Source organism: Vitis riparia, unplaced genomic scaffold (genome assembly GCF_004353265.1).
Source record: "Vitis riparia cultivar Riparia Gloire de Montpellier isolate 1030 unplaced genomic scaffold, EGFV_Vit.rip_1.0 scaffold776_pilon_pilon, whole genome shotgun sequence".
In the NCBI taxonomy this organism is placed as follows: Eukaryota; Viridiplantae; Streptophyta; class Magnoliopsida; order Vitales; family Vitaceae; genus Vitis; species Vitis riparia.
The window spans coordinates 1-71,899 of record NW_023269778.1 but is presented as its reverse complement, the minus strand read 5'-3'; the positions used below and the strand labels follow the sequence as shown (position 1 = coordinate 71,899).

General features: G+C 36.4%; 6 protein-coding genes and 1 long non-coding RNA gene across 12 annotated transcripts; 5 read left to right on the top strand and 2 right to left on the bottom strand.

Moving 5' to 3' along the window:
* Positions 1 to 12,303: 12,303 nt before the first annotated feature.
* Positions 12,304 to 13,514, bottom strand: LOC117910562 (helicase and polymerase-containing protein TEBICHI-like). The gene is made up of 3 exons (XM_034824666.1): positions 13,389 to 13,514; positions 12,812 to 13,162; positions 12,304 to 12,594 (listed from the first exon to the last, which is right to left on the bottom strand). The coding sequence occupies exons 1-3, from the start codon at positions 13,434 to 13,436 to the stop codon at positions 12,418 to 12,420; spliced, it is 576 nt and encodes a 191-aa protein (XP_034680557.1). The 5' UTR covers positions 13,437 to 13,514; the 3' UTR covers positions 12,304 to 12,417.
* Positions 13,515 to 14,984: 1,470 nt separating this feature from the next.
* Positions 14,985 to 15,812, top strand: LOC117910560 (BURP domain protein RD22-like). The gene has a single exon (XM_034824665.1). The coding sequence runs from the start codon at positions 14,985 to 14,987 to the stop codon at positions 15,543 to 15,545; it is 561 nt and encodes a 186-aa protein (XP_034680556.1). The 3' UTR covers positions 15,546 to 15,812.
* A 426-nt stretch (positions 15,813 to 16,238) lies between these two features.
* On the top strand, positions 16,239 to 17,823 carry LOC117910550 (BURP domain protein RD22-like). Its single transcript, XM_034824652.1, has 3 exons — positions 16,239 to 16,346; positions 16,586 to 16,691; positions 16,872 to 17,823. The coding sequence occupies exons 1-3, from the start codon at positions 16,308 to 16,310 to the stop codon at positions 17,642 to 17,644; spliced, it is 918 nt and encodes a 305-aa protein (XP_034680543.1). The 5' UTR covers positions 16,239 to 16,307; the 3' UTR covers positions 17,645 to 17,823.
* Positions 17,824 to 18,393: 570 nt separating this feature from the next.
* On the top strand, positions 18,394 to 27,780 carry LOC117910557 (BURP domain protein RD22-like). Its single transcript, XM_034824662.1, has 2 exons — positions 18,394 to 18,607; positions 27,037 to 27,780. Exons 1-2 carry the CDS (start codon positions 18,394 to 18,396, stop codon positions 27,666 to 27,668), a joined length of 846 nt encoding a protein of 281 aa, XP_034680553.1. The 3' UTR covers positions 27,669 to 27,780.
* Positions 27,781 to 55,587: 27,807 nt separating this feature from the next.
* Positions 55,588 to 56,201, top strand: LOC117910559. The gene is made up of 3 exons (XR_004650699.1): positions 55,588 to 55,673; positions 55,860 to 55,965; positions 56,179 to 56,201. It is a non-coding gene; the product is annotated as an uncharacterized LOC117910559 (long non-coding RNA).
* Positions 56,202 to 56,209: 8 nt separating this feature from the next.
* LOC117910558 (BURP domain protein RD22-like) lies at positions 56,210 to 57,093 on the top strand. The gene has a single exon (XM_034824664.1). It carries the CDS (start codon positions 56,328 to 56,330, stop codon positions 56,904 to 56,906), a length of 579 nt encoding a protein of 192 aa, XP_034680555.1. The 5' UTR covers positions 56,210 to 56,327; the 3' UTR covers positions 56,907 to 57,093.
* Positions 57,094 to 63,429: 6,336 nt separating this feature from the next.
* LOC117910549 (rhomboid-like protein 11, chloroplastic) lies at positions 63,430 to 67,112 on the bottom strand. Of its 6 annotated transcripts, none has more exons than XM_034824649.1 (5): positions 66,861 to 67,112; positions 66,080 to 66,133; positions 65,772 to 65,896; positions 65,134 to 65,219; positions 63,430 to 63,943 (listed from the first exon to the last, which is right to left on the bottom strand). In XM_034824649.1, exons 1-5 carry the CDS (start codon positions 67,069 to 67,071, stop codon positions 63,766 to 63,768), a joined length of 654 nt encoding a protein of 217 aa, XP_034680540.1. In that variant the 5' UTR covers positions 67,072 to 67,112; the 3' UTR covers positions 63,430 to 63,765. The 6 variants fall into 6 exon arrangements, 3 of the variants coding, with proteins under 3 accessions (XP_034680540.1, XP_034680542.1, XP_034680541.1); XM_034824651.1 differs by having other exon boundaries at positions 63,431 to 63,899; XM_034824650.1 differs by lacking the exon at positions 66,080 to 66,133 and having other exon boundaries at positions 63,432 to 63,943.
* Positions 67,113 to 71,899: the final 4,787 nt, after the last annotated feature.

Sequence of the window (71,899 nt, the reverse complement as noted above, 5' to 3'; positions counted from 1 at the left end):
AATTATTTAGACACACATGTCTTATATAGTAACTCTTAATATCTTAATATACAAAGGAAATAATTAAGATACATGACAATGTTTGTCATGGGTTCCACCACAGCAAAAAGACAAAGGTATTTAATTCTTCCACTACTATATAAGATATGTATGTCTAACTAATTACATCCCACCATACTAGATGAGTGAAAAAATCTTGCAAACAAAACAAAAGAAGTAAATTAACATGCCATGCTTGTAGCTAACAATGATGTCAAACTAATCTTATTTATGTGGTTCACACTTATCTTGAGACTTAACCATTTGGAGGTACATAGTGAAGCTTGACAAATTGCACACAACATACCTAACTTGACCTTTGATTTATCCAAAAGCTTATGGTAGGCCTAATCATCTTCGACCTTCACATGCCCATCACGTGGTCATTTTTCAACCATCATTTGATCACTCTTTTTTTTTTTTTTTTCATACGATAATACCTTTTGGTAAGTTTGTGGCTTATCTCTTCTTAGTGATCATCACATACTCAATAAGGGAGTATCTTCTAGAATCTATCTAGCTATCGGATCTTCTTAACTACGATTCTCATCAACTTGCTCATCTTCATCTATGAGCTCATCATCCATTAGAGGGACATCATTATAATCATCCTATACAACTCTCTTATCATCAATACACAGTATTGATGGATGAACCATACTTGGGTCAACTAGTTAATCATCAATAGATTTTGGTTTTTCTAACTAGTCAAAATTTGCAATGATTTGATCATAAAAAAATTCAAAATCTCTGCTTTTGGTGATTTTCTTGTGGACCAAATCTTAGAATCTATACCCAAATTCTTCATGATTATACTAGACAAAAATACACTGCTTTGACTTCCAACAAATACCTTGCAACCAAAAAAAAAAAAAAGTTTCAAATAATCATAAGAAACATCTTTTCCTATCCAAAATCTTTCAAGCACATCACCATTCAAAGGAATTGAGTGAGAAAGATTTATTAAGAGATACCACCTATTGTACTTACCATTGTTACCTGAATCCTCCATTTAATTAGCTAAAAAAATCCATAAATATCTAAACTCTCCAATACCATTTATTGGGAAAACTAGTAATTTCAAAATAATTCTAATAAAAAACAAATCTAAGCAAAACAAATAAATGATTTTTCCCTTTCCATGTAATCAAATATGTAATTCTAGCCATATCAAGTGAATAAAATGGTCAAGATAAATTAACACAATTCACAAAAGTCAAGATACAAATTTTACAAGGAAAACCCTTCAGGAAAAATCATGAGTTGTGATCAACTCAAAACTTTTACAAATAAAAAATTGATGAGTTGCATCAAGTTCTTGTCTAGAAACAAAACGAAAGAGAATCACTCATCAATTACTCATCCAAAGGTAGATTTCAACAAATATCTTCAACCTCAAAGTTTGGATTTTACCAAAATAAAATCAATAAAAGAGAAGAAACAATTATCTACATCAATAAAATTAACTATAGTTTAAATCGCCACTAACAATATGTTAAAATCTCAAAAAGATAAAAGCAAGATTTATCATGTTATATATTTCTAGGGATTGTAACAAATCTCAAATTCTATGTTTGGTTTATTTATATTTATTCTCATTCCTATTAAAAAATTTTTGAATAAAGTAGGATAGGATAGATGTAAGAAATTCCCATACACTTCCTACTCCAACCGTTTAATATATATATTCTTAAATTTCTAATTTTTTTAAATTTAAGTTTTCTATGTATTGAATTATTCTAAAATTTTAAAATTATTATATTAATTAATTATAGTTTTTTCATACTTATTATTAATAATTATTACAAAAATAAACTTGAACATAAATAACTAAATATTTATTTTTGTTCAAATATTTTATATCATAGAATTTTGAAAATAGACCTAATATATAAATTCCAATAATATATCATAAAACAATTGCCCCATAGTGGTTTTCTAACCTTTTGGTGGATGACAAGACTTTGGTTTGAGCCTTGTTTATTTTCATTATTTGTCCAAATCCTAAAATCCTACATGGGAAGATATATGCAGTTTGCAATTGAGCTTTGGATCGTGGGAAATTTAAGTCCACCCTATTTTGGTCAAATGATAGTTGATCGGTTCAACAAAAAAAGGATGATTCATCTGGTTCAACAGTCTGATCGTTAGTTCACCCGGTTTGACAATGGTTCAAATCAAAGACGGTCTAATCACCTCAATTGGGTTGAAAAGGCCATCAATTGATTGGACGAATTGGTCTGGTCCTGATTTTAAAATGTTGGGTATGCCATAATGCCAAGCTTGTAACAAGTATGAAAAGGCCATCATATTGCCATCAATTGCTATCATCATTTTGATAATTCTTTCCAACCTTCTATAAATAATCAACTTGTGGCGATGATTGCTTTTCTTTCTATTGTTGGTAATGACAACTGGCTTATGGACAGTGCTGCTACTCACCATCTCACTCCTAATCTGAATAGTGTCATAACACCTTTCCTATCGTGACAAATGGTACTAGTCTAACAGTATATCTCATGTTGGTTCTCTTCTTTTTCTTTCCTGGTTCACGACCTTTTATTTTTAAAAAATGTTTTACATCATCGGATAGGGGAGAATGTTCCTGGCGCTATATATGTAGAGACTCCTCTTAATCAAGTAGACGCGTTTTAAAGCCGTGAGGGCCCCCTTGGGCCCAAAGCGGACAATATCTACATGGTTGGGTGCGGGTCGTTACAAATGGTATCAGAGCCGATCCCCGACCCCGGTGTGGGGGTTTGTTTGGTCCCGTTAGGGGTGTTTGTCTGTTTGACCCCGCAATCCCATGGGACACAACGAGGACGTTGTGTCTGCATGGGGGGGTGTTTGTAATGTCCCACATCGGATATGGGAGAATGTTCCTGGCGCTATATATGTAGAGACTCCTCTTAACCAAGTAGACGCGTTTTAAAGCCGTGAGGGCCCCCTTGGGCCCAAAGCGGACAATATCTACATGGTTGGGTGCGGGTCGTTACATGTTCCTTACATTGCTACTATATCTTCTTAATGTTCATAAGTTGTGCGTTGATATGCTAATTTTTTTGTTGTAAATGATCAAGTTACGAAGAAAACTCTTATCCAAGGCAAAATTGACAATGGTCTGTACAAGCTATGTGTGAACCCTTGAGGGTCTTTGGTTCGGATGGGAAGTGTGGGTGGGGGGCCATGGCATAAATTTTTAAATAAAAGTCGAACCAGCCAAAGGGAATTTTGGAGAGCTTGAATATGAGCATTTCATGTCATGGGGTTGGACTGTCATAACTGGTTGTTGTGATATGTCAAGATGGGTCTTCAATTGTGTGGAGATGCCTTCCATGTTTGAGAACAAATCTGTTATATTTGAGGAAGGAGATATTGCATGCTGAGACGACATCTCAATTGGCAAATCAATATCAATGTTCTCAATTGGTATAGGATGTGCTTCAGCAAGAATGTGATCTTGTGGATTATTTTCCAATTGTGATGAAAGGCTTCCCATGTCTTAGAAATGAATCTATTGCATTTGAAGACTGAGATATTGTGGGATATTGAGCTGGAAAGATGGACGAATCAAGAATTTGTAACCAATTTTATTTCATAAATTGAGAATGACATATTCCCACCGTATGTTGAAATTAATTTTAAATAGCATATAAATATAATTTATTGTATTTAAATTTATTTATTTTTGTATATTTCTTTTTATAGTTTTTTCTTCTTTATTTTTTTATTTGTATTTTGTCTAATTTTTTAAATCAATTTATTTTTTTATTTTTAATTAATTAATTAATTAATTATTCTTGAAAATAAGTGATGGTGCCTTTCATGTTATCCATTATTGTGATCCCAAGTTCTCTTGTGTCCTCAACCAATATATTTTTAATCAAAATATTTGTAAAAATGTTAGTAATGAATTACTTAAAAAATTAAGTGTTATAATAATTATTTAAAAACTATAACTATGTTTTGTTCTTAGAATATATTAAATAAAAAATACTAAAAAATGATTTTTTCATATTTGATTTTATTATGAAAAATATGAAAAAATAAAATATTATTAAAATTAGTTTTCAAATTATTTAATTTTTATATGAAAGACTTATAAAATAAATTTGAAAAACGTGTATAAAAATAATTTATTAACTTTATTTATACATTTTTTTTTTATCTTCTTTCATTTTTTTTCTTTTTTTATTTACTTTTCCTCTTTATTTGAAATAGTGTATAAAAAATGAAGTATTCAATTTTTTTTTTAATATTTTAAGTTTTAAAATTTTAAAATCAATTTTAAATATTTTAAATATATAATGTATACTTTTTGTATAAAAAGTTTTAATTTTTATACAAAATTTGATTATTTTTTATTTTGAAAACAGAAATAGGAAATAGATCCCAGGACACTTATTATGTTAATTTTTAAATAAAAATATAAACATGGAATTATCGTCTATAGATTTTGTTAATTTTTTTTTTTTCAAAGTAAATAGACTAGAAATGATTCATTGAACCCTACTATTGATGCCCACCATTCCATCAATGCCAGAGTGGCCATGAAATAAATTCTTGGTGCCGCCAGACACAAACAATCGTGACACTTAATTTAATTTGTTAGGTTTTTGTCAATTTTCATGATCACTTTTACTAGTTTTCATTTTGTCTTCTTTTTTTAATTAAATTAAACTGTGAATAATAATTAAAATATTCACACACATGTGCATTAAAATAAGGTACATAACAAAAAAAAAAATGCAACTTGATTATATAGCAAGTGTACAAGGCACACCAAGGCTAAAGAAGAAAGAAAATAGAATTTGTGACATACTAACCTATCATGTACTCAGATTATCAGCAAAATCCAATAAAGAAATATTGGACTTTGTTTGGAAGTTGTTCGTAAAAATGGTTTTTTGTTCTTTAGAATAGAAAAAAGTTTTCTAACTCATAAAACATGTTTGATACACTTCTAACAAAATAACTTTTCAAAATAGAGCAAATTTTAGGTGTTCTCAATTTCTTTTTATAAAGTTTTCTAAGCAATAACTAAAAATATGGAGAATACTTTAAAAACTTTTGCATTGTACATAACTGCATAGTACATGCATAGAGAACAAGCCAAGAAAACTATTTTTCATATTTGAATTTCCAAACAAAATTTTGTTCCTAAAAATAATTGAGAACTATTTTTCTTAAAAATGGTTTTGAGAACCATTTTCAAAAACAATCCTAAACAAGCCCTTGGCATCTCCCATCAAACACACTGACCACAAAAGTACATATTTAAGAAAGATATTTCACAACCACATCCAAATGCTCCAACTTTTTGAAGATTATTCCTCTTTTCCCTATGGTCCAAAACAAATAGAAATGAATTATTCTCTAAACAAGTTAGTATCTTTTATCCCCCAAAATTTGTCATACCAACCAAAAACACATAATTTTTTTTTTCGATAAGTAAACACATATATTAGCAAAAGGCAAAGCGCCGCATAGGATACAGGGAGTATACTAGGCGACGAAGCCTCACAACAAAAAAACCAAAAAACAACAAAACCCACCAGCCCTTAACTGGAGGCTATCCACTCCAGGAAACTTATAAGGGAACGAGGCTCCACACCATTATACAATTTTGCCCACCCCCACATATTACAAACAAAAGAATTCTTTACTTTCTGTATAGCTACCTCCCCCCTGAATGCTAATCTATTCCTTTCCTTCCACACCGTCCAGAAAATAAATAACGGTATGGCTCTCAAATTTTCTTCCTCTTATTTCCCACAAAAGAACCTTTCCAGCTGATCACCGCCTCCTTTACAGTTTCTGGAAAGACCCACTAGGCTCCAAACAGACTAAAAACCATCCCCCACAACACACTAGCCACTGAACAATGGATAAGAAGATGATTAACGTTTTCCTCGTCACTACCACATAGGTAACACCGATTAGGAAACTGTCATCCTCTCTTTTGAAGCCTATCAAGAGTAAGAACCCTCCCCCAAGTAGCTTCCCACGCAAAAAACGCTAGCTTGGAAGGAACGTTCTCCACCCAAATGCCTTTTTTGGGAAACAAAGGGGAACTATGGCTGATCATCAGCCCATACGCTTCCTTGACGTCAAACTTCCCATTTTTTCCTCCCTTCCATAAGGCCAAGTCCTCCTCTAAGGTAATTCTTTGACTCCTTAGGATTTGAAGCAATTCTTTAACCAAGGTCAGCTCCCAATCATTGAAGCCTCTAATAAACCTTAGGTTCCAACTTCCTTGGCCAGAATTCTGGTCCCATAAATCCCCCACAGTGTCACTCTTTTGGGCAGCCACATTGAAGAGTTGAGGGAACCTCCGGGCCAGCTCCACATCCCCACACCAAGGGTCCTTCCAAAACCTGATTTTGGTGCCTTTTCCTACCTTAAAAATCATATTATCCCAACACCAATCAGCTTCTTTCAGAATCTCCTTCCAAACCCCAACACCAAACGCCCTATTTGCTTTTTTAGTTCTCCACCCAAATTCCTCTTGCCCATATTTTGCCATAAGAACACGTTTATACAACTCCTCATTGGCACGAGCAAATCTCCACACCCATTTTCCAAGTAGGGCTTTGTTCAAATGGACTAATTTCCTCAAACCAAGCCCCCCCTTCTCCTTGCCCACACACACCCTCTCCCAATTGACTAGGTGAGCTTTTCTTTCCGTACTTCCCCTTCCCCACAAGAAATCTCTTTGCAATTTTTCTAGTCTTCTTGCCATTACCTCAGGCATACGGAAGATGGGCAGTTGATATAATGGCATGCTAGCCAGCGTACTCTTTATGAGGGTGATTCTACCACCCTTGGAGATGTATTGCCGCTTCCAAAGGGCTAATTTCCACCTCATCCTTTCTTCCACCCCATCCCACACATAACCAGCTTTATTGGGCGTGCCCAGAGGCAGCCCCAGGTAGGTTGAAGGCAGCTGACCTACCTTGCAGCCCAACTCCATAACCATCTCAAGGATCTCCTCCACCTCCCCTATCGGAATAATTTCGCTTTTAGCCAAATTGATCCTCAGCCCTGAAGCGGCTTCAAACCAACATAAAATCCAGCTCAAGAATGTCATATCATTTTTCCTAGCCTCACAGAAAACTATGGCATCATCCACAAAGAGAAGGTGAGAGATAATAACAGCCTGCCCCCTACCCCTCTGGATCCTACATCCAGAGATGCAGCCCCCTTCCACTACCCTCCGAATAAGGGCACTCAGCACCTCCATTCCCATGATAAACAAATATGGGGATAGAGGGTCGCCTTGCCGAAGCCCCTTAGAGCTAGAGAAGAACCCAGCTGGCTCCCCATTTACTAACACTGAGAATTTAGCAATGGAGATGCAGCTCCATATCCACTCCCTCCACTTAGTCCCAAAACCCATTTTTTCCATAACCCTCATTAAGAACTGCCAATTGACACTGTCGTACGCCTTTTCAATATCTAGTTTGCAGATCAGGCCTTTCTTTCCTTCTTTTTTCCATGAGTCAATCACCTCATTTGCGATTAGAGACGCATCCAAAATCTGCCTACTCATGACAAAAACGTTCTGGTCTGAAGAGACCACTCTACCAATCACATTTTTAATCCTATTGGCCAGCACCTTAGCCAAAAGTTTATATAACCCACCCAAGAGACTGATCGGCCTGAAGTCCCCCAGCTCCTCCGCTCCTTTTTTGGGGATCAGAACCAAGAACGTGGTATTGAGGCTCTTGAGAAACGCATTATGCTCATGGAATTCCTTGAACATCTCCAAAACCTCCTCCTTTACAAACTCCCAGCAGAATTGCCAAAAGGCCCTCGTAAAGCCATCCGGACCTAGAGCCTTGTCCCCATTCATGTCCATTAAGGCCGAATGGACCTCCTCTTCCATGAATGGCAGCTCCAAGATGTCCGCCTCTTGTTGGCTAATATGATTCAGATTTAACCCCCCTCCCCTATATCTGCCTTTCACTCCGAGTCTTCCGTTAATAACCGATGAAAGGCGTCTACTATTTCGGTCCTAACTTCATGCTCCTCTGACATCCAGACCCCACTAATTTTTATTCTTTCCATTGTATGCCTTCTTCGGTGCGCATTTGCCATTCGATGGAAATACCCAGTATTTTTATCCCTTCTCTTAGCCACAGCTCCTTGAGAGCTGTCGCCAGTGTGTCTCCTCCAACTTAACCCACTTAGCATAACCTTCTTTCGCTTTTTTTTTTTTTTCTGGAAAATTCCTCCTCAGACAGGCTCCTCTCACTTTCCACTTGATCCCAATAGTCCACTTGTTGTAAGGTAGCCAATTTATTACTCTCCAAGTTCCCAAACACCTCCCTGTTCCAAACTTTTAAGTTTTGTTTAATCCCCTTCAGTTTTGTAGCCAGCTTATAGCTAGCCCTACCACTGACCGACATCCCCTGCCACCAACTCCTCAAAAGGTCTTTAAACCCTTCCACTTTCAGCCACATGTTCTCGAACCTGAACGGAGAAGGGCCTCTTCTTTTGCCACCCCCTTCGATTATGATTGGAAAACGATCTGATATAGGCCGAGATAATCTCTTCTAAGTCACATTGCTGAACTGATCAAGCCAGCTTGGGGAAACCAAAAATCTATCCAGCCTGGCCCAGGCTTGATTATGAAGCCCCCCACTCCACGTGAAAGAGCCCCCTTTGAGGGGAAGGTCAATTAGCTCAAGGTCATCCATAACCTGAGCAAACCTCCTCATAGTTGAGTCACCCTCTCTTGCCTGCTTCTTTCTCCTTGAGCGAGAGTAACATTAAAATCTCCTCCTACACACCATGGGTCACCCCAAAGACCTTTGATTGCTCCAAATTCACTCCAAAGACACTCCATATCCTCTTTGGTGAAAGGGCCATAAACACCCGTGAACACCCAGACTACCCCATTTTCCACAGTTCTAAATTTACAAGAAATTGAGAATTGGCCCTCCTCCCACTCCAGCATTTCCAAGGACCTTTTGTCCCAACAAATCAGCACACCCCCAGCTGCTCCAGTAGCTTCAAGAGTTCTCCAGTCTAAGAATCTCCCCACCTCTAAGCTTTTCACCACCCCATCAGTCATTAGCTGAATTTTTGTCTCCTGGATACAAAACAAGTCCACCTTCTGTTTTCTAACCACAGACTTAATAATCCTTCTTTTATTAACGTCATTTGTACCCCTCACATTCCAACTCATCAGTTTAAGATTCATTAACCCAACAATAATTGGTCTCCTCTACTTTTTAAATGACTGTTCTTCTTGTCATTCCCCTTATATTTGACTGAACATTCCAACCTTTTGAGCTCCCTCTCAAATTTTGATTTCTCCAGTAACCCTTTGCTATGTATCCTTTCCCGTCTTTTTCTAATTTTGGACAAAAAGTCCAGTATTTCCCTCTCCAGACCTTCTATTGAAAATCCCAACAACTTGCTAAACTTAGCCAAGCTACTTTCCTCCCAATTAGTCTCATTTTCGCTCCTTAGAACCTAGGACCCGGTCAGAACTGGAGTCCATTCTGAGTTTTGAACCTCTAAAGCATCACAATTGATCTCAATCAGGTCCCAGTAGCCCTCTTTACTCACTGTAGCCCCCCCCCCCTGTGGCTGCGAGCTCCATCTTGTTTTCTTTCTAGCGGCTCTTCCTTAATTCCCCAGGGTGGTCGCAAAACTCCCTCTCCGGAGTCCGACCAAAAAGAGAAGAAGAAAAGAGAGAGGATTCCCTAACCCTTAGATTTGAAGAGGACCCATACCTAAAGGCTTCATCCATGATCACTCTTTCTGCCATTGAGCACGGGAGAGTCAGCATCTGCTTCCCACTAACCTCCTTCTCACGACACTTGATGAATTCCGTTTCCAGCTTTAGGCCCAAATCCTCTTCAGTGCCTGTGCCCATGATTTTAGTCTGTGATTGGCCCAGACAACCCCCAACCATGATAGCAGGCCCATGGGACAGGAGCTCCAGCCCTTCGGAGGCCCGTCCCTCAGCCGGCCCACGCTCCATCCCAGCTGCAGCCAATTCAGCCCCTTTAGAAAGAGGCGGGCCTTGCATAGTTGGCCCATAGTCCCGTTTCAGGCCCACAGGGCCAAGACCCGATCCGGACAAACTCGACCCATAGCCCGCGGATCCAGAACTCTGCCGGGTCACCCGCCCGAGATGGGACCAGTTTTCAAACTTGCCCCCACCCTCCCCTCCCACCTGCTCTCCCGTCACTTCATCTGACCGACGTTGTTCCTTGGGTTCAGCGCTCGGCTTTTCTCCCACACGCCATCCCGCGTGTGAATCACCACCACCCCTGACCTCCCCTCTCTGCCGCCCAAATTCGTCTCGACCATCCCCCTGTTTTTTCCTTATTGCCGGCGGAATCTCCCACCACAAAGATACGACATATACCTCTCCCTCCACCCCAATCTCCATCGAACTCGGCAAGGCCCCTCCATTCAGCTTTACCTGGATCCTTGCCAATTCCAAGTCCTCTTTCCTTTTCGTTTGAGGATCGATGCCTAGGAACCTGCCGCACTCTTCCCCCACTCTCCTCAGGATCGACGGCACCCACAGCGAGATTGGAAGACCCAGGATCCTCACCCAAGCTTCTTTCCTATTTTCACCCTCTACAGAGCATCCAAACCTCGGGCTCCACATCTCCAAACCCAGTTGGGTCCCTCCCATTGATCTCACCCCGAGGCTAGGACCCTCTTGGCTTCTTCCACCGTCTCAAATTCCAACAGGGCACAACCCTTTCCCAGTCTAGCCAGGCCTAATTTACCTTTCAATCCCCACGCTCTTGCCACTGACCACCCCAAACTCGCTAGGTCCTCTTCTCATGCTGATTTAGGGTTCCATTTACCTATCAGGCATTGCTTCAATCTGCTCACATTGTTCCTTATTTCCTCCTCCTTTGTCTCTACTCTGACTTTTGTACTATCCCTGAGCACAGAGCCCCTGGCCACTTCCACATACGACCTACCTGAATCCCTTCCTCCTTGATCAATTTCCTTTACCTCGAGCCGAAACCCTACCCTCGTAGGGACTCCACCATAGAAATCCATCCTCCCTTTTCCCCTTTCCCTTTTGGTATACAGATACCAAATCTCATTTTCTCTAGATCCGTCACCCCTAGGCGGATGAAGCTCCCGACCCTAGTAGCCTCTCTCACCATGGAATAGATCCTCCCTTTTTCTTTCCAGCCCTTCTCCCATCTTCCATTTTTCCCATCCTTCATGCACTGAATCAGCCCTTCTATGAGCAGCCCCACACTCGTCGGCCCCAACCGGACCCAAGACACTAATCCTCCCTTGCTTTCTAAGATAATGACATGGCTCTTGCCATTTCTCTCCTCAGCTTCTACTTCAAACACCTTCGATTCCACCACGAATCTATTTCATTTCTTCTTCCCTCGATTTTCCGCCCGGCTTTCCCCTTCCTCGCCTTCGCTCGCATGATCACCCTCGTTCTCTCTCATTTTCGCCTTTCCGACAAAGGTTTTCTATATCATACCAAAAGCACATAATTGATTGCACAAAAAACAACTTAAAAAACACCAAACAAGGAGAACATCAAGAATCACAAGCTAAAGGCACACTAGCAATAGATTAAAATATGACCGATTGAACTATTATTTCCATATAAAGAAAACACCAATAAAATAAGGTCTAACTTTATCTCATCTATTGATCAACTAGAAGAATTTCCCCCATACCACCTTCCAAGCAAAAAAAATATTCAGCTTGAAAGGTCCCATAAGCACCAAAATAGACAATTCTTCTATTTTGTACCTTCCATAAGCACAACAAGGTCACATTCCATACTTTCCTCTTCCTTTTGCAAACAAACCCTTCTTGATAACTATCCAAGGAATCCTATAGACTTAAGAAATGCTCCAGAAATACCAAATGAGGAAAACAATGAAGACCATAAACTATGAGCCATCTGGTAACGTATAATCAAGTGACCAATCAATTGCTTATCATGCTTACACAAAAAACACTAATTGGTTATTATCCTACCCTTCACCTAAGCTGGTCCAAGATGAGAATCTTATCCTCTTTGAGCATTCTTAAATATGTTGATTTTATCTTTGACTCCCTGTTAGAGAGTCAAGGCCCTTGAAGCTAATCGTTCTTTCTCTTATGAGTCTTTTTCTTCTTAATAAAAGAGAGGAAAAGGCACTAGCTTCTAAGAGCATTGTGTATTTCCATCGTAATTGAGCAACATATAAGAATACCTTTGGAAAATGAGATCAATACCACAAGATAATAAGACTAGCTTTAGAAACCAGTAAACGCTTGAATGCATAGAGAAGAAATGAGTTTGAAGCAACATAGAACTTCAATTTTGTAAGATTATGATCTATTGACCTGGAATTAAAGGAGCCTAATGCTGCCTCAAAGGCACAGAAAACAGTTTACCTGGTCAAGAGCAGACAATTGCATGAACCTTTCATAGAACAATTCCCAATCTGGCTCAACATCAACATTAATGGGTGTCACTAAGTAAACTAGATGCAAATCAGATGCAAGAACAAATCCTTCTCGTGCCCTTGAAAGATCATCCAGCACAACCTAGGAAAACAATGGCAAAAGCATAATTTAAATTTACTCAACATAGTTTACACCAACTGCATGGCTTAAGTTACATAAATATAGAGAAATAAAAATAGGCAAACTAATTGAGAATTGAAATTACTCAAAAAGGCACCAATAACAGAAAACTAGTTAGGAAGGTTGTAAAAGAGAAAGCACAGGCAAAGGGAAAAAATGAGAGCTGCAAAGATATTACAAGTGATTCTTCAGGACAGAGAGAACTGCCAAAAGCTGCCCGTCCAAGAGGAGTGGTGCTGTATAACTTAGTATATTCATTCCATTCAAGAAATTTTCTGTGGCATAACCACCTAAGAGAATCCTGTGCTGATTTAACCACATCTTGAAATGGCTTGGTGGAATTAAGAAGAGTGCACCTAACATATCGATTAATATCATTAGCAGTTTGAACAATTCCGCTAGCCACAACTTCCAAGATTGCATGAGTCATTCCATTCTTATCTTCAGAGAGACAAGAATACAATGGTGGACAACTCTCATTGAGAAGTCCACAAATTCTTTTGACCTCCTCAGGTTTGCAAATCAGTACCTGGTTTGGGTAGGAAAAAATGAAGAACTTAATGAGTAAATCTAAAGATTAAAAAAACCTGAAAGTGTGTTAACTGAAAGTCTGAAACACATAATAAAGCAGAAGTCACTCAAATTGGTATAAACCAGCTCCCAGATAAACATTAGATCAACACATTAAGCAATGAAATAACCCAGTAACACGTTCAGAGACAAAAATATAAACATGCAAAAACAATAGAACATACACTTTCCCCTTTTGTATCTATTCCAGTTCGTCCAGCCCGTCCAGCCATCTGTTTGTACCTAGTTCCATCAATAAAATCACGACCAATCCTTGGTTGTCGGAAAATGACCCTCCTAGCAGGGAGGTTAACACCCAAGCAGAACCTAATAAAACATGATAAATTAAAATAAATTTCATTAGACTAAAATTTAATATCCAATAATTCAAGCCTAATTTAACATACAAACCCAAATCTACAATCAAAATCAACCCAATTTAATGTGTAAAGCCCAAATGTAACAAAAATATATTACAATATTATCTCATGCCCAAATTAAATAATTCAATTGAGAACCCATATAAATTATCAATTAATCTAACAAATTTCACCAACAAAAAATGAGTCCAAACATATCAATTAACAAACCCATATTAATAATATACAATGTCAAAGGAAATAATGTCTCAAACTCAATCCAATAACCCAAATAAATAACCAATAAGCAATAGGTTCAAGTCCAAATAAGATAAACAATATGTAATTGGTCTAATCCAAAGATCCCAAATTAACCAACAAACGTAATATATTCACAAACTCAAATTCTATATTCATAAATAATACATTGTAGAGATAAAAAAATTAATTATAATAAGAAAATAAAAACACATAAATAATAAATAAGGAAATGAGAACTTACTCAATTTCAAAGAAGGGAAGAGAGAGTAGCAGTGGAGATGTTTGGAGATGGAAAAAAATAAATAAGAAAATAAAATAAAAAGAAAATGGTTGGAAAAAAAATAAAATAAAAAGAATCAAATATAATCAGATTTGAAATCTAAGATAAAATTGGGTCAAAATCAATGAAAAAATGAATTTAAGATAAATTTTGCAATCTATACTTAATTTGTCTAGGAAAAAAAAATGGGAAGGTAATGTTTTTAAAAGTGAACAAAATAAAAAGGGATAAAAATATTCAAAATGGGTGATCATTTTTCAACAAAATTAAAGGAAGAGGTTACCTTTACAATTTCATAGTTATTTTAAGCTATATAATAGAGTCACCCTAATTTTAAAAGTTATTATAATTAATTAAAATTAATATAGAAAATATATATTGAATTATGTTAAATTTGTACAATGTCGGATGGTTTTTTCTATACAGTGGTGGGTGTCTCCACCTCTATAATTGAATTTGTAAAGCACCACCTGCTTTTGGACAAAGCACATGGAGCCCAATGTTTCCAAAGTAATTAATCAAGTTGATGGGATTAGTCCCTTTCACCTTTCATTATTAATATTCGCTTCCCTCTCCACTCATCCTATTTCATTTCCACCATTTTCGTTTTATTTATTTTTAATATATATCACAACTACGTTCATGAATAGAAGAATCTGTTATATTTATAAAGAAAAAAAATACTTTCCATTATCTTTACAACTCTCCCTAATCATTTTGCTTCAAAAGTTGAGTTTTATGTCAAATTCATTTTAGCTTATGAAGTCTTACATTCAAAAATAAATAAATCTTTAAATATTGTTCGAGTTAGAATTAAGGTTTAAATGAATAAGGGTTTCGACTAGCATAGAAAATATTTAAATGAATTAAGGTTAGACTTCATGAAAAATACAAACGAAGCCACCTTCTTACCTCACCAAGTTGCCACTTCAATACCCTTGTCATCAGACAAGTTGCCCGAAATTTTGGACCAATTATCTATGAAACCAGAATCAGTACAAGCTGAGACAATCAAGAATACTATTATAGATTGTGAGAGACCTGGAATTAAAGGAGAGGAAAAGTATTGTGCAACCTCATTAGAATCCATGATTGATTTCAGCACCTCAAAGCTGGGGAATAAGGGTGTTAAGGCAGTTTCCACAGAGGTAGAAAACAAGTCCCAGACGCTGTACAGAATGGCAGCTGGTGTGGAGAAGATGGGAGGTGACGTTTCTGTGGTGTGCCATAAAATGGTGTATGCATATGCAGTGTTTTACTGTCACAAGATCGCTGCCACAAGGGCTTATATGGTTCCCCTGGTGGGCAGGGATGGGACAAAAGCGAAAGCAGTTGCATTGTGTCACACAAATACAAAGGAATGGAACCCCAAGCATTTGGCCTTTCAACTGCTCAAAGTCAAGCCAGGAGTTCCCATCTGCCATTTCCTTACTCAGGATTAGATCATCTGGGTGGTTTCAAAATAGAAATGCAGGGGCAATAAATAAATAAAGAAAATAATCCATCTTTAGTACCTCGATCGGTAATGTAATGAACTTATGAGTTATGAGTTGTTTGCTGCCACGCTCGCCCTAATGTATTATGTTTGTATGTAACTATGTATGCGTGTGGGATATTGTATATATGATCTGGTGTGCTTTGGAACAAGGGACATGCATGGAGCCCAGTGTTTATAAAATAATTAATCAAGTTGGATGGAATCCTTTATCGTCCTTTATCTTTACCATCTTTATGACAGAAAAAACAGAAGGGGGAAAAAAAGCAACGTCTGAAATCATGTTTGCTCCCACTACATCCTGTCCCTTTCTCACTTTATTTTCCTTCCCTTCCCATTGGAGTAGATAAGAAGGGAAGAAAATAAAGTGAAAGGGAATAAAAGTATGTTAGGTTATGTTTGGTTTTCATGGGTCACCAATTGATTTCAGCCATAGAATCATATTTCGGCAGACAGGAAATGAATAACCTTTCCCTATATTTCATATCTGCTCATCAAAAAATCGATCTTATCTCATATCTACTCAGCAAAAATTGGACTATTCTAACTGTGGGAATTGAATGCGAAGGTTGGGCCACATGCAACTTGATCATGCATGGATGCTTTTACTATCTTGTTTATATATGCCGACTTAGCCATTATATATATCCATCAATTGATTTCACTTCTTCATACCAACGTACAGCTTAGCCTACGGTTCACAGCTTCTATGGAGCTTCATCTTCGTCCCATTCTAACTTGCCTCTCTGTGAGACTTCACTTTTACCTTTCTTTTGTTTTTATTTTTCTAACATAACCCATTACATGACAAGGGCAATGCTAGTTATATTATTTTGCAAAAAATGGTACTTACACTAAATTTTCTTTAAAAAATGAACATTTTCTAATCCAAATTTTAAGTCTTACTGTTCTAAATTGTCTTTGTTACGTGGGTTTTTTGATTTCTCCTAATCTCCTTACTATATATTATGCATGAACTTGTGACAGCTGCTGGTGGTTGTAAGCAATGCTTCTCTACCTTCTGAGGTCTACTGGAAGTTGGCTTTGCCGTATACTCCGATGCCCAAAGCCGTGCGAGATCTCTTGCAGCTGAGTTAGTTTCAATGAATCCCTAACTCATGCAAATTTTTTTTTGTTCTTTTTTGAAATTTGGTGAAGAAAATAATTTACTGTTGAATATTAGTTAGGCAACTGATTCTTAATTAGCCACCTTGGCATAATTGTAATAGCGAGTAAGGGGATATTATTCATATACGTTTCAATGAGTTTGCAGACTCAATGGAAGGTGGAAGTTCAATCAATGTGAGCAAGGTTGTACTAAATGCCATCCCAGAGAGTACCTATATCAAATACCAAAACCCATCGGCTGCTGACACCCCCACTGAAGACCAACCTCAAGACACCTCCAGAAAAGGTTACTTCTTGGAAAAAGACCTGCATTCCACCACAAAAATGAAGATGCACTTCAGAAAAACTACAAATGAAGCCACTTTCTTACCCCGTCAAGTGGCCGACTCCATACCCTTTTCATCTGACAAGTTCCCAGAAATTCTAAACCGGTTTTCACTGAAACAAAATTCCGAGGAAGCTGAAATAATGAAGGAAACGATACAAGACTGTGAACAACCAGCCCTGGAAGGAGATTCCAGGTTCTGTGCCACATCCTTGGAATCCCTAATTGATTTCAGCATTTCAAAGCTTGGAAAAAACATCAAACTAATCTCAAATGGAGTTGAAATGGGAAGCCAGGAATACGAACTAGGAGTGGGAGTGAAGGTGGTTGCAGACAAATCAGTGGTGTGCCATAAGCAGAAGTATCCATACGCTGTGTTTTACTGCCATGCAATCCATAAGACGAGGGTTTACACACTTCCATTTGTGGGAACCGAGGATGGAACCAAAGCTGAGGTTGTGGCTTCTTGCCATATAGATACGTCGGCTTGGAACCCGAAGCATGCGGCCTTTCAAGTGCTGAAAGTTAAACCAGGAACTGTCCCTGTTTGCCACTTCCTTCCTCGTGATGATCTCATCTGGGTTCCTAAATAGCTAGAAATCTGAAAGAAAAAAAAAAGCCTCAAGCCTAGTCGCATAAGTCGATCTTGTATTTTCTAATATCCATATCTGATGTGCTTTGAATAAGTGCTGGTTAGAGGAATGTATGTATGTCTATGGGTACTATTTGCAATGTATTTCAGGTTATGCCATGACCATCTTCTTGGTTTTTATCCATGTTTTCATAACCGGATCGGTCATTGAACCGGAAAAGTTACCGGTTCATGGTTCACCGGTCGAAGTCAAAAATATGTAATTTATATATTATTAAAATTAAAAATAATTATAAAAAATTTAAAATATATATGAATAAATTAAAAATCAATAATATTATTTTATATATTTGATATTATCAAATTAAATCATATTAATATTTTAAATTTTATTAAATGAAATATATATAATATTTAAATGTGAATATATTAAAAATGAAAATTTAAACTAATTTTATACTTTTTAAAAATATTATATTATTTTTATATAATATTATAAAAAATTTTAAAATCCAATATATATTATTTTGTTTGGCATATTAGATAATAAATTGCGTGTAGCCGAGTGGTGTCCTAGGTTACTTACAAAACCTGAGGTCTAGCTTCAAATCGGATTCTTAGAGAAATAAGGGTGCAAAGGATGCCTATAAAAGCTATCCCCATTGAAGGCCAAGGCATCATCCCATCTTGTGGGCTCAAGACTCAACCACTTAATGGTTGGGGTGGGCATGGACTTTGTCATAATAAGACATGGCCCAGCATGGTTTTTGGCCAAAAGTTTTTATACAATGGGGTCCTCATGCTTACAAAATGAGGGGGCAACTTGAACCGTTTGGTTCGTTTAGAATTGTTCGGTTCCACTGGTTCACCGGTCCGACCGTCGGTTCAATGCTTAAACAGTTTAATAGGGTAAACCGGTTGACGGTTAAACTGGTTGGACCGACTGATCCACGGTACTTCATGGGTAGTTTGACCATATCTTTTTCCTTTTGTGAATTAATTTAATGAAGAAGAATTTTTTGTTAAAAGGGTTAAAATAAGTTTGAAATCCAAAAAATGACCCATTTGAAACATTTTTATCATTTTTTAAACCCTTCAAAACATCATTTCTATCACTTTTTGCTCATTTTCCTTATGTTTTTGTCACCTCCTTTTCCAATGATGCTCAAATCCTAGCACAAAGATTTATGGATTGAAGATGAAAGTCTTAACCATGTAAAAAATCAGAGAGCAAAGTTCTGTCATATGTTGTTCTTCTTTAATATTCATCACATCTTTCATTTTTCTCTTTGTTCTTCATTAGGGTTTGTTGCAGTTTCATGTGAACTTTGATAATGTTGAAAATGAGGTTGAATAAAAAGTTATCACGAATTAAATCTTTAGATTTTAGTTAGTGTTGTATTTTTTTTTAAATATGTTGATTTTTAGCAAGTTCTTTAACGAAAACCTTGAATCACACTCAGCTAGTTGAAGAATCGGGACTTCAATCTTAATATCTTATGATTTTAATTCATAAATGAAACTTAACTATATTTTATGTTCAAATGAACATTCTAACTAAAAACACAACTTTAATATAGTTTTTTTTATAGATGAAACAAAGCTTAATTGAGCTGGTAATTAAGTTCTTTTTAAATGAATCTTAATTATAATACAATTTAGGTAATCATTATGATTAAAAATTTAATCTTAATTAAGTTCTTTATAAATGAACTTACCCATTGTATATCATAAAAACTTTTTCTTAATTTACATTAAGTTTATGAACCTACAATATCTTGAATGAGAAAAAAAAAGGCATTTTGTCATCTATTTCTTTCAAAAATTTTAATTTTTTTAATAATTACAATAATGATGAAAATATGATGATTTATGAAAGAAAGAACCATCAAGAAGAGAGAAGTGTAAAGTTTAGGTGTTGAGAGATTAAGTTAAAGATAAAGTTATATTAGGTTTTTTGGAAGAGTGAGATACGAGTAGAACAATTAAAATGGATAAAAAGAAATGAGAGGGAAAAAATTCTCTTGAAGGAAAATAAAATAAAAGGGTAAACTTGTTCAAATATAATCAAAATTAATGAAATCTAATAAGAAGGAGTATATGAATTATGGAGAGAGAAAGAGAAAACATATATAAATTTGTATTAAGAATTTAAGAGTGAAAGAGAAGGTGGGGACAATGGAGACGGGAAGATGAACAAACCAAGAATTTGTAACCAATTTTACTTCTCCATAAATTGAGAATGACGTATTCCCATTTGGTGTGTGTTCATATATGGATTTATCTAAAAAAATGTTTTTATTAAAGATAAGCTAGTGCTTCCACTTAACATATATTTTGAAAATTAAAATATAAAGTTTAAATCACATTTAAGCCCAAATCACATTAATGATCAAGTAATGTCAAGGTCTAAATTACAATAAGGTCCAAATTTTAATTTGACTACATAAGTTTTTCTTCAAAAGAAATTGATACGTGTATATATATATATAAGTATGATTGGTCAAACCATATTAAAAACCTTACATATCATGTTTATCTTTATGTTATTACACTAACAAGGGCAATCCTAGTTAGCTTCCACTAACATAATAAATTAATGAAGGCTCTCTTTGAATCACGCAAACCTGGTATTTTCTATTCTTGTATGATTGGTATTTATTTCTCAAGAAACTGATAGCGTGTTCTTGGTCTTTTTTTTTCTTTTTTTTTTGTGCTCCAAATTAATCTAAAAGAATGTTTCGAACTAGCAATTCCCTAACTTTAGACCCTTGTTGGTGAATGCAACGTAACTGATATTCTCTTGTATTTCAGCACGTATGAAATGAAAAACCTTTCATATTTCATATCTTCTTATAAAAACACAAATTTATCTCATCAAGGGAAATGGTTGAGAATTTAAGTTGGTACTTTTTCTCATTTCTATACTTTCTTGGTTATGTTTGATTTTTGAAAAATTCAAGGAAAAATATAATGAAAAGAAAAAAGAAAATAGAAAAGAAAAGTGGAAGAGAAAAGTGAAACCAAATAAAAAATAAATTTAAAATTAATAAGATATTTTTATATGCTTTTTGAAATTTATTTTACTCATTTCCCTTCATCATATAAATATTAAATAATTTAAAAATACATAAATTTGTAATTAATTTTTATTTTATATAGATGTATTTTCAATTTTTTTTTTTACAATAAAACCATAATTGCCTACTTGCCTTCAGAACCATTGTATCTTCTTCTACAACAATAGTTGCCAATTGCCAACTGGCCATCAAAACCATTATAACACATGTTTGTAGGATGAGTCATTATCAACTGTGTCGTCCTGCTAAGAAAACAAAAGAGACTAAAAAACAAAACAAAAAAGCTTATATATTCCCATTTGGTGTGTGTTCATATATGGATTTTATATCCTTTTGGGTGTACGTTATGCATACCTTTTTTTGGAGTCAAATATAGCCACATAGCCTTAAGATATTTATTTTTAATTATTAATTAATTAATTAATTATTCTGGAAAATAAGTGACGGTGCCTTTCATGTCATCCATTATTGTGATCACAATTTTTCTTGCATCTTCAACAAATATTTTTTTAATCAAAATATTTGTAAACATGTTAGTAATGAATTACTTAAAAATAAATAAATATTGTAATAATTATTTAAAAATTATAATTATTTTATGTGTTTAGAGTATTTAAAAAAATAATTTTCTTATATTTGATTTTTAAATAAAATAAATAAATTATCCTAGATTTTTTTTTATTTTAATTGTTTTTTCAAAGTAAATGGACTAGGAATGAATCATTGAACCCAATTATTGGTGTCGATCAATTCATCAATGATGAGTGCCAGCATGACCATGAAATAAATTCTTGGCACCGCTTGATACAGACAATCTTTGTTTTGCTAATCACTTTTGCTAGTTTTTGTCCATTCTTATTTTGTCTTTTTTTTTCCTAATTAAATTAAACTGTGAATAATAATAAAAACATTTTAAAAATTATTTATTAAATTAAGAATTATTTAGTAAATTATATACATATGTGTGGAATATAAAAATATATTATTATCATTTTTAAACAAATAGACACTTTATAAAACATAAATTGATTGCTGTGTTGTTTTCATTCTTGAAAATAAGACCACTCAAGCAGTGGAGCTTGAGGGGTCAACATGATAGGTGATAAAATTTTAGAATATGATATTTGTAATTATTTCTAATATTTTTAAAATGATAATTTCAATTTAGAAAAAAAAAAAGATAATTTTCATATTTAAATTGAAATTATTTATTTAAAAGATAATTTTCAATTAATATTATAAATTTAATTTTGAAAATAGTTTTAAAAGCATCATACCTTAATGTTATTTTTAAAATTACTGTAATTTTTTTTCTTTCAAAAAATCTCTATTTTACTTCAACAAAGATCTTATCGTGATCGTTGTAGACAACTCTCACGTGGTGATAATTCATGGGCATGGGCATGCAGGCTGCGGCGGCACTTGGTGATAATTTAAGAAAAAGTTTAATTAATTGTAAAGGTCGCCCATTCAGTCACTCTTTACGTAAAAGGCAATGATTGAGCCAAAATAATAAAATAAGGCATTTATCACCATGCTTAATACTTTTTTCTTCTTTATGGTATTAAATATGATCATAAGAAATAAATTATCAGTGCCGCCGACTGCAGATAATCTTCTCAATTTTCTTAAAGCTATGTTTAAAAAATTGTAGAAGGAAAGAGTAAGTGAAAAAAAAAATTAAATTAAAAAAATATTTTTATATGTACCTTTAAATTAATTTAATTTATTTTTTATAATGAAATCAAAACCCTTTCTTTTGGTAATTGTTTTTTTTTTCTTAGTATTTTTCAAGAATTAAATATAGCCTTAGGTTTTTTATTTATTAAGTTTTACTATTTTTTCTATTTTTTATTAACTAAATTGAGCTCTTAATTAATAATGAAAGCATTTTCTTAATAATGAGCTCTTAATTTTGCTCAACCATTTAGATTTCTTTGTATATTTTCAAGGTTTAAAATGATTTACCCAATTTCACAAATATTTGACGGCAAAAAATGGACGATTAAGAAAAAAAAAAAGAAAGGTCTATTAAAAGAATGGTCGGAGAATATTGTATTATTCTAAAATCTACCTTTCAGACATTTACTCAAAGTACACAATAAGTTTTAAATCTCAATACATATAAAATTGGTTGTAAATCAAATTAAATTAACCTTTTTTTTTTATCACATGCGTATAAGGGAAATCAAACTGTCGAAGAATGTCCTATTTCGATCTAACAACTTAACTTGTTAGAAGCGGATTTTAACTTACCTCTTTCAACTTTTTAGTAGGATAACCCTCTTAAGATGATCTACAAGCTCCCTTTGCCTCTGAATGATAATAAGGGCATGGACAAAGGTACTACGTGAAAGTCATCCCTCTAACACCAAGTTTGTCACAAAAGTAATTTTCTTTTTAGGTATCATTTTGTTTATTACAAAAAATGTTGGCTCGATATATATATATATATATATATATATATTATTTTTAAAAATAAAAAGTAATATGATCATTAAAAAGAAAATAGAAAAACTCTCATACAAAATATAAAATTTTATTCTATTTTTTAAAATTGTTATGTTTTAAAATTGCTATCAAAATTATTAAAAATTGACCTAGTAAAAGGTTGATATTATTTATATTTTTTAAATAAAACTTTAAAAATATTACTATTTTTTTAGATAAATTTTTATTATTAGTATAAAATTCATTACTATTTTTCATATAAAAAAAATCCCACAACATATTAGGTTTTCTTTTTGCTTAAAATCTTAAATTTAAAAAAAATTAATGATATTAAAGAAAGGCTTAATTATATCAATAATGTTAAAAAAATAGAATAAGGAAAAAAAAATGTCCTACCTCTCCATGTAACTAGGCTCCTTATAAGGGAAATAGTGCTTTTATATACACATTAAAAAATAATCATTAAATGAGAAAAAAAAATTTTCATCCAATTTAAAGTTGAAAAGTTGAAGGCGATATCTCGGGTGCTCAAAGCAATACACATATATCATTAAAATATAATACTTATATATTTAAAATTAATACCTCAATTGGAAAGTGTTCAAAATCTTAATTATTTTTAAATAAATGTATTAAATTTAAATTTTTTAAAATTGGGTTTTTATTTTCTGATTTGCGCAAGAACACACACTTTTCATCTTTTTCTATCAGATTCAAGATGACTTAAATATGTTGAGATATTAGGAATGCTTTCCTTATATCATTATTTCCTTATATCATTTAGTGTTGAGATATTAGGAATGTTTAGATATTAGGAAAGTTGAGATATTATGAATATTGAGATATTAGGAATATTGAGATACTAGGAATATTAAGATATTAGGAATATTGAGATATTAGGAAAATTGAGATATTAGGATATTAGTTGTTATTTCCTTATATCATTCTTTCCTTGTATCATTCTTTCCCATTCTTAGAATGGTGATTACCCTCTATATATACTCTGTACATGAACGAATGAAAGAATTAATGAAAAACTACAATTTATCAATTTGAAGATGGTATCAGAGCTTTTCTTTCTTCAGGATCATTTCCTGTAACTACCATGTCATCCACATATACGATGAGTGTCGTAATCTTACCATGTTGCTTTTTTAGGAACAAAGTGTGATCTGAATTACTTTGACGATAGCCAAAAGCTCTCATTGACTTTGCGAACCTTCCAAACCATGCTCTCGGGGATTGCTTCAACCCATACAATGACTTCTTCAATTTGCACACCTTCTGACATTGCTTTTTTGACACCATGCATCCTGGTGGAAGATCCATATATACTTCTTCAGATAACTCGCCATGCAAAAAGGCATTTTTCACATCAAATTGTTGTAATGGCCAATCTAGGTTTGCAGCTAAAGACAGTAATACTCGAATTGTGTTGATCTTAGCTACAGGTGCAAATGTCTCTGTGTAGTCAATTCCATAAGTTTGAGTGTACCCTTTTGCTACCAATCTTGCTTTAAATCGTTCAATACTACCATCTGCCTTGTACTTCACAGTATAGATCCAACGACACCCAACTGGCTTCTTTCCTGGTGGACATTCTACGAGTTCCCATGTTTCATTCTTCTGCAATGATTTCATCTCTTCATTCATGGCTGCTTTCCACCTTGGATCAGCTAAGGCTTCCTGCACACTGTTAGGAATAGCTACAGTAGATAATTGATTTACAAATGACTTATTTGATTCAGACAAACGATGGGTAGACACATAGTTGCTCATGGGATATTTGACTTTAGTAGACAATTCAGGTTCATATGTGAGTTTAGGAATACCTCTATTATGACGATGTGGTAACCGTTTCATGAATGGATCAGGCTCCAAATTAAGAACACCCTCAACAGACGACGATTGATTTGGTATTTCAATGAAGACATCTTCGGACCCAAATTGTTGACCACTCATATCCAACTCACCCACTTCCTGGTTCACTAGTTCAGATTGTCCAGATTCATCTTCCTCAGAAATATGATAATCATAATCGAGAGTCTGAATTTCCTTATGGTACTCCCCCTGAAGTTCAGACTCAGATGAAAAATACATTGAATCTTCATGAAACACCACATCCATTGTAATATACATTTGTCGAGTTGGAGGATGGTAACATCGATATCCCTTTTTGTGCAATGCATATCCAACAAACACACATTGCAATGCATGGGAAGTTAACTTGGTGCGTTGGTGCTTGTGTAGATGCACAAATGCCACGCAACCAAAAACACGAGGAGGTAGATTTGGGACGGTTGGGGCAACTACGGCATTAGTAAGAGCTTGGAGAGGTGTTTGAAAGTTAATTGAGCTAGAAGGTACCCGATTGATCAAGTATGCGGCAGATGTGATTGCTTCTCCCCAATAAGATATTGGTGTTTTTGCTGCTATCAAGGAAGCACGAACAACCTCTAACAAGTGTCGATTTTTTCGTTCAGCGACTCCATTTTGCTGGGGTGTATTGGAACAAGTAGTCTGATGAATGATGCCATGTCCTTCCAAATACTTTTGAAGATCAGAACTTTGATATTCTCCACCATTATCACTACGCAAAACCCGAACCTTTGCATTGTATTGAGTTTCAATCATTTTATGAAATTTTTGAAACAACAAGTTCACTTCATCTTTGGTCTTCATCAAGCATAACCATGTCATTCTGGTACAATCATCAATAAAAGTAACAAACCAACGTGAGCCACTCAAAGTTGGGACTTTGGATGGGCCCCAAACATCAGAATGTATAACCATAAAAGGAAACAGACTTTTATTCAAAATTAACGGAAACGAAGCACGATGACTTTTAGCCAATTCACAAATATCACAACGGAAACCAGAAATATCACTCTTTGCAAACAAACTAGGAAACAATTTTTTTAAATAACCAAAGGAAGCATGTCCCAGACGTCGATGCCACAACCAAATTTCAGACTTTTTCTTCTCCCCCTCAGATCCATCTGCCATCAAGGCTTGTTGTAACTTATTTGAATCCTTTGACTGCAAGTCCAAGTAATAGAGTTTTCCCCGTTTAATACCACAACCAATCGTCTGTCTTGTTTGGATGTCCTTAATCACACAAAATTCAGGCCAAAAAATGACAATACAAGATAAGGCTGTAGTGATTTGAGAAACTGACAAAAGATTGTAATCTAAAGATGGAACAACTAAAACAGAATCCAAATTCAAAGTATCAGTAAGAGTTAAGGATCCTTCCCCAATAACTGGGGTTGTGTTACCATTGGCTGTGGAAACAATTTTTTGTGAGGAAGGTCTAAGGGGTGAAACCTGTCTAGAATCAAAAGTCATATGATCTGTAGCACCAGAATCAATTATCCATGTACTATTAATAACAGGTGTAAAAGTATTTAAAAACTTACCACCATGATCAGTAGCGGCTACCAATGCAGAGGCTTTCTCAGCAACATTACCCTCTGTTTTTATTTCGGCAACAATTGCAGTCGAGGTTTTCTTGGAATCATTCTTCCGTTGATCACGATTATTATAATTAATAACAAAGTGTTGATAGCCTAAACATGATCTAAAGGTCCATGGTTCAAACCCTCGGTTCCTTATTGTTTTCCTGGTCATACCAAGAGTCGTTGCTTTGAAATTGTGGGATATCCAGACTGGTGGGACCAGTCTTATTGCAGTGAGTGCATTTGAAGGTTGACTTATCAATATTAGGGTTTGTCTTAGGATGGTTGATCGCTGTCGGACTACCATAGCGACAAAATATCCAGGATTTCAATTCCATGGCTCTGATACCATCTTCAAATTGATGAATGAAAAACTATCATTCATCAATTTGAAGAAAATATAGGTAACTTCTTCTTGCAAACAGATCTGCACCCAGGCACAAAAATGATGCTGCAGTTGCCACAAACTACAAATGAAGCTATGTTCTTGCCTCGTCAAGTTGCTGACTCCATACCCTTTTCATCTAAGAAGCTACCCGAAATTTTGAACCGGCTTTTAGTGAAGGAAAAATCTGCAGAAGCTGAGCTAATGAAGAAGGAGATAGAAGAGTGTGAGGAGGCTACCATGGATGGAGAATCTAGGTTCTGTGCAACATCATTAGAGTCCCTAATCGATTTCAGGACCTCAAAGCTCGGAAGAAATGTGAATGTGCTGACGAATGAGGTGAAAACGGGAAGCCAAGAGTATGAATTTGGAGTGGGAATGAAGAAGATTGCAGACAAATCAGTGGTGTGCCATAAGATGAACTACCCATATGCTGTTTTCTATTTCCATACCTTCTCTAAGACACGGACTTACATGATTCCATTGGTGGGTGCTGATGGAAGCAAATCTAAAGCCATGGCAGCTTGTCACAGTGATACATCAGCTTGGCACCCACAGCACGTGGCCTTCCAAGTGCTCAAAATTAAGCCAGGAACGGTCCCAGTCTGCCATTTCCTTCACAACAATGCCATGGTCTGGATTCCAAAGTAAGAATCAGCCTCAAGCCTCAAGCCCAGTTGCACTATCAGTTCCATCTTAAAGCTGTTTGTAGTATGAATGGTTAGAATAAATGCAAGTTCGAGGATTAACGTGTGTAGTGTGCAATTGATGCTATGTATTCATCAATGTTTCCAGGTTGATTAATGAAGGAGTATATATATATGTTGTGTGCAATAGTCTTCAGCAAAGCGATTAGCCAATATTTTTTTATATTAATTCCAATAATATGAAATATTGGAAATAACAATACATGTGTAATATGGGCTATAAATTTAAAAATACACAAATTTGTAATTAATTTTAATAATGTGTGATAAACCCATATTCTTTAATATTTTTTTCAGAATCAAACATAACTTAAATGATTATTACTACACCGAACACAAGTGAGTGGAAAAATCTTTCAAACAAAACTAAATACAGAGAACAGTTTGGAGATAAGGTTGCCAATTGCCAACTTGCCATCAAAGCCATTACATCTTCTTTTATTACAACAAAAATAAAAGAACGTGACATGTTTGTAGGATGAGTCATTATCAAGGGTTTCGTCTTGACAAGAAAACAAAAGAGACTAAAAAACAAAACAAAAAAGCTGATGATCATCTTTGTATTGCTACTATGCCACTATTTCAGTACCGAAAAGTACCACCCAAATAAAAATGATAACATGATAATGTCGTCTCTGAATCAAGCATTCATCATCAAGCTTGATCACTCAAATTATCTTCTATTGTGTACTCAGATGCTGAATATTGTAATCGTTAATGAACTCAAGGAGATGATCGATGGCTCACAACCTTCTCCTCCAATTTTTCTTGAGAATTCTGAAAGTACAAACCCAGATTTTCAGATCTGGCAACGACATAGACGTTTTGTCATGTGTTGGATTTATTCATCTCTCATTGAGAATGTAATGTCGCAAATCATCGATCTCACTTCCGCTTCTGAAATCTGGAGTGCTCTTGAAAAATTCTTTTTTTGCTGCATTAATTGTATTTAATATCTTATTTATTTTTTTATTTTTTAAATTTATTGTATTCAATTTTATTTTTTATATTTTTTCATATTTTTTTTCTTATTTAATTTTTTTTATTTGTATTTTGTCTCATTTTTTAAATCAATTTATTTTTTAATTAATTATTCTTGAAAATAAGTGATGGTGCCCTTCATGTTACCCATTATTGTGATTACAAGTTCTCTTGTGTCCTCAACCAATATTTTTTTAATCAAAATATTTGTAAAAATATTAGTAATGAATTACTTAAAAAATTAAATATTATAATAATTATTTAACTATATTTATATATATATTTTATATTTTTTCATTTTTTCCTTTTTTTTATTTACTTTTCCTCTGTATTTGAAATAGTGTATAAAAAATGAAGTATTCAATTTTTTTTTTTTACTATTTGAAGTTTTAAAATTTTAAAATCAATTTTAAATCTTTATTTGAAATAGTGTATAAAAAATGAAGTATTCAATTTTTTTTTTTTTACTATTTTAAGTTTTAAAATTTTAAAATCAATTTTAAATATTTAAAATATATAATGTATACGTTTTGTATAAAAAGTTTTAATTTTTATGTAAATTTTGATTATTTAAAAAAAAAACAAAAATAGGAAATATATTCTAGGACACTTATTATGTTAATTTTTAAATAAAAATATAAACATGGAATTATCGTCTATAGATTTTGTTAATTTTAATTTTTTTTTTCAAAGTAAATAGACTAGAAATGATTCCTTGAACCCTACTATTGGTGCCCATCATTCCATCAATGCCAGAGTGGCCATGAAATAAAGTCTTGGTGCCGTCGGACACAAACAATCGTGACACGTAATTTAATTTGTTAGGTTTTTGTCAATTTTCATGATCACTTTTGCCAGTTTTCATTTTGTCTTATTTTCTTAATTAAATTAAATTGTGAATAATAATTAAAATATTTTAAGAATTATTTATTAAATTTTATGTATATTTGATGATTGGGAAAAATAAGCATTAAAGAATTATTTGAAAAATATTTTTTTCAATTTTTTTATTGAATAAAATGTTATCAAAACCACTGCAAAAAATGCTTTTCATTTATATAAACTATTAATTAATTTTTTAATATGATAATATTAAATGAAAATGTCATACTCTAATATTCTAATCAAGATTTTATCTTTTTTGGTCAAGCTTCACTTCTTTTCCAATACTCTTGAGCTAATCAGACGCTTCAACCCTATAAGCTTAGGGGAGAGGACGACCCTCTACATCCTTTGTGTAACATACATTATTTTTATAAATATTTGAAGATAACATTTAATAAATTATATACATATAAAAATATATTATTTTCATTCTTAAACGAAAACATAAATTGACTGCTTTGTTGTTTTTATTCGTGAAAGTAAGAGCAGTCAAGCAGTGACTGTTGATGGGTCACATGATTGGCGATAAAATTGTTTATATCCACTTGTTAGGAAGAAAACATCCCTTCTCGTTGCCAATATAGTCCCACTAACCTCTATAAATAGCAAGAAGCTCGCTTCAGTTCTTTCCATCCAAGCATACCTTCTCATAACTTAGCTTTCTATTTAAGCTTCTCAGCTGTAATGGAGTTTCGTTCCCTTCCCTTTCTGGCTTTTCTTTCTGTGAGTCAAGATTAATTCTTCATTTTTTCACAAAAATGCTTTGGGAACAAGTCATAATTTTTCTGTTTAAAAAACAAAAACCTGTTTTTGAGAAAAGATCTTTAGGACACTCATGTGCTAGTTTAATTATCTTGTTGTAATGGAACTTACATGAATGATATGAAATATTGGAAATAACAATACATGTGTAATATGGACTATAAATTTAAAAATACACAAATTTGTAATTAATTTTAATAATGTGTGATAAACCCATATTCTTTAATATTTTTTTCAGAATCAAACATAACTTAAATGATTATTACTACACCTACACAAGTGAGTAAAAAAACTCTTGCAAACAAAAGTAAATACAGAGAAACAGTTTGGAGATAAGGTTGCCAATGGCCAACTTGCCATCAGAACCATTGTATCTTCTTTTATAGCAGACAGGTTGCCAATTGCCAACTTGCCATCAAAGCCATTGTATCTTCTTTTATTACAACAAAAATAAAAGAACGTGACATGTTTGTAGGATGAGTCATTATCAAGGGTTTCGTCCTGACAAAGTGTTGGGTTGGGTTATTTCCTTCTTGTGGAGGAAAGCCCAAAGCCCAAACATTTAAGGCTTCTTAGGCCTTAATGTATAAAAGGGAATAAGAAACCATTTTCTCTTCTTCTTCTTCATCTTTGCAGCCCTAGGAGGAGAGAAAAAGAAAAAGAGCCACTGAATTTTTGAAGTTAGAGAGAAGAAAAACGCCGATTTCTTTTTCTTCGCTTTACTGTCTAGATTTCATCAAACGGCCGATCCCGCTTCGTGTGTGGTCCGATCGACCTGAAATTTGAAGGAGAGTTTTTCAACTCATTGATCTCTAATCTGAACGGTGGAGATCGGATTTGGAGTTCCGGAAGGTTGTTGTTTCAGTCCTTGAACAGTGCATCTTTGTTGTTGAATTTCTTCTCACCCGGGCAGTTCTGATCTTCAGCTTTGATCGAGATTAATCCATGGTCTGATTGAGATGATTTTTGGTTATCATGTTCTTAACTCATTGATATTCATTTTGAACGGTGAAGATTGGATTTGGAGTTTGGAACAGTGGTGATTTGTGTCCGAGAACAGTGACTCTGTTTTGGTGAGATCTCTCCATTGTTTTATGCAAGTTGTTTTATATTTGCCAAGACTAATTGTCTTGAGGTATGGCTGATGTAAATCTCTAGTTTCATCTAGAGAGAATTGTGCAACCCATTGATTATACTAGTGGAGGGTTTAAGTGGCCTAAGGGTCCCGTGGTTTTTACTTCTCACATTTGGGAAGGTTTTCCACGCTAAAAATTGTTGGTGTTCATATTCTTGTTGTATTGGGTGAATTGTTGTTACTCTATTAAATTGATTCCTATTAGGTTCTCACAAGAGGGGATAAAATCTAGTTGTGCATTGTTTGCGTTTATCCCATCACAAAGAAACAAAACAAAAAGGCTGATGATCATCTTTGTATTGCTTCTATGGCACTATTTCAGTACCGAAAAGTACCACCCAAATAAAAATGATAACATGATCAAGGTGAAGATTTCCCTTCCTCTACACTTGCTCGTTCTCACCAAAATAGTACCAGTTTAAGCCCAAATACAACTCCGATAATGTCGTCTCTGAATCAAGCATTCATCATCAGGCTTGATCACTCAAATTATCTTCTATTGTGTACTTAGATGCTGAATATTGTAATCGTTAATGGACTCAAGGAGATGATCGATGGCTCACAGCCTTCTCCTCCAATTTTTCTTGAGAATTCTGAAAGTACAAACCCAGATTTTTAGATTTGACAACGACATAGTCGTTTTGTCATGTGTTGGATTTATTCATCATGAGCCTTCTCCTCCAATTTTTCTTGAGAATTCTGAAAGTACAAACCCAGATTTTTAGATCTGGCAACGACATAGTCGTTTTGTCATGTGTTGGATTTATTCATCTCTCATTGAGAATGTACTGTCGCAAATCATCGATCTCACTTCCGCTTCTGAAATCTGGAGTGCTCTTGAAAAATTCTTCTTTTGCTGCATTAATTGTATTTAATATCTTATTGTAGACCCCCTTTGGTGGTGAGGACCCGGGGGTTTGTTTTTTTGAATTTTCATCATATTATTAGAAGGGGTAGGGGACCCCCAGTAGGGAGATGGGATGTGTAGCAGGTCAAGATGACAGGGGCCATGCTGGTGATTGGAGGGCCATGCTGCTGAGGTGAGGAATAGTGGAGCTGGTAATGGCTTCCGGGGAAAGATAGAAACAGGGGAGAAAAAAGAAAAAAAAAGAAGGGAGTAAGCAGGAGACAAGGGGAGCCGGGAAACGAAAGAGGCACTTGTTTGAAAGGAGGATCAAAAGGTAAGTGCAAGCCCTACGACTCTGTTTTCTTGATTACCTTACCTTGCTCCTCACTAGTTCTTTTTTTGCATTGTTTGGACTGAGTGTAGGCTCAAGGCTATACTCTTGATTTACTTGCTTATCTTTGAGAGGATTGTAGGCTGCTTGTTGTTGTTTCATATCTGCAATTTTTTTTGTTGTTTTTTGTTTTTGCTAAAAGATGATTTCACTCTGTTTTGCCTTTACTGCTAAGTGCTCGAAGATTATGTTTTGTTCCTATCCGATCTGGTCTCCCCCACTCGATTAGCCTGCTCACTGATAATCCATGCAGTAGAGCTTCGACTGATGTCCTGAGCTCTTTTGCTTTGTCATGCTCTCTTTCTGGAGACGTTTCTTCGCTATGGTTTTCCTCTGTTTTCTGTTTTTTTTTATTTATTTATTATTCAAATGCATGAGCCACAAGGAAGGAGGTCATGAGCACTGTTGAGCTTGGGTAGTTTGTCTTCTGGATCGATTGTCGAGTCTAAATATACTCTGGAGGTAAAACTGTGAAGAGAGAAGGTAGGTAGAGGCCTTGACACAGCTTAGTGGGATGCTTCCCATTGATGCCGAGGAGTCATTCAGTGCATTTTCATTGGATTCCTTCGTGCTAGTGCTTGTGGTTTTGCCCAATCATGAGAGCAATCTCAATATTATGCTTCTTAGGCCCGGGCATTGATCCATTAATGTGATGTATTGTTTTCTTCATGTGTAATTCATCCCATTATCTCCATGAACGTATCCATGCTGATATCCATTTTTCCATGACACCCAACAAGCCCATCCTCCAGGACCCACGCACAGGGATACCCTCATATCCTCTCACCCACGTATCCATCACCAAGACCGACCTCCATTTCTTCTTCATACCCATCTTGCTAACCTTCACACTCATCTTTCTCTCTCTAAACCCCCCCCCCCCCATACACCCATTTCATGTTAATGCCTTTAAACCCATTCTATGTTTGCCACCATGTCTCACTAGCTTTTCATACCCATCCTCCCAAACCTCCATGCCCATGGCTCACTTCTTCATACTCATTTCTCTTTAACACTACATGTCTCATAACCCCATGCAATATACCCATTCCTTTCCACCACCTTTCCTCTCTCTAAAGACCACACCCATTTCCCACATACATGGAGTCCGCATGTACCAGATAATGCCAAAGTGAGGTCGCATGGTGATAAGAAATGCTTGTTCCAGAAACTATTGCCGAAAAGGGAACCAAGGTAGCGGCCTTTGCATTTGCAAAAATGGAAAGTGGGCGTGTGGTGTGGGTATGGCCGACACATGCACAAAGAAAATGGGTTTGTATGGCATTATTAAAATATGGGATTTGTGGTGTTCTTTGGTGCACTAGCCGCACATGGAAATGGGTTTGTGGTGTTTGTGGTGCCTTTTTTCTTTATTTATTATTTGTTTATTCCTTAAAGACATGTTGTGGGTTAGTGGTTTGTGGTGCCCTTCTTTCTATTTGTTTATTCTTTATTTGTTTATTCCTTAAAAGGCATGCTGTGTACACGTTTGGCTATGCTAAGGCCATCTCTTCCTTTTTATTATTTTCTTAGTTCTCTCCAACTTTTGATGCCAAAGATTTCATTCTCAAAATTTTAATTATAAGATAATTCTCCAAAACTCTAGTTCTAATTTAATTTCTCAAAGCTCCAATTCGAATTTAATTTTTCAAAAACTTCCATTTTTTAAAAATTTAGTTTTCAAAACTTTGGCTTCTCAAATTTTTATCATTTTCAAATTTTATTTTTCCAAATTCTCTCTTTAAATAATTCTTTAAATTTTCAATCTCTAAATTCAATTTTCAAATTCCAAAATTCTAATTTTCACAATTATTTATCCAATCACTATTATTTTCGTTGTTATTATTATTTCATTTATTTATTTATTCACTTATTAATTTATTCAAAATTCCATCTCTAAATAAATTCCTCAAAATCCTGATTTCCAAACTCAATTTCCTAATTTCCGGAATTCTAATTTCCATATTTACTTATTCAATCATTATTCCTGTTATTATTATTATTATTTATTTATTTATTTAAAATTCTATCATTAGGTAATTCTACAAAATCTCGATTTCTAAATTCGATTTTTAATTTCCGGAATTCCAGTTTCCACGTTTATTTATTTAATCCTTATTATTCTCATTATTATTATTATTTCATTTGTTCATTTTAAAATTCAATCTTTAAAATAATCTTTCAAAATTCTAATTTCTAAATTTAAATTCCGATTTCCGAAATTTTAAATTCTCACATCAATTTATTCAAATCATCATTATTTTATTTATTTATTTAAAATTCTACCATCAAACAATTCCTCAAAATCCCGATTTCCAAACTCAATTTCCTAATTTCCGGAATTCTAATTTCCATATTTACTTATTCAATCATTATTCCTGTTATTATTATTATTTATTTATTTATTTATTTGAAATTCTATCATCAGGTAATTCTACAAAATCCCGATTTCTAAATTCGATTTTTAATTTCTGGAATTCCAGTTTCCACATTTATTTATTTAATACTTATTATTCTCATTATTATTATTATTTCATTTGTTTATTCTAAAATTCAATTTTAAACAATTCATCTGAATTTCCAACTTCCAATTTTAATTTCTAATTCCAAAAATTTCAATATTCACATTAATCTATTTAATTATTATTATTTTATTTGTTTATTCTAGAATTCCATTTTAAACAATTCTTTAAATTTCCAATTTCCGAACTTAATTTCCAATTTCCAAAATTTTAATTTCTTTATAATTCAATTCCCAAAATTCCAACTCTTAAATTTAATTCCCAAGACCCCCGATTTTCAAACAAATTCCAAGAATCCAGTTTTCACTCAAATAATTTTAATTCCATTTCGGCTCTTAAATAATCTTCTGATTTTCTTGATTTTACATAAGCAATGATGAATTCTTCATGATTCCGAAACGTGGAATTTGTGAGACTAGTCCATGAACGATAAATTGGGCTTTGGTGGGGGCTCTATGTTTGATCCCTTCGATTTGTCAACTGTTGCACTTAATGTATTTTGTTTGATCTTCATTTGCACTTCGATATGCATGAGCTGTATTCCGTATTCATTAATTGTGTGCTAACCCTGTTTCGTGATGGCGCATTTGTGGCTCGTGGCCGAGGTACGTATCCACTCCCATTCTAGTCAACCTCTATTGCGTGTTTTGATTTTCATATTGTGCATGATTTAGGCGAATATCCATTGATTTTCTCGTTGATTGCCACGTCAGTTTCATTGTATTAGTAGAGATCCGACTTTAGGGGCTTAGAAGGGTGCTACGGTCTCTACCGTACCTTCCCGATAAGTAACCTGACCCCCGAACCTGATCCGGTTTTTCACAGACCGTCTTTTCCAAAACAAGGAGTCACACTCAGGGTTTTTCTTTCTTATTTTGTTTACCCTTTTAAAAATAAAACAAAAATAAGTGGCGACTCCAAGTCATTTTTCCTAATCAATAAAATCAATTTTTTCAAATAAAAATCGAGCCCGCCATCGAGTGGGAAACGCATTGAGCCAAAATGCGGGGTCCACAAAATGGCGACTCCACTGGGGATTTTTAGAGGGTCAAGCTTGAACCTAAAGTGAAGCAAACATGGCATTTGATTAGTCGATCAGTGGATGCCCGTCTCTTGATTGCACATTGAGAGTTTCTTTGTGCATGCTTAGATGTTATATCTATTTGGGATTTTGACATGTTGACTACGTTGACTGATTTGTCTTGATTGAAATTTCCAATACCATGATTTTATGTGCTTCATTGATATATTCGTTTGAGACAGACATGTTGGTTTGTTGTTGATTGATCGTCTTGTATTGCTTAGCACATTGACTCTGATTTTGCCATGATTGTTCTGGTCAACTCACATGCATACACTCACCACTGTATATCATTTTGGTTGGACATGCTGATTCATTTACCTGTATATTATCTTGATCGTCAGTGAGCATGATGTTTGTATCATTATTCGTCTTGATTGTCGTATTCTCACTTATCTTGTGTGTACATAAGTGATGTATCCTGCTCTGCCTGACTGTATGATGCATGACTGCCCTCCCTCTGCATGATTGCATGTCGTCTGTCTATGTAGGTCTCACTTCTATCCCCCTACCTCTAACTCTCTTGGTTTCGGTCATTCCTTTCATCTCGGTTCTCACTATTGCAAGTGTGAGACCTTCTGTGTGCTTGCTCTCTGACCGAGCCAGGGATTAGGAGTAGGGTCTAGCAACGGGCTATATCGATGCACGGGAGCATTCTGGAGGAGAGCGACACTTTGATGGTGATTGGAGTCCGATCATTGAAGACCTGTATAGCCCTGAGTTAGGTTTCATGGATAGTCGTGCGACCAGTGTGTTTCCTCTTCTGCTCTAGATTCTTAGGGTTTTCGGATGCACCCACACCATTCACTGTACACTTTAGTTGACCATTGAGCGTTGAGAGTTTGAGAGGTTTCACCATAGGAAACCCCCTGGGATGTCGAGGTAGTGCATGTGTGGAGGCGATGACCACCTTGCATGGAAGCGCCCCGTCTCTTCGGAGGCATGCAGAGGGTTGCGTATCACCGGAGGGTACGATCGCTTCTGCTAGGGATCTTTTAAAGTCCACCTATCTCCTTTTAGAGCCACCTTGACCTTGTAGTTTGAACCTTAGACATTTCAATTAGAATTTTCCTTTCCAAACACGTGGGTGCATCTATGGCCTTCAGAGCCGGTTTAGTAGTAACAGGTTTGGTTACCTTCGCAGTAGTCTCTTATATGTCTGCTCAGGATTGGATATCAGTTTGATTGCTTCCAGGCTACCTTTTGACACATTTGATAGACATTCTTTGTGAAGTTTCCTTACCCCGCACCTTATCTAGTATTTCCACTGTTGTAGGAGTATCGATACGTTCAGTCTGGGTTCGACTTCTTGGATCAGAGTTGGGGGTAGATTGATCAGGGTATCGGATCAGTTAGACCAGAGATCAGATCAGGGGGATATGGATTCACAGATAGTCACAGTCGATCAGTTCGCTGAGGCCATGGCTTCGATTCAGGAGGCTATAGCTAGCCTTGGTCGGAGGATAGATGGGCAGCAGGCCCAGCAGGTCCCGGCCCCGGATGGTGCCCAGTATGACCATACAGTGCCGCCACCCCCTCCACCCAGTCAGTCAGCACCACAGGCCATGCCGTTCACCCTACATAGTCAGACCGAGGTTGCTCCGCCTCCTGTCACCGTGCCTACCCCGACCTCAGAGGACCCACATGCTCGCATGGATAGGCTTGAGCAGGGGTTGAGGCAGTTGAGGACTTCCGACGGAGCCATTACTTGGGAGGATTTTGATGGAGTGCCAGTGGCCAGTTTACCGGCCAAGTTCAGGATGCCAGAGATGGAGCGATACACGGGATTGGGTGCCCCCGCATCCATTTGAGACTTTACAGTACGATCATGAGGGCTCATGGATTGGACGGGGCTCAGATGATCATGCTCTTCCCCATGTCTCTGGGTGGCGCTGCACAGCGTTGGTTTGCTTATTTGGATGTATCACGTCGTCGGACTTGGGATGATCTGGCCCAAGAGTTTTTGAGACAGTATGCATTTAATACTGTCGTTGACGTATCTAGGAGAGAGCTCGAGGCTCTTAGGCAGAGATCAGACGAGTCAGTTTCTTCATTCATTTCCCGCTGGCGTGGGAAGATTGCCGAGATAGTGGATAGACCGTCAGAGAGAGATCAGATTCAGATGGTTTTGAGGAGCCTACAGCCGAGGATTGCCAGGCATGTGGTCGGGGTACCTTTTACAGATTTTGGATCTCTGGCTCTGGCTTTGTATGATGTCGAGGACGGCATCTCGAGAGGTTTGTGGGCAGATTCTTCCCCTAGTGATGTTAAGGGGAAGAAACCTTCGGAGGACAGAGATCGACAGATGTGAGTGCCATCAGTTCCTCCAGTCAGAGGCCTCTCAGGCGTCATCAGCCTATTCGCAGCTTCTCGAGGCTCGCCCATCTTACATGCCTCAGCAGTACAGGCTACGAGCACCTCACCCGACTTATGATCAGACATATCAGCCTCAGCCATTGGCTTTGCCCTATTATGCTACTCAGAGCATCGAGAGGCCTCCTATTTCTTATACAGCCACTGGACAGCCATGCTACGCTGCACAGTTCACTGCGAGACCCGCCACTTCTTACCCCAGGCCTAGAGCTCAACAGACCTCTACTCCATTTGCTTTGAGGACGCAGAGACAGTTCTCCCAGATAGGCATGCCGTTGAGTCAGGCTCTTCGGAAGCTCACAGAGGCCGGAGTATTGGCCGCTCTCGCTCCGAGACCACCGTCTCAGCCGATTCCGCCTCAGTTCAGGATGGATTTACACTGTGCATACCATCAGGGGCCTGGACACGAGACCGATCGATGCACCGCTTTGAGGCATGCCATTCAGGATTTGATCGACCAGGGTTTGGTACACTTGGGTCACCCGAGTGTGACCACAAACCCGTTACCTGCCCACACTACACATGCAGTCCCTCCACCAGCCGATGACATTCATTTCTTAGACTTTGATGAGATCGATGACCGCATCCACATGTTGAGTGATGACGATTCAGACCCAGAGCCCATCATGCCAGATGTGATTTATGAGATGAGTGGGGTGACTCTAGGTCCTCAGATGCCTGCTCCATTCCGATTGGTTCCCGAGGCGGCATCGGTGCGGGCTACCACTGTTGAGCCATTGATTTTGCAGCGTTATAGTGTCCAAACGCCTTTCATCTTGATCCCGGATGTTGAGGAGGTTCAGGCTCCACACGTTGATGATTCTCAGACTCTGGACATTCAGTATGTTCTCCGAGGAGATAGGGTGATGCGACAGCCACCTCCCGCGGCAGCTAGGCTAGTTGAGGGTACGTCCGCTCCCGAGGAGGTCAGAGCCGAGGACGATGAGATTTTGAGGCAGTTGCAGAGCACTCAGGCTCGTATTTCCATCTGGAGCCTCTTAGCGTCCTCCAGTACTCATCGGGATGCATTGACTCGAGCTTTGAGCCAGATCAGAGTTGATACCACGACCACTCCCGAGGGACTCATTCATATGATGACGGCTGGCAGAGCCACTTGTATCGTCTTTTCCGATGACGACTTGCCGCCAGAGGGTTCAGACCACACGCGTCCTCTCTATATATCTGTTGGTTGTTCAGGTCGCCGAGTTCCATCTGTCCTTCTGGACAATGGCTCGGCCCTGAACGTATGTCCTCTCGCCACTGCTATCGCCCTCGGATACGCTCCTTCTGACTTCGGTCCTTCCACTCAGACCGTTCGCGCGTATGATAGCACTCGGAGGGAGGTCATGGGTACATTGGAGATCGAGCTGCTGATCAGTCCGACCACTTTCATCGCCGTGTTTCAGGTTTTGAGGATTCCTACATCCTTTAACCTGCTTCTGGGCCGACCATGGATCCATAGAGCCGGAGCTATTCCTTCTTCCCTTCATTAGAAGGTGAAGTTTATTCATGATGGTCGGGTCATCGTGGTGCAGTCTGTGGGTGATAGGTTCATCTCTACCGAGCCTGTACTCGAGATTAGTCACACTGATGATGATCTCTTTCTGACCGGATTTACCTTTGATGAGGTGCAGACTCTGGAGATGGAGGATTTCTGCCGAGACTTTGTAGTCATGTCCTTCGACCAGCACAGCAGTACAGTGGTGCTCGATATTATGCGGAGCATGTCTTATCTTCCCAGTATGGGCTTGGGGCGGCGTCAGCACGGGCCTAGTGAGTTCATGGCCTTTCCGAACCGTGACGTACCATTCGGGCTCGGATTCATTCCCACTGAGGCTGACTATCATCATATGGCACGACTGCGCAGAGAGAGGGTGAGGGCTTGCTTGACTCATACGCCCTTTTATTATCCTGTCCGCCCATACACCATGAGCCTGACCGATTACTTTGTGAGGGCATCAGAGCCACATGCACCATCTGATGGGGTCATCAGAGGACTCAGCACCACTCAGGAGGCCGAGCTTCAGCGCCTCGTCCAGCAGTTACAGTTGAGTGATGGAGCCCCTGGCCCTTCGACTTCTGTGTTGATTGCTCCTCCCTCCCCAGATCGCACGAGCCTTATGACGCTTTGCTTCCCGAATGAGATGGATGATCACGGGACTTTTGCCGAGATTGGGGACGTAGTGGATGAAGCTGTGCCGCGTGATGAGTACGTTGATGAGATGCTCGCGATGAGCTTGAGCCAGACCGAGGAGATGGCCCCGCCGGAGCTCGCTTCGCCATTTGATCTCTTCGGGGTGTCCGTCCTCGAGATCGCCGAGGAGGTCCAGACTGCCCCTGCTCAGGAGTCTGCTGAGGACCTTATAGTTTTTGATGATTTGTTTGATATCCATGTTGGCATTATCGAGGGAGCGCCCGACTTTGTGGGCCCACCTCTTTCATTTGACGTTCTGTCGGGGTTCGTCTCCCGTTCTGACTATGTTTCTGACTCTTCATTTATGGATTTGAGCATCTTTGAGTATTTGCCTGTCTCTTCTGGTATTGATTTATCTACACCATCTTCACCCACATCATAGATTTTTGATATTGATGATGAGATTGCACAGCACGATTCAGACGATGACTCATCTTCTGCTTCCGATTCGGATCCCGTTGACCGGAGGGTTTCACCTGCTGTAGGAGACATAGAGATTGTTGATTTCGGCACCGCAGATCAGCCTAGGGAGTTGAGGATTGGGTCAGATCTATCTGTAGATGAGAGAGACAGCCTCATCCAGTTGCTCAGAGCATACTTGGACGTCTTCGCATGGTCCTATGAGGACATGCCGGGCCTTGACCCATTTATCGTCCAGCATCGTTTGCCACTTCTGCCCCATGCTAGACCAGTTAAGCAGAAGTTGAGACGATTGCACCCTCGTTGGAGCTTGCAGGTGAAAGAGGAGATCCAGAAGCAGCTCAGTGTAGGATTCTTATCAGTGGTCGAGTACCCGGAGTGGCTGGCCAATGTCGTCCCTGTCCCCAAAAAGGACGGCAAGGTGAGAGTCTGTGTTGATTTCCGAGATCTCAACAAGGCCAATCCTAAGGATGATTTTCCTCTTCCACACATCGACATGCTAGTTGACAGTACGGCAGGTCATTCGATGTTGTCCTTTATGGACGGATTTTCCGGGTACAGTCAAATCTTGATGGCTCCAGAGGATATGGAGAAGACGTCCTTCATTACCGAGTGGGGTACTTATTGCTACCGAGTCATGCCATTCGGATTGAAGAATGCAGGAGCCACTTATCAGAGAGCAGCGACCACCCTCTTCCATGACATGATGCATCGGGATGTCGAGGTTTATGTAGACGACATGATAGTGAAATCCCGAGGTAGATCAGATCATTTAGCAGCTCTGGAGAGGTTCTTTGAGAGGATCCGACAGTTCAGGTTGAGACTGAATCCCAAGAAGTGCACTTTCGGAGTGACTTCTGGGAAACTCTTAGGGTATATGGTCAGTGAGAGAGGCATAGAGGTAGATCCGGATAAGATCAGAGCCATCCTAGACATGCCTGCACCGAGGACAGAGAGAGAGGTCAGAGGCTTCTTGGGCAGACTTCAGTACATCAGCAGATTCATTGCCAGATTGACAGACATTTGTGAGCCCATTTTCCGACTCTTGAGGAAGAGTCAGCCTACTGTTTGGGATGATCAGTGTCAGCGTGCATTCGAGAGGATCCGAGAGTACTTGTTGTCACCCCCAGTCTTAGCGCCTCCTACACCAGGCCGTCCTTTACTCTTATACTTATCCGTCTCCGACGTGGCTTTGGGATGCATGTTGGCTCAGCTCGATGATTCGGGCAAGGATCGGGCCATTTATTATCTGAGTAAGAGGATGCTAGACTACGAGACGAGATATGTTATGATTGAGCGCTATTGCTTGGCTTTGGTTTGGGCCACTCGTCGATTGAGACATTACATGACCGAGTATTCGGTGCACTTGATATCCCGTCTAGATCCTCTGAGATATTTGTTTGACAGGCCCGCCCTGGTCGGTCGCCTCATGAGATGGTTGGTGCTTCTGACTGAGTTTGACATCCATTATGTCACTCAGAAGTCCATTAGAGGGAGCATTGTCACAAATCATCTAGCTTCTTTACCAGTTTCCGATGGCAGGGCCATTGATGACGGCTTCCCAGACGAGGATGTTGCTGCTGTGACCAGTTTGTCAAGATGGCGCATGTACTTTGATGGTGCAGCCAACCATTCTGGATACGGGATAGGCGTCCTGTTGATATCCCCTCATGGTGATCACATTCCTAGATCTGTTCGTTTGGCATTCTCGGATCGACATCCTGCCACGAACAACATTGTTGAGTATGAGGCTTGTATCTTGGGATTAGAGACAACCCTCGAGCTCGAGATTAGACAGATGGAGGTGTTTGGTGACTCCAATCTGGTATTGAGACAGATTTAGGGCGAGTGGAAGACTAGAGATGTGAAGCTTAGGCCTTACGATGCGTATTTGGAGCTACTGGTCGGGAGATTTGATGATTTGAGATATACCCATCTGCCTAGAGCGCAGAACCAGTTTGCGGATGCCTTAGCTACTCTAGCTTCCATGATTGACATTCCTATGGATGCTACTGTTCGCCCACTATTGATCGAGTCGAGATCTGCTCCTGCGTACTGTTGTCTGATTGATGATACGGAGATAGACGATGGTCTGCCCTGGTACCATGACATATATCACTTTCTGAGACTTGGCGTATATCCTGAGGCTGCCACGGCCAAGGATAGGAGAGCACTGAGGCAGTTAGCCGCCCGATTTGTGATTTGTGGTGAGACATTATATAGACGATCAGCTGATGGGATGCTATTATTGTGCTTGGACCGCGCCTCTGCCGATCGAATGATGAGAGAGGTTCATGCGGGAGTTTGCGGACCACATATGGGAGGACATATGTTGGCCCGTAAGATCATGAGGACCGGTTACTTCTGGTTGACCATGGAGACGGATTGTTGCCAGTTTGTTTAGAGATGTCCCGAGTGTCAGATACATGGAGACCTCATTCACGTGCCACCTTCAGAGTTGCACGCACTGAATTCACCTTGGCCGTTTTCAGTATGGGGTATCGACATCATCGGGAAGATTTCACCGAAATCTTCCAGTGGTCATGAGTTCATCTTGGTCGCCATCGACTACTTCACCAAGTGGGTGGAGGCCGCTTCGTATGCGAGATTGACATCGTCTGGAGTTGCTAGTTTCATCAGATCACACATTATTTGTCGCTATGGAGTCCCTCATGAGTTGATTTCGAATAGAGGGGTACATTTCAGGGCAGAGGTTGACACCTTGGTGCAGCGATATAGCATCCGACATCATAGGTCGTCTGCGTACAGGCCGCAGACGAACGGGGTAGTAGAGGTCGCGAATAAGAATATTAAGAGGATATTACGGAGGATGATTGAGACTTCTCGGGATTGGTCGGAGAAGCTCCCATTTGCATTGTGGGCTTATCGGACCTCTTTTCGCACCTCTACAGGCGCCACACCCTACTCATTGGTATATGGCATGGAGGCGGTGCTACCCGTTGAGATTGAGATGGGTTCGTTGAGGGTAGCACTAGAGCAGCAGATTCCCGAGACAGATTGGGCTCAGACTCGATTTGATCAGCTCAATCTCCTAGATGAGAGGAGATTGAGAGCAGCAGACCATGTTCGTGCATATCAGAGGAAGATGGCCCGCGCTTTCAAAAAGCGGGTCAAGCCTAGACCACTACATGTAGGTAACTTAGTCTTGAAAGTCATCAGGGGATTGATCAGAGATCCTAGAGGGAAGTTCAGACCCAACTGGAGCGGACCTTATTTCATCAGGGAGTTGACCCCAGAGGGCGCTGCATGGCTGATGGATTTAGACGGAAACCGATTCTCAAAGCCAACCAATGTGGATCAGCTAAAGAGGTACTATGTTTGAGACCATGGTCGCAGGATGGGTGGCCATTATTTCGGTTAGCCATTACCTTGTTATTCCTTTATGATACATAGTCCGTTGCTAGCCCATTGAGCCTCACATGCGTATTATAGCCTTTCTTTCTCATCACCTTGCTCACATTTTCACACCGGGACAGGGGCCCTTTAATGTATGCATGCATTGCTTGGGAGTTTCATGAGCCTTGGACCTAGGGGCATGTTTTTCTCATCATCTTTTTCCTATCACTGCACTTCTGCATTTTCATCTCATCTTATTGGTTGTGTTATTCATCTCTTCTTCCTTATCCTATCTACTATTTGTTTGTCTCATATTCTCTCCACCCTGAGTGGTGAGCCTCCTCAGTTCATCACATGGAGGATAGTCACATCATTTCCACCATCTATCTCGCGGACACTGGTTTAGAGATCCTTAGTTTGAGAAGGTCATCTTGTCAGAGAGAGTTTGTTTGTTACCTTAGCACTTAGGAGTGTGTCCATTTGTTATTGATATCATCTTTGGGGATCATTTGTTCATGTTCAGGGTACGCGTGTTTGTATATATGTAAAAAAAAAAAAAAAAAAAAAAAAAAAAAAAAAAAAAAAAAAAAAAAAAATGAATGAAAAAAATGAAAAATGAAAAAAAAAAAAAAAAAAAAAAAAAAAAAAACAAAACACGCAGGTGTGTATTATTTTTTATCATTGAGTATGTGTATTGATGTTCGGGGGTCATTTTTATCGAGTATGTTCGTTATTGGGAGTTCGTATGTGAGCTCTCTGAGATCCCATGTTATTTGTATTGCTTTGTCATATCTATTTGTGAGAGAGATGAGTGACCTTCTCCTAAGGACTCCGAGTCATTGTCCTTCCCATCATTACATTCATTATTGATGTGACTTCACTTCATGTTTGATCTGAGTCGATCACCACCTTTCTTCACATATTCATTGTTTCGCTATCGTTTTTATCGTTGCTTGTGATTCATCTCATTCCCTTCACATCTTATTCCCTCCTTACAGCGACCCATCTCGGGTTCGATACTCATTTCGCATCATCATTACACATACCACTATCAGTTCATGTTGCTTCATTTGCCTCCTTATCGATATCATATTCACATTAGGCATCTTCAGGTACATGACTCATGGGGTTCACTATACATGTTGCATTTCATATATGAGGGCATGAGTTTTGATCGTTGGGTATTTGAGCCTAGTTTCCTTTCATTTCTATTACCCTATCACCTTGGCCTACGTTACGTCCCGTGTCTTAAGACCACCCTGAGGCCATGGGATCAGATGTCGTCTTCGGCAGCCTCTACTTGGACAGGCGATTGAGATCTGGTTGATATTTAGATATTGTCATGCTTCTTCTTCTGGGAGTCGCCTCTTTGATGTGTAGGACTGATTCAGTTGTGTTTGGATTACCGGGATCGTGAGTTTGACGATGATGGACTTGGTGTCACCTGATTTTTGACCTATCGCATCTCTGGTGCCACACTGCGACATATCCCATTTCATTCGAAGGCTTATGGATCCTCACAGATTTGCACGATCATCATCACTTACTGGATGCTCACTGAGACGTGGACATGATCGTTACCTTACGAAGCCCCTGAGATCCACCCAGCCAGGTCCACACTTCTCGACACTTGGATGCCATCATGCCTCTCCATCCGGGAGGTACATCTTGGATATGTATGCATGATTCAGTTATGGATTCGGACGACCATTGTTATATGTTCGACGATAGATGATTTCATGTCGCTTGATTTCTGACCTGTCGTGCATCCGACGCCCATACTGGGGCATATTTTCCGTTTCGGATGAGATTTACGGATCTTCACGGAGGTCACGTGCTCGACGATGGATGATTTCATGACATTTGTTCTTCGGACCTGTCGCGCACCTGACGCCATACTGGGGCATATTCCGTTTCGGAGGGTCTTTATGGATCTTCGCAAAGGTCACGTGTTCGAGGATAGATGATTCCACGCTATCTGATCTCCGACCTATCATACATTTCGATGCCATACTGGGGCATATTTCCATTCGGATGAAATTTACAGATCACGAGGGAGTTACATGCTTATCCTTATTTGCGAGATGTATGCAGAGATGACGATATATTCGCTATCCTCACGATGATTCCTTAGTGGAGCCTATCGAGAGCCATCTAGCCAGGCCCGCGTTTTTAGATGCTTAGGTGTCGTCATGCTTTCTTCCGAGGGATACCTCTTCGATATGAGGGTTTGATTCAGTTGCAGGCATAGATGATCTGAGCTCATCTGATTTTTTCGACATGTTTCATTCTCGAGGCCACACTGGGGCATATTCCCCATCTTGATCGAGATTTATGGATCCTCACTGGTTTACATGATCATCCACGGTTATGAGATACACGCCAGATCGATGTTTGATTTCATTTTGTCCGGATACTCCGAGGAGCCTCTTTTGAGTCATTCAGCCAGATTCGTACCCTTTGATATAGTCGTGATTTCTGGATGGAGTTGTCTCTGGTGCCTGGATTTCCCGCGTCATCATTTCAGTGGGGCACATATCAGATCTGTTATGCGTCCCATTGGTGTTATTCTCGGGTCATCAGGACAGATCGGGCACATCTGATGCCATACTGGGGCATATTGCCCTCATTTAGCCCTGGAGTCGGTCGTACTCTCACATATCCGTTACAGTTTCCATCACTCGACCGAGATATATTGCATTCGCCTCACTGACCATTATTTCTGAGCTCTTCATCGATATGAGCTCTCAACGGAACGTCGTTCGAGACTCGTAGAGTCCCTTTCAGCCATTTCCAGCGGATTGAGATTTGCAGCGGCATGCCACACTGGGGCATACCCCCGTCTTTGAGTTCATCGGATATTTTGCAGATCTTTCTCACTACTCAGTCCATTTCTTGATCTTTGCGAGTCGTCATACTGGGGCATACCCCCTTCAGCGCTTTTCTATTGGGGCATACCCCCTCTCTTTGGGTTTACTGTGTTTCGTCTTGATTTCATGGCTGTCAAACTCATTTGTCGATCTTTACGAGTTATCACCCAGAGCCATTACTGTTATCTTGTTTAGGCTTCTAGAGCCATTTCTGTCATCTTGTTTAGGCTTCCAGAGCCATTACTGTTATTTTGTTTAGGCTTCCAAAGCCATTTCTGTCGTCTTGTTTAGGCTTCCAGAGCCATTACCGATGTCTTGTTCAGGCTCCCAGAGCCATTACTGTTATCTTGTTTAGGCTTCTAGAGCCACTCCCGTCATCTCGTTTAGGCTTCCAGAGCCATTACTGTCATCTTGTTTAGGCTTTCAGAGCCATTACCGTCGTCTTGTTTAGGCTCCCAGAGCTATTCCTGTCACCTCGTTTAGGCTTCCAGAGCCATTTCTGTCGTCTTGTTTAGGCTTCCAGAGTCATTACTGTTATTTTGTTTAGGCTTCCAGAGCCATTTCTGTCGTCTTGTTTAGGCTTCCAGAGCCATTACCGACGTCTTGTTCAGGCTCCCAGAGCCATTACTGTTATCTTGTTTAGGCTTCCAGAGCCACTTCTGTCATCTCGTTTAGGCTTCCAGAGCCATTACTGTCATCTTGTTTAGGCTTCCAGAGCCATTACCGACGTCTTGTTCAGGCTCCCAGAGCCATTACTGTTATCTTGTTTAGGCTTCCAGAGCCACTTCCGTCATCTCGTTTAGGCTTCCAGAGCCATTACTGTCATCTTGTTTAGGCTTACAGAGCCATTACCGTCGTCTTGTTTAGGCTCCCAAAGCTATTCTTGTCACCTCGTTTAGGCTTCCAGAGCCATTTCTGTCGTCTTGTTTAGGCTTCCAGAGCCATTACTGTTATTTTGTTTAGGCTTTCAGAGTCATTACCGTCATCTCGTTTAGGCTTCCAGAGCCACTTCTGTCATCTCGTTTAAGCTTCCAGAGCCATTACTGTCATCTTGTTTAGGCTTTCAGAGCCATTACCGTCGTCTTGTTTAGGCTTCCAGAGCCATTTCTGTCGTCTTGTTTAGGCTTCCAGAGCCATTACTGTTATTTTGTTTAGGCTTTCAGAGTCATTACCGTCATCTTGTTTAGGCTTCCAGAGCCACTTCTGTCATCTCGTTTAGGCTTCCAGAGCCATTACTGTCATCTTGTTTAGGCTTTCAGAGCCATTACCGTCGTCTTGTTTAGGCTCCCAGAGCTATTCCTGTCACCTCGTTTAGGCTTCCAGAACCATTACTGTCATCTTGTTTAGGCTCCTAGAGTTGTTATTTCCTAGTTTAGCTTTTAGAGTTCGCTTTTTGGCTTGGCTTCCAGAGCTATTACTTTTTCTAGTTTAGCTTTTAGAATTAGCTTTTTTTGGTTTGGCTTCCAGAGCTGTTATTTCGTAGTTTAGCTTTTAGAGTTAGTTTTTTTTTTTTTGTTTAGCTTCCAGAGCCATTATTCTTCTAGTTTAGTGTTTAGAGCTAGCTTTTTGATTTGGCTTTCAGAGCCATCATCGCTTTTCAGTTTGGCGTTCAGAGCCATCATCGCTTTTCAGTTTTGGCGTTCAGAGCCATCACTATTTTCAGTTTGGCGTTCAGAGCCATCACTATTTTCAGTTTGGCGTTCAGAGCCATCATCACTTTTCAATTTTGGTGTTTAGGGCCATCATCGCTTTTCAGTTTCGGTGTTCAGAGCCATCACTTTTTTCAGTTTGGCGTTCAGAGCCATCATCGCTTTCCAGTTTTAGCGTTTGAGCCATCATCGCTTTTCAGTTTTGGCATTCAGAGCCATCACTATTTTCAGTTTGGCGTTCGGAGCCTTCATCACTTTTCAGTTTTGGCATTTAGAGCCGCTTTTCGTACCCATTCATGCATTTTGATTATCTCTCAGTTTTGGCATTCAGAGCCATTTTTCATACTCAGTCAGGCATTCGATGCCACCATCTTTCTTTAGTTTGGCGTCCGGAGCCATTGTACATTGTCCCTTCAGGCACCTTGAGTCATCACCTTTTCGTGTTTTGACGTTGAGAGTCATTCCTTCTCATCTATATCATTCAGAGTCACAGGCCCCGACATTCATATCCACTAGCATTGCGCATGTTGCCTTCATGGATTTGCGTTTATCCTCGTTTTCCTCACCTTGTTAACCCGTGCTTATTGCCTATTCATCATTGTCCTTTCATATTCCCTTCTCACTACTTATGACGATGTCCTTTGAGTCCACGATACGTACTTCTGTCATGTTATTGAGCACCCTACATTTGTCATTTTCACATAGTTCACTTAGGATAGTCTCCTTCAGGTACATTCTTTCCCGTGCTTCTAGAGTGGTTCGACCGTTACTCATTCTTGATATGGTCTTTCGAGTCACTTTTGGAGACGTCTTGGAGGGAGCCTAGGTCCTTAGTGTAGCTTCAGAGACATTTTGAGATATCAGTTTCCCTTGGGATTAGAGCCTTTGTTCATTTGTTGGCTTGAGTGAGTCCGTGTTTCACTGGGTGTCCTTTTGGGGGTCTCCTTTGTTCTTCGATAGAGCTCATTTCATCACACTCATTACTCACACTTGCTTTTCACTCAAGTGTTCACATTCCTTACACTCATGAGCTCTACCGAAGAGGGGCATATTTGTAGACCCCCTTTGGTGGTGAGGACCCGGGGGTTTGTTTTTTTGAATTTTCATCATATTATTAGAAGGGGTAGGGGACCCCCAGTAGGGAGATGGGATGTGTAGCAGGTCAAGATGACAGGGGCCATGCTGGTGATTGGAGGGCCATGCTGCTGAGGTGAGGAATAGTGGAGCTGGTAATGGCTTCCGGGGAAAGATAGAAACAGGGGAGAAAAAAGAAAAAAAAAGAAGGGAGTAAGCAGGAGACAAGGGGAGCCGGGAAACGAAAGAGGCACTTGTTTGAAAGGAGGATCAAAAGGTAAGTGCAAGCCCTACGACTCTGTTTTCTTGATTACCTTACCTTGCTCCTCACTAGTTCTTTTTTTGCATTGTTTGGACTGAGTGTAGGCTCAAGGCTATACTCTTGATTTACTTGCTTATCTTTGAGAGGATTGTAGGCTGCTTGTTGTTGTTTCATATCTGCAATTTTTTTTGTTGTTTTTTGTTTTTGCTAAAAGATGATTTCACTCTGTTTTGCCTTTACTGCTAAGTGCTCGAAGATTATGTTTTGTTCCTATCCGATCTGGTCTCCCCCACTCGATTAGCCTGCTCACTGATAATCCATGCAGTAGAGCTTCGACTGATGTCCTGAGCTCTTTTGCTTTGTCATGCTCTCTTTCTGGAGACGTTTCTTCGCTATGGTTTTCCTCTGTTTTCTGTTTTTTATTTATTTATTTATTATTCAAATGCATGAGCCACAAGGAAGGAGGTCATGAGCACTGTTGAGCTTGGGTAGTTTGTCTTCTGGATCGATTGTCGAGTCTAAATATACTCTGGAGGTAAAACTGTGAAGAGAGAAGGTAGGTAGAGGCCTTGACACAGCTTAGTGGGATGCTTCCCATTGATGCCGAGGAGTCATTCAGTGCATTTTCATTGGATTCCTTCGTGCTAGTGCTTGTGGTTTTGCCCAATCATGAGAGCAATCTCAATATTATGCTTCTTAGGCCCGGGCATTGATCCATTAATGTGATGTATTGTTTTCTTCATGTGTAATTCATCCCATTATCTCCATGAACGTATCCATGCTGATATCCATTTTTCCATGACACCCAACAAGCCCATCCTCCAGGACCCACGCACAGGGATACCCTCATATCCTCTCACCCACGTATCCATCACCAAGACCCGACCTCCATTTCTTCTTCATACCCATCTTGCTAACCTTCACACTCATCTTTCTCTCTCTAAACCCCCCCCCCCCCCCATACACCCATTTCATGTTAATGCCTTTAAACCCATTCTATGTTTGCCACCATGTCTCACTAGCTTTTCATACCCATCCTCCCAAACCTCCATGCCCATGGCTCACTTCTTCATACTCATTTCTCTTTAACACTACATGTCTCATAACCCCATGCAATATACCCATTCCTTTCCACCACCTTTCCTCTCTCTAAAGACCACACCCATTTCCCACATACATGGAGTCCGCATGTACCAGATAATGCCAAAGTGAGGTCGCATGGTGATAAGAAATGCTTGTTCCAGAAACTGTTGCCGAAAAGGGAACCAAGGTAGCGGCCTTTGCATTTGCAAAAATGGAAAGTGGGCGTGTGGTGTGGGTATGGCCGACACATGCACAAAGAAAATGGGTTTGTATGGCATTATTAAAATATGGGATTTGTGGTGTTCTTTGGTGCACTAGCCGCACATGGAAATGGGTTTGTGGTGTTTGTGGTGCCTTTTTTCTTTTATTTATTATTTGTTTATTCCTTAAAGACATGTTGTGGGTTAGTGGTTTGTGGTGCCCTTCTTTCTATTTGTTTATTCTTTATTTGTTTATTCCTTAAAAGGCATGCTGTGTACACGTTTGGCTATGCTAAGGCCATCTCTTCCTTTTTATTATTTTCTTAGTTCTCTCCAACTTTTGATGCCAAAGATTTCATTCTCAAAATTTTAATTATAAGATAATTCTCCAAAACTCTAGTTCTAATTTAATTTCTCAAAGCTCCAATTCGAATTTAATTTTTCAAAAACTTCCATTTTTTAAAAATTTAGTTTTCAAAACTTTGGCTTCCCAAATTTTTATCATTTTCAAATTTTATTTTTCCAAATTCTCTCTTTAAATAATTCTTTAAATTTTCAATCTCTAAATTCAATTTTCAAATTCCAAAATTCTAATTTTCACAATTATTTTCGTTGTTATTATTATTTCATTTATTTATTTATTCACTTATTAATTTATTCAAAATTCCATCTCTAAATAAATTCCTCAAAATCCTGATTTCCAAACTCAATTTCCTAATTTCCGGAATTCTAATTTCCATATTTACTTATTCAATCATTATTCCTGTTATTATTATTATTATTTATTTATTTATTTAAAATTCTATCATCAGGTAATTCTACAAAATCTCGATTTCTAAATTCGATTTTTAATTTCCGGAATTCCAGTTTCCACGTTTATTTATTTAATCCTTATTATTCTCATTATTATTATTATTTCATTTGTTCATTTTTAAAATTCAATCTTTAAAATAATCTTTCAAAATTCTAATTTCTAAATTTAAATTCCAATTTCCGAAATTTTAAATTCTCACATCAATTTATTCAAATCATCATTATTTTATTTATTTATTTAAAATTCTACCATCAAACAATTCCTCAAAATCCCGATTTCCAAACTCAATTTCCTAATTTCCGGAATTCTAATTTCCATATTTACTTATTCAATCATTATTCCTGTTATTATTATTTATTTATTTATTTATTTATTTGAAATTCTATCATCAGGTAATTCTACAAAATCCCGATTTCTAAATTCGATTTTTAATTTCCGGAATTCCAGTTTCCACATTTATTTATTTAATCCTTATTATTCTCATTATTATTATTATTTCATTTGTTTATTCTAAAATTCAATTTTAAACAATTCATCTGAATTTCCAACTTCCAATTTTAATTTCTAATTCCAAAAATTTCAATATTCACATTAATCTATTTAATTATTATTATTTTATTTGTTTATTCTAGAATTCCATTTTAAACAATTCTTTAAATTTCCAATTTCCGAACTTAATTTCCAATTTCCAAAATTTTAATTTCTTTATAATTCAATTCCCAAAATTCCAACTCTTAAATTTAATTCCCAAGACCCCCGATTTTCAAACAAATTCCAAGAATCCAGTTTTCACTCAAATAATTTTAATTCCATTTCGGCTCTTAAATAATCTTCTGATTTTCTTGATTTTACATAAGCAATGATGAATTCTTCATGATTCCGAAACGTGGAATTTGTGAGACTAGTCCATGAACGATAAATTGGGCTTTGGTGGGGGGCTCTATGTTTGATCCCTTCGATTTGTCAACTGTTGCACTTAATGTATTTTGTTTGATCTTCATTTTGCACTTCGATATGCATGAGCTGTATTCCGTATTCATTAATTGTGTGCTAACCCTGTTTCGTGATGGCGCATTTGTGGCTCGTGGCCGAGGTACGTATCCACTCCCATTCTAGTCAACCTCTATTGCTTGTTTTGATTTTCATATTGTGCATGATTTAGGCGAATATCCATTGATTTTCTCGTTGATTGCCACGTCAGTTTCATTGTATTAGTAGAGATCCGACTTTAGGGGCTTAGAAGGGTGCTACGGTCTCTACCGTACCTTCCCGATAAGTAACCTGACCCCCGAACCTGATCCGGTTTTTCACAGACCGTCTTTTCCAAAACAAGGAGTCACACTTAGGGTTTTTCTTTCTTATTTTGTTTACCCTTTTAAAAATAAAACAAAAATAAGTGGCGACTCCAAGTCATTTTTCCTAATCAATAAAATCAATTTTTTCAAATAAAAATCGAGCCCGCCATCGAGTGGGAAACGCATTGAGCCAAAATGCGGGGTCCACACTTATCTATTTTTTATTTTTTAAATTTACTGTATTTAATTTTTACTTTTTTTCATATTTAATTTTTTATTTGTATTTTGTCTCATTTTTTAAATCAATTTTTTATTTTTTATTTTTTAATTAATTAATTAATTAATTATTCTTTAAAATAAGTGATGGTGCCCTTCATGTTACCCATTATTGTGATTACAAGTTCTCTTGTGTCCTCAACCAATATTTTTTTAATCAAAATATTTGTAAAAATATTAGTAATGAATTACTTAAAAAATTAAATATTATAATAATTATTTAACTATATTTATATTTTTTCATTTTTTCCTTTTTTTATTTACTTTTCCTCTGTATTTGAAATTGTGTATAAAAAAAATGAAGTATTAAACTTCAATTTTTTTTTTTTACTATATTAAGTTTAAAAATTTTAAAATCAATTTAAAATATTTAAAATATATAATTTATACTTTTTGTATAAAAAGTTTTAATTTTTATTCAAAATTTTATTATTTAAAAAAAAACAAAAATAGGAAATATATTCTAGGACACTTATTATGTTAATTTTTAAATAAAAATATAAACATGGAATTATCGTCTATAGATTTTGTTAATTTTAATTTTTTTTTTCAAAGTAAATAGACTAGAAATGATTCATTGAACCCTACTATTGGTGCGCATCATTCCATCAATGCCAGAGTGGCCTTGAAATAAAGTCTTGGCGCCGCCGGACACAAACAATCGTGACACGTAATTTAATTTGTTAGGTTTTTGTCAATTTTCATGATCACTTTTGCCAGTTTTCATTTTGTCTTATTTTCTTAATTAAATTAAACTGTGAATAATAATTAAAATATTTTAAGAATTATTTATTAAATTTTATGTATATTTGATGATTGGGAAAAATAAGCATTAAAGAATTATTTGAAAAATATTTTTTTCAATTTTTTTATTGAATAAAATGTTATCAAAACCACTGCAAAAAATGCTTTTCATTTATATAAACTATTAATTAATTTTTTAATATGATAATATTAAATGAAAATGTCATACTCTAATATTCTAATCAAGATTTTATCTTTTTTGGTCAAGCTTCACTTCTTTTCCAATACTCCAATACTCTTGAGCTAATCAGATGCTTCAACCCTATAAGCTTAGGGGAGAGGACGACCCTCTACATTCTTTGTGTAACATACATTATTTTTATAAATATTTGAAGATAATATTTAATAAATTATATACATATAAAAATATATTATTTTCATTCTTAAACGAAAACATAAATTGACTGCTTTGTTGTTTTTATTCGTGAAAGTAATAGCAGTCAAGCAGTGGTTGTTGAGGGGTCACATGATTGGCGATAAAATTGTTTATATCCACTTGTTAGGAAGAAAACATCCCTTCTCGTTGCCAAAATAGTCCCACTAACCTCTATAAATAGTAAGAAGCTCGCTTCAGTTCTTTACATCCAAGCATACCTTCTCATAGCTTAGCTTTCTGTTTAAGTTTCTCAGCTGTAATGGAGTTTCGTTCCCTTCACTTTCTGGCTTTTCTTTCTGTGAGTCCAGATTAATTCTTCATTTTTTCACAAAAATGTTTTGGGAACAAGTCATATTTTTTCTGTTAAAAAAACAAAAACCTATTCTTGAGAAGAGATCTTTAGGACACTCATGTGCTAGTTTAATTATCTTGTTGTAATGGAACTTACATGAATGAATGAATGAACTTGGTGGCATGCATGCAGGTGATGGTGGTAGTAATCCATGCTTCTCTACCTGATGAGGATTACTGGAAGTTGGCTTTGCCTCACACTCCCATGCCTAAAGCTATACGAGATCTGTTGCAGTCCAGTTAGTTTCGTTAAATCTCTACCCTACTTTCTGCAACATCTTTTACTGATTCTTATGGTCTCCTATCATAGAATTAAACTGCAGGGAAACTGTCATATATATCATCAAGATTGTTCTTCATAACCATTAATTTGCTTTATTTCTTGAAAAATATTTGTCTAGATTAACATTTCTAACTTTTCTTTGTAATTGCTGAATTTGCAAATTCAACAGAAGGTCTAAGTTCTGTCGCTTCTAATGCCTCTTGTACTGTTCACATCCATTTCGATAAATTCTCTCAACCCGCCGGAGAAGAGGCTCAAGTAGATGACTCAAAAATAGGTAACTTCTTCTTGGAAACAGACCTGCATCCAGGTAAAAAAATGAAGCTGAACTTGGCCACAACTACAAATGGAGTTGTTTTCTTGCCTCATCAAGTTGCTGAATCCATGCCCTTTTCATCCAACAAGCTACCCGAAATCTTGAACCGGTTTTCCCTGAAAGAAAAATCTGCAGAAGCCGAGATAATAAAGAAGGAGCTAGAGGAATGTGAGGAGCCTGCCATGGAAGGAGAAGCCAGGTACTGTGCAGCATCATTACAGTCCCTAATCCATTTCAGCACTTCAAAGCTTGGAAGGAATGTGAATGTGCTGACGAATGAGGTCAAAACGGGGAGCCAGGAGCATGAGTTTGGAGTGGGAATGAAGAAGGTTGCAGACAAATCAGTAGTGTGCCATAAGATGAACTACCCATATGCTGTTTTCTACTGCCATACATTCACTAAGACACGGACTTACATGATTCCGTTGGTGGGTGCTGATGGAAGCAAAGCTAAAGCCATGGCAGCTTGTCATAGTGATACATCAGCTTGGCACCCAAAACATGTGGCCTTCAAAGTGCTCAATGTTAAGCCAGGAACAGTCCCTGTCTGCCATTTCGTTCACAACAATGCCATGGTCTGAATTCCAAAATAGCCTGATCATGAAATCAACGGAAATATTTAATCCTCAAGCCCAGTTGCATTGTTCCATGTAATAGTCATTTCTAGTATCAATGGTGTGGTTTGAATAAATGCAGGTTAATTTGAGAAGAATGTAGTGTGGAATGCTATTCATCAATCTTTCCCGGTTGATTTAAGGAATATTGTATTGTTGTGTGGAATAATATTCAATAATTAATGAATGAGTATGAATTATCCTAGTGTATATATATTGTAGACTTATTTATATTTTTAAAAATTAATTTGAAATTTTGAATTAGTAATTTTTATTAAACCTTATTTTTAAAATAATTTCAACCGTTTTAACCAAATATTCCATTTTAAAAATTATTATTACTATTTTTTTCTTCATAAATCCCTATTTTACTTCAACAAAGATCTTATCGGGATTTTTTTAACTTCTACACCTAGTTTAAAAAAAAATTCTTAAAAAATGGTAGTTTGAAAAAAAAAATTCTTAAAATATAATAGTTACAAAATTATTGATAAATCTACAACACTTTTTATCATTTTGAAAGGTGTTTCTTGAAAGGACATCTTCCATATTATTCATATCAACATGTTAAAAAAATTTGAATTTACACTAAAGATGTCTTTTGAAAAGACACTTTCCATAATTTCATAAAATTGAATTTATATTAAAAGTGTCTCTTTAAAAGACACATTTTTATAATTTTTTTTATTAGTCATACATGTTAAAAATAAAAAAAATAAATTTATACTAAAAAAATATCATTTCTACAATGTCATAAAATCTAATTAATACTAGAGGTGTCTTTTAAAGAGACACCTTTCACAATTTTCATATTAGTCACATAGTGAAAAAAATTTCATAGAATTGCATTTATACTAAAAGTATATCTTCAAAAGACACTTTTCCATAATTCTATAAAATTGAATTTATTATGCTAAAACTGTCTTTTCAAAATATACCGTTTTATAATTTTTTTTATTAGTCATACATGTTAAAAAAATATATATATACTAAAAAAATATTCTTTCCACAATGTCATAAAATCAAATTTATACTAGAGGTGTTTTTTGATGAGACATCTTCCACAATTTTCATATTAGTCACACAATGAAAAAAAATTTGAATTTACATTGAAGGCATCTCTATAATTTTACAAAATTGAATTTATACTAAATGTATCTTTTGAAGAAGCACCTTCTACAATTTTTATATTAGTCACCTATCGAAAAAAACTAAATTTATACTAAAAGTATCTCTTGAAGGGAAATTGTTTAATATAAATTTAATTTTGTAAAATTATAAAAAGTGTCTCTTAAAGAGACATTTTTAGTATAAATTCATTTTTTTTTTTTACTATGTAACTTTTATGAAAATTGTGAAAAATATCTTTTAAAGATATACTTTTATTATAAATTCGATTTTATAGAATTGTAAAATGTGTCTTTTCAAGATATATTTTTAATATAAATTCAGTTTTTTTTTTTTTAATGTATGTCATTGATATAAAAATTATAAAAAGTGTATATTGAAGAAAAATCTTTAATGTAAATTTAATTTTTTGAATCATGTATAATTGATATCAAAATGATGAAAGATGTTTTTGAAGAGACCTTTTAAAATGGCAAATGTTGTAGATCTGAAAATATTTTTTAATTTATGGGCAAACAGCCGGCGGCTGTGATAATTTAAAGAAAAGTTTAAAAAATTGTAAAGGTGGCCATGAAGTCACTTTAGGCAAAGGCGGTGACGGAGCTGGTGCTTGTACACACCCTACAAATAATACAAAACCTTTAATTTTAAATTCACTGTATAATTATAAAAAATCTGATCTTCTCGACAACTCCCACGTGGTGATAATTTATGGGCAGACAGCCGGCGGCAACGCTTCTTCATAATTTAAAGAAAAGTTTAATTAATTGTAAAGGTAGTCATAAAGTCACTTTAGGTAAAGGCGGTGACGGAGCTGGTGCTTATATCATTCTTTCCTTGTATCATTCTTTCCCATTCTTAGAATGGTGATTACCCTCTATATATACTCTGTACATGAACGAATGAAAGTATGAATGAAAAAAACTACCATTTATCAATTTGAAGATGGTATCAGAGCCATGAAACTGAAATCCTAGATATTTTGTCGCTATGGTAGTCCGACAGCGATCAACCATCCTAAGACAAACCCTAATATTAATAAGTCAACCTTCAAATGCACTCACTGTAATAAGACTAGTCCGACCAGTCTGGATATCCCACAATTTCAAAGCAACGACTCTTGGTATGACCAGGAAAACAATAAGGAACCGAGGGTTTGAACCATGGACCTTTAGATCATGTTTAGGCTATCAACACTTTGTTATTAATTATAATAATCGTGATCAATGGAAGAAGGATTCCAAGAAAACCTCGACTGCAATTGTTGCCGAAATAAAAATAGAGGCTAATGTTGCTGAGAAAGCCTCTGTATTGGTAGCCGCTACTGATCATGGTGGTAAGTTTTTAAATACTTTTACACCTGTTATTAATAGTGCATGGATAATTGATTCTGGTGCTACAGATCATATGACTTTTGATTCTAGACAGGTTTCACCCCTTAGACCTTCCTCACAAAAAATTGTTTCCACAATCAATGGTAACACAACCCCAGTCATTGGGGAAGGATCCTTAACTCTTACTGATACTTTGAATTTGGATTCTGTTTTAGTTGTTCCATCTTTAGATTACAATCTTTTGTCAGTTTCTCAAATCACTGCAGCCTTATCTTGTATTGTCATTTTTTGGCCTGAATTTTGTGTGATTAAGGACATCCAAACAAGACAGACGATTGGTTGTGGTATTAAATGGGGAAAACTCTATTACTTGGACTTGCAGTCAAAGGATTCAAATAAGTTGCAACAAGCCTTGATGGCAGATGGATCTGAGGGGGAGAATAAAAAGTCTGAAATTTGGTTGTGGCATCGACGTCTAGGACATGCTTCCTTTGGTTATTTAAAAAAATTGTTTCCTAGTCTGTTTGCAAAGAGTGATATTTCTGGTTTCCGTTGTGATATTTGTGAATTGGCTAAAAGCCATCGTGCTTCGTTTCCGTTAATTTTGAATAAAAGTCTGTTTCCTTTTATGGTTATACATTATGATGTTTGGGGCCCATCCAAAGTCCCAACTTTGAGTGGCTCACGTTGGTTTGTTACTTTTATTGATGATTGTACCAGAATGACATGGTTATGCTTGATGAAGACCAAAGATGAAGTGAACTTGTTATTTCAAAATTTTCATAAAATGATTGAAACTCAGTACAATGCAAAGGTTCGGGTTTTGCGTAGTGATAATGGTGGAGAATATCAAAGTTCTGATCTTCAAAAGTATTTGGAAGGACATGACATCATTCATCAGACTACTTGTTCCAATACACCCCAACAAAATGGAGTCGTTGAACGAAAAAATTGACACTTGTTAGAGGTTGTTCGTGCTTCCTTGATAGCAGCAAAAACACTGATATCTTATTGGGAAGAAACAATCACATCTGCCGCATACTTGATCAATCGGGTACCTTCTAGCTCAATTAACTTTCAAACACCTCTCCAAGCTCTTACTAATGTCGTAGTTGCCCCAACCGTCCCAAATCTACCTCCTCGTGTTTTTGGTTGCATGGCATTTGTGCATCTACACAAGCACCAACGCACCAAGTTAACTTCCCATGCATTGCAATGTGTGTTTGTTGGATATGCATTGCACAAAAAAGGATATCGATGTTACCATCCTCCAACTCGACAAATGTATATTACAATGGATGTGGTGTTTCATGAAGATTCAATGTATTTTTCATCTGAGTCTGAACTTCAGGGGGAGTACCATAAGGAAATTCAGACTCTCGATTATGATTATCATATCTATGAGGAAGATGAATATGGACAATCTGAACTAGTGAACCAGGAAGTGGGTGAGTTGGATATGAGTGGTCAACAATTTGGGTCCGAAAATGTCTTCACTGAAATACCAAACCAATCATCGTCTGTTGATGGTGTTCTTAATTTGGAACCTGATCCATTCATGAAACGGTTACCACATCGTCATAATAGAGGTATTCCTAAACCCACATATGAGCCTGAATTGTCTATTAAAGTCAAATATCCCATGAGCAACTATGTGTCTACCCATCGTTTGTCTGAATCAAATAAGTCATTTGTAAATCAATTATCTACTGTAGCTATTCCTAACAGTGTGCAGGAAGCCTTAGCTGATCCAAGGTGGAAAGCAGCCATGAATGAAGAGATGAAATCATTGCAAAAAAATGACACATGGGAACTCGTAGAATGTCCACCAGGAAAGAAGCCAGTTGGGTGTCGTTGGATCTATACTGTGAAGTACAAGGCAGATGGTAGTATTGAACGATTTAAAGCAAGACTGGTAGCAAAAGGGTACACTCAAACTTATGGAATTGACTACACAGAGACATTTGCACCTGTAGCTAAGATCAACACAATTTGAGTATTACTGTCTTTAGCTGCAAACCTAGATTGGCCATTACAACAATTCGATGTGAAAAATGCCTTTTTGCATGGCGAGTTATCTGAAGAAGTATATATGGATCTTCCACCAGGATGCATGGTGTCAGAAAAGCAATGTCAGAAGGTGTGCAAATTGAAGAAGTCATTGTATGGGTTGAAGCAATCCCCGAGAGCATGGTTTGGAAGGTTCACAAAGTTAATGAGAGCTTTTGGCTATCGTCAAAGTAATTCAGATCACACTTTGTTCCTAAAAAAGCAACATGGTAAGATTACGACACTCATCGTATATGTGGATGACATGGTAGTTACAGGAAATGATCCCGAAGAAAGAAAAACTCTACAAAATTATCTATCTAGAGAATTCGAAATGAAAGATCTAGGTCATCTGAAATACTTTCTTGGGATTGAAGTTTCTCGATCAAGTGAATGAATTTTTCTGTCTCAAAGAAAGTATGCCTTAGATCTTTTACAGGAGACTGGAATGTCAGGATGTCAACTTGTTAATACATCAATAGAAGAAGGTCTGAAATTGTGTGTTGAGCCTAATCAAGTATCAACCGATAAGGGAAGATACCAGAGACTTGTGGGGAGATTAATGTACTTAGCTCATACAAAACCAGATCTTGCTTATGCATTGAGTGTAGTGAGTCAATACATGCATAATCCTGGAGAGCAACATATGAATGCAGTCATGCGTATTTTGAGGTATTTGAAGAATGCTCCTAGGAAGGGAATTTTATTCGCTAAAAATGTTGATCATCAGAGTATAGAAGTATATACTGATGCTGATTAGGCCGGTGCAGTGGATGATAGACGATCTACATCTGGTTACTTTACCGTTGTAGGTGGTAATCTTGTGACATGGAAAAGTAAGAAGCAGAATGTCGTCGCTCGTTCAAGTGCAGAAGCGGAATTTAGAGGTATGACTCTAGGACTTTGTGAGGCATTATGGCTAAGACTCCTCTTACAGGATTTAGGTTACCTATCTAGGCAACCAATTCGATTGTTTGTGACAATAAAGCCGCATGTGACATTGCTCATAATCCAGTACAACATGATCGTACAAAGCATGTCGAGGTGGATATATTCTTCATTAAGGAAAAGTTGGATGATAAGATTGTGGAATTGCCTAAGATTCGATCAGAAGATCAATTGGCCGATATCCTTACCAAAGCTGTCTCAAGTCAAGTGTTCTCAAAATTTTTAGACAAGTTGGGCATGTGTGACATCTATGCACCAACTTGAGGGGGAGTGTTGAGATATTATGAATATTGAGATATTAGGAATATTGAGATATTAGGAAAGTTGAGATATTAGGATATTAATTGTTATTTCCTTATATCATTCTTTCCTTGTATCATTCTTTCCCATTCTTAAAATGGTGATTACCCTCTATAGATACTCTGTACATGAACGAATGAAAGTATGAATGAAAAAAACTACCATTTATCAATTTGAAGAAAAATATCCAAGAAATCTATATACATAGAAACCAACACACCTGACTTCTTTCCATGCAACTTGCAAGCTTCTTGTCTTAGTTTCTGAGCTTTTACCATTAATGGAGTTCCTTCGTACTCTTCCTAATGCACATAAATTATCTAAACATGCTCATAATAATCCTTAAATAGCAATTAGATCATAGTTGAATTGAAAACAGATAAAAAAACGTATCTCCCACTATTTCTCAACCTCCACTTAGATGGTGTTTTTTAAGACTAAAAGAGATTGAAGGCTTAGGGAACCCTACCCTTTAGTTTTCTGCTCCTTTTTAAAGACTTTCTCCATCATCGAGTCTGCTTCGAGCGTATTCACCAAGCCATTGGGAAAAGAAGCTTTCTCAACTATGATGCGCAAGTTGAGAGTTCTTGACATTCACTCTCCAACTTGAGGGGGATTGTTGAGAAGGTTAATGACATCTGGCTTTCCATTGATAAAAATATCCAGCCATATTGTATTAGTTGTATATTTGATTAGTTGTCTTTTATACTTACTCTATCAAGAATAGATTAACATGATTAACATGATTGTAGGAAACCTCTTGTATAAAGCTACATCTGATTCAATAGTATAATTCAATAAAAAGGAAAATATTTTTTTCCCTTTATTTTACATAGAGTCCCTAATCGATTTCAACACTTCAAAGCTCGGAAGAAATGTGAATGTGCTGACGAATGAGGTCAAAACGGGAAGCTAAGAGTTTGAATTTGGAGTGAGAATGAAGAAGGTTGCAGACAAATCGGTGGTGTGCCATAAGATGAACTACCCATATGTTGTTTTCTACTGCCATACATTCACTAAGACACGAACTTACATGATTCCATTGGTGGGTGCTGATGGAAGCAAATCTAAAGCCATGGCAGCTTGTCACAGTGATACATCATGTGGCCTTCCAAGTGCTCAAAATTAAGCCAGGAACGGTCCCTGTCTATCATTTCCTTCACAACAATGCCATGGTGTGGATTCCAAAGTAAGGGATAAGCTGAAAGCCTCGAGCCCAATTGCATTATCAGTTCCATCTTAAAGCTGTTTGTAGTATGAATGTTTATAAACTTAGAATAAATGCAGGTTTGAGGATTAATGTGTGTAGTGTGCAATTGATGCTATGTATTCATCAATGTTTCCAGGTTGATTAAGGAATATTATGGTATATATAAATATTATGTTACATACTACAGAGTTAGCCAATATTATTTTATTTTATTTTAAATTTCAATCATATGAAATATTGGAAATAACCTTCACTGTTTCATATATCTACAGAGAAAGAATTGAACAAGATGAACGTTGTGGCCAAAAGGCAAAACCACATATATAATTTGGGCCACAAGCCCACTGCCCACCCACCTTTCTTCTTCCTTTCTGATTAACGAATGGGCATCAATGAGGAAAAATAAATAAACAAATAAATAAATTATAGAATATTCTCCGCACCCACTTACAGTCTTACACATGGACAAAAAATATTGGGATTCAAAAAAGATGCACCAAAATGTATATAAAAGAATATTAAAGATTATTTTATTAAATAAATAAATTTTAATTATTTTATTTTTATATTTGATTTAATTTATTATCAAAAATATAAAAACATAATTTTAATTAATAAATAAATTTTAATTATTTGATTTTTATATTTAATTTAATTTACTACCAAAAATATAAAAACATAATTTTATTAATAGGTCTTTTTTTATATAATCTATATATTTATTAAATATAAAAAGTACAAATATTAGAAAAATTATACCTATATTATTATTTATTTGATATCATTGAATACATTTAAATTAAAATAAATTATAATTTTAATATTAAATATGTTTTAAATTTAGATATGTTATCATAATATTATTATAAAATAATATGTAATGTAACTTAATAATAAATATATACTTATAAAATTTATATTTTTTATTAACGTATAAAATATTATTATCAAATATGAAAAATTATATATATATATATATATATATATATTTTAATAAAAATAACTTTAAAATATCCATTTTTATCTTGATATTTTCAAAATTTTTATTGATTTTTACGTCACTAATATTTTATGTCAAGATATCTATCGATATATTTCTAATTTATGGATAAATTAGAAATACCAATATAGATTACTTATATTTTTATCCTTACTCTATACACATATCACATAAGTAATATGTGATATCCAAGTACATGTATCCTTGAACAGTATAGGGTCTCACCAATTAGCATGACAGAATGTTGCCGTCACAAACTGGTACCAAGCAGGCCAATTGTGATACAAGTATAGGGTTTTGATGGCCCGAACCTGAAAGAAACGGAAAGAAGGGAACAATGTAGAAAATCAGGGGTCAGCATGACTTTTCCTACCATCTATTACAAGATAACTCATATTGTTGTTCTCTCCCTTTAAGCTGCACAAATCGATCTCCATATTTATTCAGCATCTCCACATTCCAAAATTATATATCTTAGGAAAACACTCCTACATTCCATCAGTCTGCTTGATAAATGATTTTGACAATCCTATTCACCACGTGCTATATTATAAGGGACTTTGTGGGCATTTCATTTTCTGAATTTCATATGGATGCTTTTTCACCCCTGCATGAACAATGAATGTATTATTATGTTCATGTGCCATGATGGTCCTCCCATATGCAAATCATAGAAGCCAAAATGGGTGTGAACAAAAGCAATAAGAAATGAAATTATTGCCGAGGATGATGATACAAGATAATGACTCTAGATAGAAATAGAACGGAGTGGTGAAAGTAGCCACCCTCAAGTAGTTGGACTAAGGCTTTATCAAGTTGAGCCATATATTAAAGCACCAATGATAGGCAAAATTATTTAATACCTGAAATAAATGATCTGCCACAAATATTCCAAGATTAAGAAGAATGATCCAGAATATTCCATTCACTTGCCTCTGTGGTTTCCATTTTCCGCCTGACTTCCCAAGTTCCAGCTGCGATGTCAAATCTAATAAACAAATTACAAGGCTTTCATGTCACACTGAAAGCACGATATGGTCTATGCTTTCTTGAAACCAAATTCAATAATTCATTCAATTTTCCTAATACTCACTTCAATTATTTCCAAAAACCAATTTTCCAAACTCATCATTGTTCAGCTAAGTTTTGGAATTGCTGCCTATTATTTTACCTAATCGATCTTGGTGCCTTTTCAGCCCCTGGCCAGGATTGAAATTCAGCCAAACTAGTCACAGCAAGCGGAGAAATGTTGAGATACCATACATGTGGAACATAGAAGTGGTTAAATACACTGTAAAATAAACTGGAGATAGCATGAAACACTGATCAATATGATTCTCCAAAGACGCAAAATTCGATATGAGGACACTAGATAATACATAATACACATATATATCGAAACTTAGGTCTGTCACGAATTCAATTCAGCCCTCCCAGTACCCTTGTGCGTTTGGCATGTGGGAATGGGAACCGAAATAAGATGGAAAGGGGGTGAATCACAATACCATGTAGAACCGAGGAATCAAAATCCTAGTGAGAGTGGGATTTGGTTCTCTACAAATGAATTTTTTATTCCTATTCCCATTCTGAACAACAATCCAAACACATTAATGAATAGGAATGGAATTAATTTCCCATTCCCATTTCTCTATTCCAGGGTTCCAAACACGACTTAAAAGAAAAGACCTCAACAAGCAATGGCCTTTTTGTGTGTTTAGTACAATTGGGTACTTCAGTCACAACCTACACGTTCCAAATTCTCCTTCCTTTTCCTTCATTTTCCCAACATCCAAAATCTTCACATACCCAATCACTAACGCCCATCATAGTCAATTTCAAACCAAGTGTTCGTGAAAAGTTCCAACAACAACTCTGGGTCCCTAATTATGAACAACATCAGCTAAATAATATCTGGGTAACGAAGATTTCGACAAAGAAGAGTCAGGGCATACCTGAACCGTTCATCTTGCAGACGAAACGAGATGGGGCGGCCGAGATAGGAAGAAGGCGAGTGGGCGGGGTGAGTCTGAGAGAAGAAGAGGTGGGAAGCTTTGAGAAGGCGGCGTTGATGGGAAGGAGAGAGGCTGAGGGCATGGGCATGGGCATGGGCATGAGCTTGATTGTACATGGTCTATGTGCCAGCAGTTGCTGAAACTGCCCCATTTTTGCCTGCGAGGAGGCGATTGAATGTCTTCTATGCCATTGAAGACTTCTGACCTTAGAACATACTTTGGGCCCTTGGGTTACAATGAAAAAATATGGGCTAGAGCTGGGTGATTTGGGCCTTAAAAGACTTTTTAACAAACATGGACATTAATTTTATGGGCCGGTGAGTGGGGAGTTAATGGGCTACCTCATACACATGACACTACTTGGAATTGGACCTTGCGTTCCTGAAATGGCCACTGCTTATCGTGAGAAGTCGACTTGCTGCATTTGGGGAAATAACATCTCACGTTTACAAGCAATTTAAAGGCTGCTTGAGAGTGTTTTTAAAAATAGCTAAAAACATTTCCAAAAGTTTGATAAATTTTTGAAAATGACTAAGAGAGCGTTTCATAGTGACTCTAGGAAGTATTTCTAACACTTATAACATTTGAAAATTTTCATTCTTCAAGTATTAAAACTGTTAAAAACATGTCCTATAATTATTGTCAAACGTATTTTGAATCACTTTTAAGTGATTTCTAAATAGACAATTGATCGAAGATACTTCCAAAAATCAAATTTTTTATTATATAATATATTATCAAAACACTATCAAAGCAATTTTTTTTTCACTTTATATCAAAACACTGTTTGTTTTTTTAATTCACTGTTCAATGTAATTTGTTTTTAAACTTTAGCTTTTTTTTTTTTTATAAAAAATTTGTTTGAATGTAAAAAATTAAAATATTTAACATTTTACTGAAAGTTAAAAACATTTTGTTTTTAAGTAACGAAAACACTAAACACAATTCCCACCTTATTGATATTTAAAACACAAATAAAATAATAAAAAATAGAACAACTAAATACTTAATATTATTAAATTGTGTTTCAAGTTAAGTTAAATTAAGTAATATTCATATTTAAGTAAAAAAAAAATATCACCTTAAATTATGTTTGATTAAAAAAAAAATACTAAAAAAACTCATTATAAATTATTTGAAAGAAAATCAAATATAATTAAAATTAATTAAAAAATTATATATTTTGTACTTTAAATTATGTTTGGTTCCAAAAAATAATAAAAAAAAATAATAATTTTTTCATATTTGATTTCATTATGTGTAAATTGAAAAAAAAATCAAATATAATTAATTAATTATAAATTTATATATTTTAAAATTGTTTCATCCTCGGATAAAAGTGGAATTATTAACTTTAAAGTTATTTTTTATTTTTCTTAGCTTTCTATTTCCTTTTTTTTTCTTTTTTTTAAACTTAGGTAAAATTTAAAATTTTCTTCTTTTTTTTTTCTTGTATTTAGGAAAGTAAAACTTAACTTAAAATAAATGCACTAGAATTTAAAAAGTCTTAAATCTATTAAGATTTTTAGATTTTATTAGATTTTTATTTTTTTAATGAACTTTATACCTTGAAAAAACAATGTGTTTTATAGCAAAATATTACAATATTAGTAAGTAGCACAAGTGCCCTAATGGATTAGGCATGAATGATGAAATAAACGTGAGAAAGGAATGGGAAAAGGAAAAAACTGCCCTCATCCAAATGAGCAGCCACAATCATTTACTTCAAAAGAATCAAGGGGAATTTATGTAACCATACACCAAGGGGCAAAATTTTGTCTTTTGGAAACTTAACTTTTTACTTTTCAAATTCAATGGATTTTGTGAAAAATAAACCATATTTCATACACTGTAATAGTGATATTGAGGGCCCTTCCAAAAATACCCTCCTATAGTTTGACATCTCTCCTAGTTGGATAAGTTGTTGTCCACTTAAGCCAATGACATGGCTCAGTTACATGTCATTGGCCAGCTAGACATTCCACATGGATTGATGTTTTAAACAATATTTACCCCAAAATATCTTCTTCTTTCTTCAACCAAACCCTAACACCAAAAACCCATGTTCTTTCTTATTCGTTCACAGGCACAACTCATCACAAGGCGAAAGGATCCATAAAAAATCTGGTAGGTTCTCAAATTGCGATAACCCATCAACCCCAAACGAACCTCCAAACTTGATCTCTTATTTTGTTTCTCCTCCATCACCATAAGGAAGACGACATCTTCATTTTCCCACCAAACATCAATCTGAAAACAAAAGTCCAAGTGCGAACCCCCTAACAAAGGCTAGGTAGACAAAAAAACCCATTTCCTTCTTCTTATTTCAGGAGTGACAGTCATTTTTCTCTTGGTTGTACTTCCTATTTTGCTTTTACATCAAAAAAGAAGAAAGAAAGCAATTGAGAGAACGAGATAACGAAGAATAAAAATATTGTAGTTGCATTTAACTTTTAAAGCAAGGGTTTTTCCAGGTGATATATATATATATATATATATATATATATATATAATATATATATATATATATATAATATATATATAATATATATATATATATATATATATGTTATTAAATTTTGTAATAACTTTATATTTTGATTTGTCATTTTGATTTTTTGAAATTTGAATAATGTCATAGTTATGTGATTTCTGCAATTTTGTAATTTAAACTTGATTACATTGCATATTTCTACATGTTCAATGTCCATTAATATTGTATCTAAATTTATATTTTAATTTATTTAGGGTTTATTTGAAATGAAATATGGCTTAAAATTTGATAAATGATGGGAAACTGATATGGTAGTAAGCTATATTGATTTTTTTTTATTTTCTAAATTGTTGTGTTTGTGTTGTATGTGGTTGTTGGGAAGAATACGGAAAAGAGAAGAAAAATATGACTATTGCATGTGAAGGGAATACAATTTTAGGAATGTTCAAACAATTTGTTGTTTAATGTTGTTTATATGGGATTCGAGATTTTTTGTTATTTAATGTTGTTTATCTGGGATTCCAAAATGAGTAATTTGAGTGATATTTTATAATTGTTAATTGGTGAATCTAATGCATGGGAAAAGAATTCATGTTTAGTTAGGAGTAGATGAGTATAAATTTTAAAAATGATTGGGATTAAAGTTTGAATAAATTTCTTAATAAAAGTTTTGAATTTGTAATGAATAAGGTTGAATTGAAGAAGAAAATAAAACAAATTTAGTAAAGCGGGCATGAATTTATGTGGGAATTAGGGAAAATAGTATCGGAGCCTTAGGTTCAAAATTGATGGTCACAACCACAAATATGAAATTTGTTTTGTTTATGTGTGTAGTAGTCATAGTAAGGGTCTACCCTTAGATGAAGGGGTTGGCCGTAATTCAGTTAATAACATTTGGATGAAATTATTGTTTTTGTAAGAGGTTGCAGTAAGTGAATTAAAGGCTGACCCATTTGTTTGGAGGTAGGCCCTTAGTTGTAAATATGTTGTGTTTAATCTGGATAGTAGGCAAAAATAAAGGCTGACCCATTTGTTTGGAGGTCGGCCCTGGTTGTAAACATTGTTGTGGTTTAATATGGGCAGTGGGCAAAATAAAGGTTGACCCATTTTTTTGGAGGTCGGCCCTTGGTTGTAAACATTATTGTGGTTTAAGTTGGGCAGTGGGCAAAATAAGGGCTGACCCAATTGTTTAGAGGTCGGCCCTTGGTTGTAACATTGTTGTGGTTAAATTTGGGCAGTGGGCAAAATAAAGGTCGACCCATTGTTTGAGAGGGTGGCCCGAAGAGAGTAACATTAGCACAATTTGGCTTGAAGAGTTACCAAAACAATGGTTAGCCCATGAATTGAGAGGTTCACTCCCTAACTTATATAACATAGCAAATTACTACGAAGTAAAATAGAATAATTGCATTGCTTAATGTTAAGTATACACTATGCATGTCTATATTTACACCATTAATTGTAGACTATGAAATGTAAATGAAGCTCGTTTGTAAAGTTTCAAAGATAAACGATGTATTAATATATGATGATCATAGGCATGATAATCAGTTTTGTTATAAGTAAGTTGGTTTATGCAGTGTTATTAAGAAATTAGTTAATTGTTTCAGCTTGACTAAAGGTTCATGCTTCTAAACAGGGCTGCACATGATCGAGTAGCATTTAAATGGATCCAAGTAATACAATTTATTGTTATCTGCACATTGGAGGAGAGCTAGTAAGGGATGAACATGGCAATGTGGAATATATGGTGGGAGACGAGAGGGTCTAAGTTTAGAATGATCATGTCATATAATGATTTTGTTTCAAGGATTGTGGGAAAATGAACATCAATATAGTGGGACCAACATTTCATAAACTCTCCCTGTTTGATTTATATGCACTTCACCATTGAAAAATGATGAAGACTTGACAAACATGTTTCAATTTAGTGACCGATGTGCACGTGTATATATATGTTTAGCATCAACAATTGAAGATGATGAAACGATTGAGAATGGAGGACAAGGGTAAGTTATATATATATAAAAAAATATAATCTTAAATGATTCCATGTATTTATTTATTTTGTAATATTTATGTTTATTCATTAGATGTTTTAATGCAGCTTGAACGAAACATCGTAGAGTCTAACTCACCGGTCCCATATTCAACAAGAGATGTTGATATTAGAATGCAATCACGAGGATTTCATCAAAGATGTGCTGAATCACATGTTGGTCCACTAGAGTCAAGCCGTTTTGAGAGTGCAATATTGGGTAGTGGACATACCTTCTCAACTGCAAATGAATTTCGAGATGCAATATATCTCATGTCAGTAGGAGGCCGTTTTAGATATAAGTTTAAGAGGAATTGTCTTAAGCATATGACTGTAATATGTGTTGTTGAAGGATGCCCTTGGAAAGTAACTGCTCGTGCTGTTGGGAGAACAAAAATAGTTCAAGTGCATACATTTAGAAATGAACATAACCACTCTTTAGAAGAT

Bases quoted from the DNA above. Each gene is read 5' to 3' on its own strand.
- LOC117910557 (XM_034824662.1), top strand. From the start codon at position 18,394: ATGGCCCAGCATGGTTTTTGGCCAAAAGTTTTTATACAATGGGGTCCT. The intron at 18,608-27,036 runs GTAGTTTGACCA...AAGAAAATATAG, and splicing joins TGATCCACGGTACTTCATGG to GTAACTTCTTCTTGCAAACA.
- LOC117910562 (XM_034824666.1), bottom strand. From the start codon at position 13,436: ATGGCTGGACGGGCTGGACGAACTGGAATAGATACAAAAGGGGAAAGT. The intron at 13,163-13,388 runs GTATGTTCTATT...TACCCAAACCAG, and splicing joins TAGATACAAAAGGGGAAAGT to GTACTGATTTGCAAACCTGA. The intron at 12,595-12,811 runs GTAATATCTTTG...TTGTTTTCCTAG, and splicing joins TCTGTCCTGAAGAATCACTT to GTTGTGCTGGATGATCTTTC.
- LOC117910550 (XM_034824652.1), top strand. From the start codon at position 16,308: ATGGAGCTTCATCTTCGTCCCATTCTAACTTGCCTCTCT. The intron at 16,347-16,585 runs GTGAGACTTCAC...AACTTGTGACAG, and splicing joins CCATTCTAACTTGCCTCTCT to CTGCTGGTGGTTGTAAGCAA. The intron at 16,692-16,871 runs GTTAGTTTCAAT...ATGAGTTTGCAG, and splicing joins GCGAGATCTCTTGCAGCTGA to ACTCAATGGAAGGTGGAAGT.
- LOC117910560 (XM_034824665.1), top strand. From the start codon at position 14,985: ATGAAAAATACAAACGAAGCCACCTTCTTACCTCACCAAGTTGCCACT.
- LOC117910558 (XM_034824664.1), top strand. From the start codon at position 56,328: ATGAAGCTGAACTTGGCCACAACTACAAATGGAGTTGTTTTCTTGCCT.
- LOC117910549 (XM_034824649.1), bottom strand. From the start codon at position 67,071: ATGGGGCAGTTTCAGCAACTGCTGGCACATAGACCATGTACAATCAAG. The intron at 66,134-66,860 runs GTATGCCCTGAC...TGCTGTGACTAG, and splicing joins CTGCAAGATGAACGGTTCAG to TTTGGCTGAATTTCAATCCT. The intron at 63,944-65,133 runs GTGAGACCCTAT...TACTACAAACAG, and splicing joins ACATTCTGTCATGCTAATTG to CTTTAAGATGGAACTGATAA.